This window comes from Capsicum annuum, chromosome 1 (assembly GCF_002878395.1).
Source record: "Capsicum annuum cultivar UCD-10X-F1 chromosome 1, UCD10Xv1.1, whole genome shotgun sequence".
NCBI classification, from domain to species: domain Eukaryota; kingdom Viridiplantae; phylum Streptophyta; class Magnoliopsida; order Solanales; family Solanaceae; genus Capsicum; species Capsicum annuum.
In genome coordinates this window covers 99,120,184-99,192,272 of record NC_061111.1, presented here as the reverse complement: position 1 = coordinate 99,192,272, position 72,089 = coordinate 99,120,184, and the positions used below count along the sequence as shown (strand labels likewise).

At 33.6% G+C, this 72,089-nt stretch overlaps 2 protein-coding genes across 5 annotated transcripts; one reads left to right on the top strand and one right to left on the bottom strand.

Annotated features, from left to right (window-relative positions):
* The first annotated feature begins 20,867 nt into the window (after window positions 1-20,867).
* Window positions 20,868-27,541, top strand: LOC107867406 (serine/threonine-protein phosphatase PP2A-2 catalytic subunit). Of its 2 annotated transcripts, none has more exons than XM_016713634.2 (6): window positions 20,868-21,487; window positions 23,815-23,929; window positions 25,828-25,936; window positions 26,014-26,091; window positions 26,762-26,953; window positions 27,078-27,541. In XM_016713634.2, the coding sequence occupies exons 1-6, from the start codon at window positions 21,235-21,237 to the stop codon at window positions 27,249-27,251; spliced, it is 921 nt and encodes a 306-aa protein (XP_016569120.1). In that variant the 5' UTR covers window positions 20,868-21,234; the 3' UTR covers window positions 27,252-27,541. The 2 variants fall into 2 exon arrangements, with proteins under 2 accessions (XP_016569120.1, XP_016569118.1); XM_016713632.2 differs by having other exon boundaries at window positions 20,925-21,487; window positions 25,999-26,091.
* Window positions 27,542-28,615: 1,074 nt separating this feature from the next.
* LOC107867405 lies at window positions 28,616-45,023 on the bottom strand. Of its 3 annotated transcripts, none has more exons than XM_016713630.2 (9): window positions 44,498-45,023; window positions 43,708-44,292; window positions 35,312-35,411; window positions 35,126-35,182; window positions 33,575-33,683; window positions 31,869-31,948; window positions 29,502-29,563; window positions 29,320-29,416; window positions 28,616-29,106 (listed from the first exon to the last, which is right to left on the bottom strand). In XM_016713630.2, exons 2-9 carry the CDS (start codon window positions 44,064-44,066, stop codon window positions 29,050-29,052), a joined length of 921 nt encoding a protein of 306 aa, XP_016569116.1. In that variant the 5' UTR covers window positions 44,067-44,292; window positions 44,498-45,023; the 3' UTR covers window positions 28,616-29,049. The 3 variants fall into 3 exon arrangements, with proteins under 3 accessions (XP_016569116.1, XP_047262559.1, XP_047262565.1); XM_047406603.1 differs by having other exon boundaries at window positions 29,502-29,557; window positions 44,498-44,929; XM_047406609.1 differs by lacking the exon at window positions 29,502-29,563 and having other exon boundaries at window positions 44,498-44,927.
* Between the last annotated feature and the right edge of the window lie 27,066 nt (window positions 45,024-72,089).

The following is a 72,089-nucleotide window of genomic DNA, read 5'->3' as shown; positions in this document are numbered from 1 at the left end:
TTTTTATGAAAAATAAGGAAACCTATTTATTCATTAACATGTATGACTTGTGTTTTAATCTACGAAACCAGTTTAGATTCTAGGTAAAGGTTCAAATTATTCTGAAGAAAAGGAGTTGGCATCCTTTAGAATTCATAAATGTGGTTTTCGGCCAGACTTAGGTTTATTAAAAGAGGGAAGGAAAAAATCAATATTTATAAATACAAATATAAAATGTATATTTAAATTAATATAAATAATTTATATGTAAAGTATGTATAAACTACATATATTATCATAAAAAAATATGTATATACAAATATGTGAAGATATATAAATAAAAGTGTATAAGAATATGTATGGAAAAAGAAAAATATTTTATAAATGAAAGCATTTTATGTGTTGTATGAAAAGAAAATATTTTATTTTATATAAACGAGAAGTTAGTTTCTTTATAATTAACAAAAGGTAATGGAAGGAAAAACTGAATAAAGTAAAAAATTGTGCTAAAGAAAAGATTATGCAATATTTTTTAGTGTAAAAAGTGTGAATTATTTGATTAAACATCTAATTCAAATTTAATTTTTTTATAAATATTAACGGCCTAAGTTTTTCTAAATGCATGGTAAGTTTTTCTAAATGCATGGTAAGTTTTTCTAAATGCATGGGGAAGATTGTATAAGTAAAGAACTTCCCCACCCGACTCCCTAAAAATAAAATTTTTACTGTGATTAATTTTTGTACAATTGTAAGAATATAAAAATACAAACGTAAAACTCAAACTCTGCTTTTGAGTGTCATTTTCTACAAGTATTTCTGAAGACCTGTACAAACACTCGTGGTAAAAATATTAGTAACAAATCAAAATAAATTAACAACTATGTGTGCATATATGTATATGAATATATTAAAAAATATATTTTTGTTAAAACATGGGCTCAAATAAAGTTTTAGATATTATAAATATTTCATCATCGCCTAAATTATTTATTTGTTACATATTTGTATACGTAATGTCTGTCTTTTATTTGCGGAGGCCTCAAAACCGATGGAAATTTATTCATTGGCTAAAGTAGTGTAGTATTTGTTCATTATCTATGTAATAAATGATGAAATAAACACCCCAAAATAGTCCCAAAATCAGCTAATCAATAGCTAGGCAAAACAATCACCAAAATAAATTTTTCAAGTCAAAATTGACTCTAAATCAGCAAAACAGTTTGAAGAATAGCAACAAAATATATCAGCATTATACAGACAGACAAAAGTAATCCAAAAACTGAAAGAAAATGCCTAAATATATAAACAAACACCAGAATCCATGGAGTTTGCTGGAAAATGTCTCCGGCTAAATAATATTAGAGATTATATTTAACAAATACATTAAGATGAAGGAGTGATGACTAGCGTCATTGTTTCAATGTCTTTTGCCAGAGCAACGCCGAAAATCATGATTCGACAAGATCTACCCACTTTTTCAGTGAGCATAGCAGTGATAACGTGGTAGAGGCTTTGTCGGTCATGACTTTTGGCAAAGAAGCTATGAAAAGGGGAAAGAGAAAGGGCAGCGACGATAGAGATAGAGGGGAAAAGGCAGTGTGGTAGCTAAAAATCGGAGGCTATTAACTCCGATGAGCCAGCAAAGAAAGTGAATAAGGAGAGAGCAACAAAGAGGAGAAAGAGAAAGAAGAGAAAGGTGGCATGGTGGGGGTTGTCGGTGTTGGTGTTTGTCGTGGAATCCCGGTGCGGTGACTGGAGAACGATTGTGGTTGGTGCCGCGACTGGCTGTGGATTGACGACTCGTCGCCAAAAAATGATGAAGCAGTAGTGGGAGGAGTTTGAAAGAGAGAAAACGAGATGAGAGAGAGATGGGAGAAAAGAGGCGTGTGAGTCTGATTTTGTGAATTATAGAAGTGTATTATTGTGTATATGTATTTTTTTTTAAATAATTGACCCCTCTTCTTTATTTATAATACAAAAGAATTCCTTTTTTTACCTAACAAGTAAAAAACTAACCCGTCTTGTCCCCTAAAGCATGATTTAGACCACAGGTTATTGTCCAATAAATTTTTTATTCTCTTAATCATTAAGTAAAGACTCTTTATCCAAGGGATGAAAACACCAACCCATCACCTCAAGTGTCACTTTTTTAAAGGTGATGAGATTTTAACTTGACTAATTTCTTGCTTCATGTATTAAAATAATTGAGCCGACTTATTATTTTTGAATTGTATTAATTAATGTATAAAAATATAAATGTCAATATATAATTACAGAAAAATGTAAACAACAAATAAAATATAATTATCTTTATAAAATATATTACATTATAAATAATTAAAATTATAGTGTGTGGTAAAGTATTATAGTGTTATGTTGTGTATGCACGCAGATGTCTGTACAAAAAATTTTAAATGATAATAAATTGATAAAAATCCTAAAATTTATCAAATTCAGAATAATTATTAATAAATTATGCAAAGTTAAAATATGACAATAAATGGGTAAAATTCTAAAATAATGATGATTATCAATAATTTATTAACAATTATAAAAAATGTGTGAAAATTATATTTTGTGTCCTTTAACGGTCATGAAGTCTGAAGGCATTAAATTTTAATCATGGAGGGTCAAAATTAGGTGTCAACAGTGACTAGTGAGATCACACTACGTCATGTATACTCTCAAATTAGATTTCCTGCAACAAGTTTATTCCAATTATATTTTACTCCTTAGGCCTCAGTTACATGCCGAATTCATGAAAACCCTTAAGTCAAAATTTCACAGTATTCCTCTTATATCAAACACTCATGTTCTAATCTTTAGTAACCTTTCTTATGATTTGATAGTGATGTTGTTAGCACTTGAGTGATAGGCTTGAATAATTTATTAATATTCCTGCAGATAATGACTTATGGTGGTTAATGACTCTTTGATTAGAACTTAAGGTTGATTGGTTAAGGTGTCAAGAAGAGGTGTATCTTTGTGGTAATAGCTCCAAGTGAATGTATAATATAGATTCCATAGTTAAGACCGGTGTAGTCATTTTAGTAGCGGTGCTTTATATCCTAGAGTTAAGCTTGAATAGAGTGTGAGCATGCAACTAAACTTAACCTCTAGTAGCCATTTATAGTGTATCCCTCAAAGGGTTAGAAGTTTCGTCTTGTTAAGTGTGATAGGATCGTAAGAAAAAGCAAGGTCGAAGAATATTGCTAAATTATAGAATTATCAGTCACATCACGTAAGCTATATTAGTCCTAACCTTACTTTTAGTCCAAGATAATCCCTTTCCGTGATATATAACTTTGGACCAGAGGTGTCTCATATTCAAACTAGCAGACTTAAATGCTCAAACCATATTATAATCCTTATTCATATATCTCACTCAGATCATGCCCAAAATTTTTACCTCCCTAATATTATTAGAACCTCTAACAAGAAGCACTGAGGGTAACAGGTATTTCTTTCTCAGTGATTCTTAGAAATTTCATGTCATTATCTATCACTTTGCAGTTCTAATATATGTCCGAGCCAGGAATACTTCAGTTGAGTTATAAAACTCTCAGTATGAGTCAGTCCGTATAGCCAGCAGTTCAGTTCAGTATTCAGACGTACAAACTCCTGTAGTTTCTCATCTTTCATCTAGTCTTACTATCATGAGTTTCATGTTTATGACTATTCCATGATGTTCTTTATTTCCATTCATTCTATGTGTGAATTCAATTAAGTCCTTACTCCAAGTTTGAATCAGTCCCAATCATAACAGATACCCAGATTTAGAAATTGATATCATATTAGTTATCCAACTCAAAATTCAACCAGACAGTACTAGTGAGTTCTCTAATTTCAAACTAACCAAAGTTTTAGTTGGAAATTTAGTTATCAAGTCTATATTCAGCTCTTAAAATTCTATTTAGGAATTATAGCTCTTTCCCTATCCTTTCAGCCAAATCAGTATTCATTCATGGACGAATGATCCTAGGGAGAGATATTGTAACACCCGAAAAATCCAAGCCAATATTAAAATCATACTTCAAGTACATGCAAAATCAAAAATCATGTTTTGATGATTTAACAAGTGATTTAGACATATATTAAGGCCACAAATAGCTCCTAGCTTATTTATACATATATTAAGGTCACAAATAGCTCCTAGCTTATAGACAAGTCAAAATATCCCTTACCTATTGAATTCTTGTGACGAATACTATATTTAACTTCAAACGAGCATAAATTTTATATTACTAAGAATTTTTAATCTCAAGACCCACCAAAATATAGATAATTGAATTATCTTTCCAACACCTCTAGTTTTGTCTTAATCTAATATCGAAGTAAAAAATTATGGTCAAATTACCGATGCAATGTCAAAGTTGTTAGTGATGATAACTCTAACAACGACTCGTCTTCACTCCAGTGGGGACCAAAATTTGAGTCCCAGATGATGACTCAAGACACTACTCATCCCCACACCCTACGGTTCGTCACCAAACTCATCGTGACTGGTACCAATAATTTTTCAGATAATTTTAAAGGAGTTGTTTGGTCTTTTTCCTCTCTTTTTACCCCAAAACTATGTTGTTTCAGCTTTTATAAGAGGTATAAGTTTTTAATTATCCCAAATCCCTCACTATTTTCCCCAAACTCATTTTATGTTTAAAAAATCAAGCGATTCAACTCTCAAGCAAGCCTAAGCTTAGAGTTTTTCTCAAAACCAGTTTTCCAAGGTTTTAATCCAAGATTTCATCAGTCTAGGTATGTGGGTATTCAATAAGAGATTTCTTTTACCTTTATGCCCAAAATCTAGTTTTAAAATATGAATTTTAGTTATAATTTCTATGATTTCCATGAACTAGGATTTTAATCCAAATAGAATTACAAGCCTAAATTCAGTTCTCTTCAATATATTTTACATTCATGAGCATGTTTCAAGATTATTTATGATTTCTTATGACATATTATAGAGTTCACAATATTCTCAGGTCCATACATGATTTACATGATATTTTTCAGATTTAAAGCATATGATCAAGCTATGTATGATGTATCAGTTTTCAAGACTATTAAGCATTATTTATCATAATTTTGTGTATTTTAGTCCATATTAGTTAACATACCATATTTTTTCATAAAATTACTAATTTCACATACTTAGAATTATAAACCCTCGGTATGTTAGTGAATCATGATTTTAAACTTGTGCTATGAAATTTTCTTTTTTTCCTTTCAAATATAAATATTCATTATTAGTTGCATTCTTCAGAGATGGCGAGTTATGAACACTCGATGACCTAGGATATTATGCACTATTAGTCAAACACTCAGTCCTTCAGTTTTCATGATTTAGAATGCTTTAAGATAAAGAACTTATCTTTCAACCTCAGGACTTCAGTATTATTGAGCTATTCAGTATATCAGTTTATATTTCGTTGGGAGTAGTACTTAATACCGAGTGAACGCAGGGATGGAGGCTCACCCATCAGTTAGGCTTTGAGATCTTTAGTAAAGTCCCTAAGTCCTAGAACTACGGTGCCACCTCAGGTTCTAAAGGGTCATCCAAGACTGACACCTTAGTTCTTTTGGACATCCATTTAGTGGTACCACATCAGATCAGCCTTTATATGCTAGCAAAGTATATTGGGCTCTTTTTATGGAGTTTATATATCACACTTCATATTTAGCTCACATGGTTATATGTCAGTTAATAGTTTCTTCCACATTCAAACTCAATTATTGCGTGACCTTGTAATCAATTTATTTAGTATAGTATTGATCAGTTACATATTTATTTACTTAGTCATTGTATCTGTTCACATCCCATAGTTTCAGACTCAGTATTCATACATGACCCTCAGATTAATTTTTACTTTCTTTTATACTATGAATTTTCATACTGTCACTAGACATCAGTATATATGTATTTTATATAGGGTCATTGTACTACAGTTCAGCTCCGTGCATTCAGTTTGCACTCAAGTTCATCTCTTTATTTTTAGTTATCACTCAGTACAGTTTTACATCATATTCAACATTAACTTGAGATTAACTATAATAGTTATGCTTCTACTGTTTTTCAGTTTGCAGAGATGTTTTAGCTCATGATTTAAAGATTTCACTACGCCTCATAGCTTTTACATACAAACATGTTTTAAATGTATATTTTAGCAAATGACTTAAGTCCTCAGTTTCAAAGCATGTTTTAAGTTTCTTATAACTTGTGCACATCTCACATACTCAGTACATTCCAAAGTATTATCGCATGCCTATTCTGTCCACATTTTTCATGTGATGTAGATTCAAGTTGTTTCTATTAGAATCATAGTCAGGCAGATCATACCATCTAGCTAGCAGGTGATGAGTTCTCTTACTTAGAGGACTCAAGTTGATTATAGTTCTAGAATTTTATTTTCTTATTCGTATGTATTGATTAGGGAGGGCTGGGGTCATGTCCCGGTTACCTATAGTTAGTATTAGTAGAGGATTATAGATAGTCAGTTAGAATTATTGTATGTAGTTCAGTTCCCCTTTTCTTCAGATTATAATGTTGTAAACTTTGAACAGTAATGTATTGGAATAACTTATCTCATGATTATGATTCCGCTGAGTCAATTTAGTTTTTATATATATTTTAATCAGTTTCTTAAGCATTATGCTAGTACCATGAGTTAGCTTAGGATCACTTGTGATTCTAAACACCGTGTTACGACTAGAGGATAGTCTCGGATAGTGACATAATGATAGAATAGTAAAGTTGAGTGGTTATGTACAACAAAGCAATTATACGCACTATCATTGTCCCAACAGATAAGCATTTGTTACAAAAGATGACTTATCTGTTGTAATAGATGACTCATATGCTGCAACAGATGGCCTATCTATTAGGTGCATGTTTAGAACCAACAGCCCAATACAACATGTATGTCATCTACTGCAACAGATGACTCATCTGTTGCAACAACTAGATTATCTGTTGCAATAGATAACTTACCTGTGAATTAAGTTGTTGTAACATGAATCCAACAAGTAGGTCATCTGTTGCAATAGCTAGGTCAGCTGTTTCAATAGGATCTATTGTAAATACTTCAATAGTAGTGGAAATAATCCAACAACTGTTGTATTCATATACAACAGTTGTTGGATACGCTAGTGAAAATTATTGAAAAAACAACAGATATATCATATGAGAAATTGAATTAAAATCATTAATTTTACTTACCAAAATCACCTATAAGTAATGTCAACTGGTATATGAACAAAATTGGCTTCAAAAATTTGGTCCAACAGCAGTAGTAGTGGCAGCTACAACAACAACAACAATGTAACCACCACCACCACCACTACAACAACAAGAAAAGAAGTAGCAACAACAATAGCAACAACAATAGAAGAAAAAAAGCAAAGAGAGAGAAAAGGGAGAAGAAGAAAAAGCGTGATTTTTCCTCCTTTTTTAGTTTTAGGTTTTTATTTAGATGGAACAAAGTGTAAGTCTCAAAGCTTTTGGATATGAAATTTATTCCCTTAATCCTTAATCTAAAAATAGTCACACCTAAATAATTAAAACTTGAATTACCTACACTCAATTTTAAAATTTTTGCGTCGCCCTTAATTCAATATGCCCAACACTTAGTATCATTTTTACTCATTATTTTTCATTGGTATATATTTAACCTGTATATGAGTACTGTAAGCTTTAATAAAAATGATTGTCAAACTACTATGTAGAATATAAATGTTTTGTCGTTAATTGGTGCCACCTTAAAAGAAAGAACTTAATTTCGATCATTTTACTTAATTAAAAAAAGAGTGTAGTAGCATATTTGCTCTATAATGTTTTGTCCGTAAAGAATTTATACTGAGAATAAATGAATAAATGAGTAATGTGAAAATAGAAAACAACTTTTAAAAAAATATTTTATCCGCTTATCTTTACTTGTTCGTGTTTTACTTGATCTATCTTTTAAAAAGGATAATTTTACTTTATCACCTATATTAATTACTCCATAAGTTATTTAAATATTGAAGAATGAATAATGTTTAGTAATAAAAATAAATAGACACAAAATATAATTATCTCTTCGTGTTTCAAAATAAGCAAGTAAGATTTGACAACTACTTTTAATATACGGAAAGGGGCCTAAAATGCCCTTCAACTATGTGAAACGGTGCAAAAATATCCTCCGTCTACCTATTGGCCTAAAATGTCTTTCATGTCTATCTATTGGGCCTAAAATATCCTTTCCATCTACCTATTAGGGCTACTTTACCCTTTTATTTAAGAAAAATTTATATAATACCACAACTTATCTTTATTAAACTACATAAAAACTGTATCATATTTATTAATATTAACCAAATAAGTAGTGCACAAAATTAATTTTTCGTCATTTTAAAATTGATCTGATAAATAAAAAAGAAAAACAACATAAATAGGTATTTTTTAAAAGCTATTACATATACATAGCCATATTAGTTGGTTGTCAGATATAGCATATAAAATATTTACTTTTATAACAGATTCTAATATATAAAAAATAATTACTATATTAAATTTCCATATTTCTTATTTACTGGTTATTTTTATGGAAGCCTTTGTTCATTCATATTTTATAAACTTTATCAAAATTTTATGTTTTTCATTTTTATTTTCTGCTTTTATGATGCCTCCATAAAAATGTATGGTATATTCATACCATAAACATTCACGGTATATTTATATATCATACGAATTATATTTATATTATAAAAATTATATTTATACCATAAACATATATGGTATATTTTAGATATAAAAAGTTTATACTATGTAATATTGAAAATATATATTTATATTTAATAAATATTTTTTTATAATAAGATATAACATGAATATTTATCCCATAAATTATATCAAAAATATAATAATAATCTGACTTTAACATAAATTATATTCATACAACATGGTACATCTGTACTTCTAACATGATAATTTTTATTTCATAAATATTATGACTCATCTGTTGCAACAGATGAGTCATCTGTTGTAAATACTTCGATAGTAGTGGAAATAATCCAACAACTGTTGTATTCATATACAACAGTTGTTAGATACGCTAGTAAAAATTATTGAAAAAATAATAGATATATCATATGAGAAATTAAATTAAAAATTATTAATTTTACTTACCAAAATCACCTATAAGTAATGCCCACTGGTATATGAACAAAATTGGCTCCAAAAATTTGGTCCAACAGCAGTAGTAGTGACAGCTACAACAACAACAACAATGTAACCACCACCACCACCACAACAACAACAAGAAAATCAGCAGCAACAACAATGGAAGAAAAAAATCAAAGAAAGAGAGAAAAGGGAAAAGAAAAGGCGTGTTTTTTCCCTCCTTTTTTAGTTTTCGAGTTTTATTTAGATGGAACAAAGTGTAAGTCTCAAAACTTTAGGATATGAAATTTATTCCCTTAATCCTTAATCTAAAAATAATCACACATACTCAATAATTAAGACTTGAATTACCTACACTCAATTTTAAAATTTTTGTGTCGCCCTTAATTCAATGTCCCCAACACTTAGTATCATTTTTACTCACTATTTTTCATTGGTATACATTTAACCAGTATATAAGTGCTGTAAGCTTTAATAAAATGATTGTCGAACTACCATCTAGAATATAAACTCCTTTCTTGAAAATAATTTTGTCGTTAATTGATGTCACTTTAAAAGAAAGAACTTAATTTGGATCATTTTACTTAATTAAAAAAAGAGTGTAGTAGCATTTTTGCTCTATAATGTTTTGTCCGTAAAGAATTTATACTGAGAATAAATGAATAAATGAGTAATGTGAAAATAGAAAACAACTTTTTAAAAAATATTTTATCTGTTTATCTTTACTTGTTCGTGTTTTACTTGATCTATCTTTTAAAAAGGATAATTTTACTTTATCACCTATATTAATTACTCCATAAGTTATTTAAATATTGAAGAATGAATAATGTTTAGTAATAAAAATAAATAGACACAAAATAATAATTATCTCTTCGTGTTTCAAAATAAGCAAGTAAGATTTGACAACTACTTTTAATATACGGAAAGGGGCCTAAAATGCCCCTCAACTATGTGAAACAGTGTAAAAATATCCTCCGTCTACCTATTTTCCTAAAATGTCTTTCATGTCTATCTATTGGGCCTAAAATATCCTTTCCATCTACCTATTAGGGCTACTTTACCCTTTTATTTAAGAAAAATTTATATAATACCACAACTTATCTTTATTAAACTACATACAAATTGTATCATTTTTATTAATATTAACCAAATAAATAGTGCACAATATTAATTTTTCGTCATTCTATATTGATCTGATAAATAAAAAAGAAAAACAACATAAATGCTATTTTTAAAAAATTATTACATATACATAGCTAAATTAGTTGGCTGTCAGATACAACATATAAAATATTTACTTTTATAACAGATTCTAATATATAGAAAAATAATTACTATATTAAATTCCCATATTTCTTATTACTGCTTATTTTTATGGAAGCCTTTGTTCATTCATATTTTATAAACTAAATCAAAATTCTATGTTTTTTTATTTTTATTGTCTGCTTTTACGATGCCTCCATAAAAATATATGATATATTTATACCATAAAAATTCATAGTATATTTATATATTATACAAATTATATTTATATCATAGAAATACATGATATATTTATACCATATAAATTATATTTATACCATAAACATACATGGTATATTTTAGATAAAAAAATTTATACCATGTAATATTGAAAATATATATTTATATTTAATAAATAATTTTTAACAAGAAAAGTACTTCTGACATAATGAGATATACTATGAATATTTATCCCATAAATTATATCAAAAATATAATAATAATCTGACTTTGACATAAATTATTTTTATACAACAAAAATACATAGTATATCTGTGCTTCTAACATGATGATTTTTATTCCATAAATATTTATTCATAAAAATCATGTTTAACCTATTACATTAAAATTAAAAATACAGGATAATGAAATAATACTAGATGATTAACATACATGAAAACAAAATGAAATATACACGAGCAAATAATGAAATACTTAGTTTATTTTATAATGTTTGATTTATGAATATGAGAGAGAGAAAGATTTGAAAGCATGAATTATCTTTTTCCACTTTTAATTTGAAATTAAAAATATATCTCTTAAATTTGGGTGAATTGATAATTAGTTATAGCATTAAATTAGGAATTATAATTAGCTTTTTTGATTTTTTAAATGGCTATATAAATATATATAAAAAAAACTTTTATTTTTGTAGTATTGAAAAATTACTATTATTTATGTAATTAAATTTTAAAGAAGACCTTTTCACGTAATAGCCTAAATAAAGGGAAAAATATGCCCAATAGATAGACGAAAAGAGCATTTTAGGCCCAATTGGTAGGTGAGAAAAATATTTTAGGCCCAATAAGTAGACGAAAGGGGCATTTTAGACCCAATAAGTAGACGGAGGGTGTTTTTGTAATATTTTACATAGTTGAAGGGCATTTTAGGCCTTTTCCGTTTAATATACTTAATAAGTAAGAATTAATGAAGTGTAAAGGTAGAATTAATAAAGTGGAGTAAATTTCATTCATGGTCACTTAGTTTTGTGTCTATTATGCAAAAGTCATTTTTCTTTCATTCATTACACAAAAGTTATTTTATTTTGCTCCGGCCATCACAAAAGTTATTATGACCGAATTTTACAATAATTCCACTGAAAATGGCATGACAACTTTAATTAGTTATTAATTTTAATTTAAGAGAATATAATATATTACCTATGTCTTGACCCATTTATATGTGTCTAACCCATTTTTCTTATGAATTATATAATGGAAGAATACCAATTTGTACAAATAATGTTATTGACAGTTGTGTTAATAAAAGTCATAAAATATAAGTAATTTAATAGATAAAATAAATTATTGGATATTTAATCTTTATATTTATCAATTGAATTAATTAAACAATGTGTAATTTATCAGAAACTGAATATTAAAATGAAAACTTCTAAGAGAATTAACCGATTGGTCAAACAATTAAAAGCACAAAAATAAACTCAATAAATAGATTAGTTTATCATATTATTATGATATACCGAATGCAAAGACCTAGTAGCAAGAAAAAAAATGTATGAAAAAAATAATTTTAACAACTACATGTCACAAATTTTAAGGGAGAAAAGTAATTTTATTAACAACAAGTCACAATTTTAGAAAGAGAAAAGCAATTTTATCAACTACATGCCATAATTTTAGATGTAATTTACCAGCCACATGTCATAATTTTAGAGGATTTTTAAAAATTAAAATTATCATAATCTTGTCAATTACATGTCATAATTTTAGAGGAGAAAAATAATTTACCAACACATGTCTCAATTTTAGAGGATTTTAAAAAAATTAAAACTATCATAATGCCATTGTGAGGACTACCAAATTTTGGTATCCTCCCTTATATATAAGTAATAATATAATTTTAGTTTCATAAAAGTATAAACCAAATTTTTTTTTATGAAAATAGTCTTCACTGAGTAGTCTAATCTATTAAGAAATTAGTATTCTTCCGTCATATAATTCATAAGGAAAATTGGGTTAGACACATATAAAAAGGGTAAAGATATGGGTAATGTATTATATTTTCTTAAATTAAAATTAAGAGCTAATTAAGGTTGCCACATCATTTTTTCGGTGGAAAAAATATTGTAAAATTCGGCCATAGTGACTTTTGATGGACGGATCAAAGTAAAATGACTTTTGTGTATGAATGAAAGAAAAGTGACTTTTGTGTAATAGACGCAAAGTTAAGTGACTATGAATGAAATTTACTCTAATAAAGTGTATTTTCTTTTAACAAAATACTCCTACAGATAGGTGTGATACCACTCTTAACGTAACAAATTTATTTATATTTTTGTGAAAAAAAATCATCTTTTTCACTAATTATGATCAATTATATGTTGATTTAATCCATTTAAAAATATAAAAATATTTTTTTCTTGATTTTACACTCAGTGTCTAATACGCGCACTAAAACTCCGACTAATTCAGGTTGTGCACTACAACGCCAACAAAATTTTCTTCATTTTTAAGGCTCAATTTGAGACCTTTGATTAAGGGTGGAGCAATCTCAACACTGCATCAGTATCCATGTTGATAATCTAAAGATATTCTATTATCAATATACATTAATTGGACTCAAGAATACTTTATTCTTTTTATCAAATTTGATTTGGCAACTCAAAATTAAATGAAACTTGCATCAATTCAACTATTTAAATTATTTTCTAATATTTAAAATGAAATAAAATGCAAATTTGATTTTTTATTTAGATGAAGATTTACGATTTTTAAATTTAGGGAATACTTTTAGGATCCGTTTGATCATGGTATTTTGGAAATGAGTATTTTTGAAGTTAAAGAATATAAAAACTGAAAATAAATTTAATTTTTTCTAGAGTTTTATGAAAGTTGAGTTATTTTATGAAAATAATTTTTTAAAAAGATAATAAATTTAAAAGTACAATAAGTGAATTCAAAAATAGTGAAACAGCTCTGAGGTGTTTTACAAACATCCAAAAATGGTGAAAAAGTGTTTTAAAATATTTATGACCAAACAAATATTCTGAAACAAAGTGAAAATGTATTTTTAAATACCGTGAATAATATTTATGGCTAAACGCCTACTTAGTTTACTTTAAATTTCAAGCATTCCATCTGATTCATTTATTTGTGTTTTTTTATGCTCTATTAAATATTAAAAAGAGTAATTCAATAAATCATTTTTATTTATTATTTTTATTTCAAGTTAACATATACTATTTATTTTTATCACGCTAATTTCATTCAATTTTATTATACTAAAGGAAAAATAAAATTGGAAAATAATTAATTTATTTAATTTCTAAAATAATAAATAGTTTACACTCACATTACTTATGTTATGAATTAAAGTGAAGCAACTGCAAAAATTAATTAGATTAAATCTCAGATTAATTTAAAAGAAGAAAAAAATGTATGGTATTGAATATTACCTTTAGGAAAAAAAATTCTGATAAGGGTAATAATTAATGACCATTTGAAGATAAAAATTGAGTCCATATTTGTACACATACATAGAATATTTTTGTTATTCCAATGTGTTATTTCCGCATGTCCATTAGAATTTAGTACAACTTGAATGACTTTTCAGAAATTTAATATAATCTTTGTTTCTTGTACAACTGTTTGAAGTTGAATTATGTTGTTAAATTACGAATTACTTAAATGACATTTTTACCCATGATCATCATTCAACTCATCTTTCTATGTAATAAAATAAAATATAATAAAAATAGGTTAGTATGTGTTCACAATATGTATGAATGTATTTGTGTCCATTCGCTTTAAGGTCCATCAATTTTGTATGTATCTAAGAGGTTAGAAAGTGTTCATGATATATGTAAATGTATACATGCACAGTTGTATACACATGTATCTAAGTGTTTACTTTGTTAGATACATCAAATTGATAATAGATACATCAAATTAATGAATTTGATATTTAAATAATAATAATAAAATAAAATTAATCAAATTACATAACCAATATATACATGTTTCTGTCTTATATTAATGAAATTAATGAATTTATTATTCTAAAGAGTAATAAAATGAAATTAATCAAACGCAGATACATTGCTTGATTTTTGTCTTATATTAAAGGATTTGATTAATTTAAATTTTCATAATTAGTTGGTCATGGATTAGAAATCACAATATATCTGGATCTCTATAAATTATAATGTATCCGCATATCTTTTTATGAAATTTTATGTAATATTATTAAGTTGTGAGAGAGAAAGCAATTAGCTTCTCAGTTATGAAATTTGTGCAAGTTGCTCAAAAATTATTTAATTCCTCAAATTTACGTAAAAGATTAACGTTTTCTCAATTTAAACTGTAGACACTTTCTCTCTTTTGTCCTAAATTTTTAAAATGTCTATTTACCCTTACATTGCCAATCTTTTTCTTTTTTACTTCTTCAAATCATGATTTTTTTAAAAACATTTATATAACAAATCTCTGTAGAAAAGAATAAACATTATTGGTTAGACAAAAAAGAAAGGTGAGAAATAGTAACCTAAGTGCATACAATATTGACGTTCAATAATGAAATGAATGAACAAATTTTATTTTTAATTTTTTTTTTTATTAATAATAAAACTTTAATATCTATTATACAAGTAAAAATCATAAAAAGTGATAGTTTTATAGATATATTTTAATATAAGTAATAAAAATAGAGATATATTTTATAATAAATTCCTAAAAGATCATCCATCTATATTGTAATTAAATTATAATTTAAAAATACTAACTAATGACAAAACTCATTTATCTATATAGACAATTAAGAATAAGAGATAAGTAAAACTTAAATAAACATATATACTTAATACATGTACTATTTAAATAATGTCATAAAAGATAGCATTAGATTTTGTAATAAGTTCATAAAAATTATTCTACTTATAATATTAATAAACTTAACAAAAATCTATAAATACCTAGAAATGGTGAAAAGAGAGCAAAGAGATGATGCTTCTAGAATTGTGTTGAGTATTAGCGTGAAATAATTATATTGCCCTTGGTCGTCCTCTAACTCATGTCCTTTTTCACAGCTATTTTTTTATTTGTTTATCTTTATCGAGGTGGCAATTCAATTGTTCCAACTGGTGACTAGGGACTGCTACCAATTAGGCTAGAAAGAAGACAGTAAGAGCCAGGTAAAGTGACTTACTTGAATGGTGAGCTATCTTCTAAGACTAAGAAGCGGAAGACTATTCTAAGACAAAACTATATTTTATCACAAATATAGTCCATTTAAGACAAAATACTATCCTATGACAAAGATGTGATTTACTTAAGAAATACAATATAATTTAATCATTGCGTCTTTATTCTATCTTTTCAGCTCCTTCACTTGTTTGGAGCGAAATAAAATATTGTGACGTTATTCTCAAACTCTATAGCTTTGCTGATGAAACTGCCTTAACATATCTCCCTTTACCAACTATATCTCTAATATTATTTTCTTTCATAGACTACTTTATTTCACAAGACTTTTCTTTCATTTTTCACAAACTTTCTTGATTTTAATTGAATTTGCATCTATATTTTAAAAAAAATCAATTAAAAATACTATATAAAATGCAAAAGTGGCTATTTGTATGTATATGTGTGTGTATTCTTAGAGTATATTTAAGACTTTCTTTTAATTTTCAAATAAATGCATGCACTAAAACTATTCTTCTTTTTATTTTACTGCTTTTTTTCAAATAAAAGTTTTTAACAACCTAAAATGATTGTTGTCTTATATTGAATTACCTTCATTATCTTTTTCTCAATTAAACTTATTGACTTAACCTTTTTATTTTTAAGAAATATAATATTTAAGTGATATAAAAAATATTTGATGTTACAAATTATTGTATGATTACGTTAATAAAGTTAATTTATAAATAAAGATAACGTTTAAATTAAATAGTTGAAAGTGTGATTTAGCAAATTAATTTAATAGATGTTTCTTTAATTAGTGAAATCTTACAAGAGTATTAAAACTTCACTTACGGATAAAATAGATTTTAGAAAGTTGGGTGTTCTCGCTTATTATTTTTTTAATATAAAAGAAATCGTTAATCTTTTTAATTTAATTGAATAAATAGATCTTTTATGATGTCACTATCACTTTTCTATGGCTCATTACTTTTCGTATAGAATTTTAAATGTCAATATAATTATTTAATTTACAAAAATGGGTGAGATCTTCTAAGGTCTTTAAAATTTTAATTTAGGCTAAAATGGACATAATAAATTCATGTGAAACCTACAATAATTGAACTTTCTCCATTATATATATTAGTAAATTAATATGAATCATTATATATTTTAGGATTATTATTTATTGACAAAAAATTTAAAATAAAATAAATACAATTAACATATACTTATTTATCAAAACTAACGACTAAACATCATTATATATAACGCAAAAGAGAAAGAGGTTGATGTGTGTGTGTGGCCGTGAGGGGGGTGGAGTGAGGGAGAGAGGAAATCAAATTAAGGTATTATAAAATATGTTTAATATTATATAATGACAAGTGATATAATATTAAACTAATCAAGGATAATATAAAAAAAGAGGCAAAACAATTAATATGGAATGATAAGTTAAAAATACATGTAAAAAGATAAATTCAGAAGAAAAAACTTTTTGAAGTAATTGACGAGCATTAGTTGTAAGTTAACTAAAAAAAATATTTAGCTTAACATTTTATTTGAATTTGAAATACAAATAAGTACTGCCAGATCGCCATTTGTTGTTCCAACTGGCTCTTTTTATACAAGCTGAATACATAGACAGACCCTTGAACTTTTTAATTTTTTTCGCATTGGCACTTCAATTAGGTCATGTTCCTATTGAACTCTTTTATCATTCACAAACCGTGTCAATTAAGCACAATTGCTGACATAACACTGATATGGCGTGACAAGTGTAATACACTCTCCTAAAGAAAAGTGAGAAGCCATAATTTACTGTATTTTTTTTTTTTAAAATTCATATTAGTAGAGGGCAAAATTCTCAACATTACAATTGAATTTTTGTGGAAAAATTCAACATCAAAAATTGATATTAGTCAGTGAAAATTGACGAAGGAACATGTAGATATAGATAAAAATGCTTATTTTTCGATGACGTGGATGATGGTTTTAAATTGGTCTCATCGGCAGCTCTCCGAAAAATGAGTTGGAGGTCAATGTCGGTGTTTCGGTGGTGGTTTAGTGGTGTTGGAGGGTGGTTAATTGTGTTGAAATGGATTTTCCAATGAAATTTTCGCAGGAAAAATCAAATATGAACACTGCAACACCACTAAAATTTTAGTCGCAAAACCTTCTGAACCTGCAAATTTGGAACCATGCGATTATATGTAAACTTTTATGGGCAACACCAAATTTTCTTCCTCTAATGATTGTTGGGTGTTATTTTGGTAGAAAATTAAAAGTAAAGGTGAATTTTAATTGTGAAAAACTAGAGGAAAAAAAGGATAAAAAAAATATTTTTTTTTAAAACAAAATTGTTATTGTTGCTTGTTGTATATGAGTCTGTGTTGAATCGGTACTCCTTTTCTTCCTTTGATGGTTGTTGGGTGTTGTTTTGGTGGAAAAATAAAGAATTCAAAGTAAAGTTTAATGGTGGAAGAGTAGAAGGAAGAAGAAGGTAAAGAAATAAAATTATTTTTCTTTTTTTTTAATTTTTTTTTGATTTTTTTTATGACATGTAATTTTACCATTGGTTATAATTTCCATGTCATGGCAAGTGAATTTCGGGCGCCAAATTTAATCTGAAATTGTGTAATTTGTGCTTAATTGACACGTTTTGTGAATGATAAAAGAATTTAATAGGTACATGATCTAATTTATGAAGGTGCTAATACGAAAAAGTCAAAAAGTTCAGGGGTATGTATTCTTCCTTTTATATAGTAAATAAATCTCTAGATCCTCAAGTGCATTAACACCTGCTACAAACATTGCTCTTGTGTGATATTATTAATATAAAAGATAATATATACCCCTAAACTTTGGTAAATGGTATAGATATACCCTCCTTTATACTTTAGGTACAAATATATTATTGCCGTTAATGAAAAGGTACATATATACCTCTAAACTTTGATAAATAGTACAAATATACCCTCCGTCATACTTTAGGTACAAGTATACACTTGTCGTTAATGAAAAGGTACATATATACCCTTGAATTTTGATATATGGTACAGATATACCCTCTGTCATACTTTAGGTATAAATATACTCTTGCCGTTAATGAAAAGGTACATATATACCCTTCTCATTAACGACAGGACACGTATTATAATCCTGTTCATTTGTCTTTTTTAAAAAAAAAATTTAATTATCCTAACTCCACCCCAAAATAATTCTAATTTAACCCATAACTCGATCCAAATAATAATCCAAACCCGATCCGATCTAATAGAAAGAGAAAGAGAGAATGAATATGTGTGAATAGAGATGCGCCTTGAAGGCTCTATTAGATCGGACGAGTTTGAGTTATTATTTGGATCGGGTTATAGGTTAAATTAGAATTATTTTAGGGTGGGGTGAGAATAAATTAAATTAAATAAGGGCAAATAAACAAGATTGTGACACATGTCCTACCGTTAGTTGAGAAGGGTATATATGTACCTTTTCATTAACGACAAGGGTATATTTGTATCTAAAGTATGACGGAAGATATATTTGTACAATTTATCAAAGTTTAGGAGTATATTTGTACCTAAAGTATGATAAGGGATATATTTGTACCATTTATCAAAGTTTAGGGCTTTATATATACCTTTTGAGTGATGACAAAGATATATTTATACCTAAAGTATGACAGAAGATGTATTAGTACTATTTATTAAAGTGTAGGGGTACATTCATACCTTTTCTGTTAATATAATATTATCTTGTTAATCCAAAAACAAAGCTCTTTATGATGATGTCTTTTATTTCAGACCTTTTTAATTACTATAAGGAATATATAAAATAATATAAAAAATTTAAAATACTTTTTAACTTTTAAAGTAGAATACTACTATGGATTATGAAATGTTATAAAAGTACTCTAAAGAAAACTTTTTTCGTCTTAAATTAGTTGTCATACCTAATATTATTATTAGCAGTGTAATCGCACGTGCCTCACGTATATAATATTTGATTATTTAAAATTAAATAATTTTATCTATTTCGGAGATTTTTACTGAAGTATAAAAAATTTAAATCACTTTTCAAAGATCCTTTACATTTTAATATAATAATAATAATGTAAATATAAACATATATTTTAGTATAAGCACATATATATTTTACCACCAGAAGTTTTAAGTGGTTGATGAATCATCACTTTTGTATTTGTGATGTAGTACCTCTTTCCCTTGTTGTCAGATGCTAAAAGAAATTCATTAATTTGAACCATATTTATTGCATGATTATTTTTCTATATTTAAATTTTTTTCTCGTTTTAAAAGTCAAATCTTTGATTATATTGTTATTGCATACTTAAAACTTTCTAAAATTTAGTATTTCTAATTTTTCTTATTCTAATGCTTTTATATTTATTTCTACATTTTCCAAATCTTCTTAAAATCAAATTTAGTTTATTTAGAATTCTTAAACTAATAGAAAAAGTATTAGTTATCTTTAATTCTGATTACTTCCAATAAGGAAAGATTCTACCATAACTATCTTTAATTAATTTTCAACTCTTAAATATTAAAAAAAATAATGAAAAGACAATTTTATCTAAAACAAAGACTCGCACTTTTAATATATTATAGATATAAATTATAGAATATATATAGATATAGATTATAGATAGATATAAATTATAGATATAGATATAGATTATAGATTAGAAGTAATTATCTTTTATTTTATTTTTAAATTAATTATCTTAAAAATAAATAGTTATTGATTATATTGATTATATATCCACTAACATACGTCCTATTTAGATCTTATAAAAAATTAGTATAACCACCAAAGAATGTGGTGCAGTGGATGATGCTCCTCCTCTTTTAATAAGACGTCTCAGATTCAAGTCCTAAAAAAGCCTTGATAGGGAGCGCTACTTCCTAAATGGAGCCATATTCGGTGTGAATTCGAATTAATTGGATTCCAATACGAATAACAAACATCAAATGCAAAATAAAATATAAAAAAAAAAACAGTATAAGAAAAATGTGACAATTAATGACCGAATAAATATTGTTTATTTTTGAAAATAATGCCAATTGAATTGTCAGTTAGTGTATATATACAGATATTAATTATATTTTAATTAGTTTTGCATTTTCTGAGAAAGATAAGAGGGGAGGAAAGAGAGAAAAATGAAGAGGAATATCAGAATTAGCATATGATTTGAAGATTCAAACCCTAAAGCTTCTACACTTTTGTATTTTTTAAAGATTTTCTTTATGTTTAATTTTTCCATTTTAGCTATATATATTCCGTTTGATTGATATCAGCTGAATATTCACCGTTTGATCTTCGTCGATTCTATTCTCTGATCGGTCGGCGTTTTCAGACCGGAGAAAATTCTAGAAATTTCTGTTAAATTTCTAGAAAGTTCTTGAAGAAGAAAAGAAAAAAATGCCGTCGCATGCAGATCTAGATCGGCAGATCGAACAATTGATGGAGTGTAAGCCGTTAACGGAAGGGGATGTGAAAATTCTATGTGATCAAGCGAGGGCTATACTTGTTGAGGAATGGAATGTTCAGCCGGTTAAATGTCCGGTGACAGTATGCGGTGATATACATGGACAGTTTTATGACCTGATTGAGCTTTTTCGGATTGGCGGCAATGCTCCTGATACTAATTATCTCTTTATGGGTGATTATGTTGGTGAGTTCGGAGGTCTTTTGGTTGTTTGTTGTGTTTATTAGGGGTTGGGATTGTTTAGATGTGAATTGTATTTGTACTCTCCCACTGTTTCCAAAATAGTTGTCACGTTTCGCTGAGAGAGTTAGTAGTTTGACAATTTTTAAAGCTAAATTGAATTCGATTAATTTGATGTTTTGAAATTAAAATGTAGATATTCAAAATCCATATGGAAAGTACTTATGATGAAAAATATATTTTAAAATGTTGGTCAAAGTTCGTATTGTTTGACTCTTAAAAAGGAAATTGTGACAAGCATTTTGGAAAGGAGGTAGACGGAGTACAAGTGATTCTTTTTGTGGTCTAATTTTGTTAAATGACCTTGGTTTCTTCAGTCCTATTATTTTCATGAGCCGAGGGTATATCGGAAATAGTCTCTCTACCTCTCAAGCTAGGGGGTAAGGTTTGTGTACACACTACCCTCCCCTGATTCCCACTTTGTGGGATGGGATTACACTGGGTATGTTGTTATTGTTGTCTAGTATTATTAAATTGCAGTTGCTAATCGTGTCATAGCCTCCCTAATGAGTTCGTTTCATGTTTAGTATGTCCGTGGAAAACTAGAGAACCTTCTGTTGATAGAGAAGTCATAATTGATATTAGAATACGAAAAAGTATTTGAATGGAAGTCCAAATAGAGCAGAATGGATATTGAGGATTCATATAACTGATAATTTGGGGTTGAGGTGTAGTTCTTATACTGTCATCGGATATGGCGATAAAGAAGGGATGTGTGGTAACAAGTACTAATGAGAATGCCCACTAATATGAAGGGAGGTATAGATCTTGTAGCATTGTATATTCGATTGTGAACAGCAACTTTTATGCTGAACACCGATATTTGAGCCTAATAGTCATGCAAGTGGTTTAGTAGAATTTAAGGGCGCCTCAAAGCTGCAACATCAGGGCTGTTCATTTATTTTTTAGGAAGTGGGTGACCTGGGATTGTCCATTCATTAATGGGTATAGTTATTATAGTCTTGGATTTTTTATTTTAGCAAATTACATGAAAAATTCTTGTTTGATGAAAAGTGACAAGCTTTAGTTTAAGTTGTTCATTGTTCATTGCTTAACCTCGAAGTGATAAATAATGAATTGTGTGTTGTGGAGTTGAAATGTACTGGTGGTTTGAATTCTCTAGAAGTAAGATAATGGCCTTGATTGCAGCATGTGGTACATAAATTCCGGCTCATTTGGCAAATTTTGTTGGTCAAGGATAGTTGGACTTGTCAAAGTTTGCTACGGCAAGTATCCTGTTTAACACATGCAGGGCACTAATTGAGGAATAATAGTTTAACCAATCAAAATGACGAGTGACTAAAATTTGTTTGCAGTTATGGTTTAGTTTATCTAACAACACGATTGTTTGTTGTTCATGTCGATTGTCGTTATGTTAAGCTTGTTTAAGTGTGAGGATTAATCAGTTCTCGACACTTGACAATGCGAGTTGCGTTGTTGGATTTACTTTTGGCTGTCGTCAATGTTGAATGTCCTTTTGTTTAGCTTATTTAAGTTCGAGAAGACAGGGCTTTTGTGAAAGTGAGTGTGTGCGTGCAAGATTTATTTCCTGTCTCATAAATTCGGGAAAAGGTGTTGTGGTTTATTACCTGTTACAAAGTGTTCTTTTGTGCCTTTCATTCTACATAAATCCTTTCTATAGTAGAAGTGTTCCTTGTCACCACTTTGTACTCTTTTAGTAATTTAGCCCAGTGAAATACAAGTATACAACACAGAAGTGTTTTAAATGCTGTCAACTGACACAGACTCATCCATAATTTCTTGAAAAATTCTTCTTCCCATAGTTGCCTTGTATTTTATAAACTAACTTGCATATTTTCCTTGTGATCATGATTGTATTATACATTCTTCTGTTGTCCTCTTTCTAATAGTTTTGCATCTGAAAAGTACTCCATCATTAAGGTTTCAGGCTAATAAACCACAGTTTCCTACTGCTTAATTTTCAGCTGGTGTTTGTTTGGTGACAAAGTATAAGAAAGAATCGAGGACTTTATCGCGGACTTTTGAAACTTGTGGTCTAAAACATTCTATAGATATTTATGTGGCCATAAATCATTGTATTAAGGTAACATTGGAAATTTAAAGTTAAATTGTAGTTTCTGAATATAGAAATGAGACATTCTTTTTGTGACAAGAAAGAGGGGAGTATTAACTTTATTTGTGATGCACATTTGACATTCCTTTTATCATACCAATCCTAGCATTATCAATTCTCTTGGTGATTAAGTATTTTTATAGTTGTTTATCATTGAATAATTGTTCAATGAATGCAGACCGTGGATACTATTCAGTGGAGACTGTCACACTTTTGGTTGCTCTGAAGGTTCGTTATAGAGATAGAATCACGATTCTTCGGGGAAATCATGAAAGCCGGCAAATCACCCAAGTGTGAGTCTTTTAAATTTTCTTCAAGTGATCATGTTATTTAACTTGGGGTGGGGATGGGGGTGGGGGTGGTCCTAGAAATGGTTTATCTTTCTCACAGGTTATATTAGAAGTTTTCTTTTCATAGTTCGATTATTTGGTTTGTATGTGGGCATGTGAACTTCTATTGGTACCTCTCATTGTTTTTCTTGTCTCTCTGTATAAAATGTAGCATAGCTTACTCTGATTTTATTTTTAATTGCTCTGATTAGTCAGTAATAACACAGTTAGAAGAATGTTAAAACACCTACCTAATCTACTCTTCCTGGAAGTCCATGTTAAATGTTTCATGAACTCATAATCAGAGGAGTCTAAACCTGTCACTTGGTGAAGACATTTTTTCCCCAGTTTTGCTTCAAAACTGTCTTTTCCTCTTTATTGAGTTATTGATATGTAATCAACCAATATCCCTTTGTGTTTCTTGTCCTTCCAGTTTTAGAAGATGACTAGATATTGATTAATTACTGATTCTCTTCCTCCTTTTTTTGGTCTTTATATTAAGGTAATGTTCAGGAGAGAATACGTACATGATACATTTTCTTGCACGCATGTAGATTATCATTTACTTTATCAGGTTATTGGACAACATTGTGCATGTTGGGAATCGTGCTGTTGTCTTATAACATGAAGAATGCACCAAAAAAGTGGGAGTAGAATTTTTTTTGGAAAAGGTGGAAGGTTTCTATTTTGTCTGGGTGGTTGTAGTTAAAAGTGGGAGAATAATAGAATCTACATGCAGTTTATTGTATTCATATTCGACTACTAATACTTTGTAAACATGGTTTTCTTTATTCTCAGAAATTGTACTATTGGAGGGAGGGAAAACGTTGTTCCCGAGGTTAAGGAGAAAAATGATCTCTTTTAATTTCTTTATTTTGAGGGGTGTGGGGGTGGTTGCATAAATTATATGAACTTCAGGATAATGCAGATGAATGTGCCACAAATGGTTTTCTTCTTGTCCCGGGTAAATGAGGTCAAATATATTTTAATGCTCCTTATTTTATTTGAGAAAACATAGCATTTGTTAGACTAAATCAAACTTTCAAATCAGAATGAGAGTTTTAGCTATGAATAATTTAAAGAATGATTTTAACATTTAAACAGATTTTAACATTTAAACACTAAGGGCTCTTTTGGTACGAGGGATAAGGGATAACTTACCCCAAGATTAATTTTAAGATGAGTTTATCGCATGTTTGGTTGTTATAACTAATCCCGGGATTGTAGTGTTATTTTTATCCCACATTGAGGGTGGGATAACAATCCTGGGATAACTTGTTTCCCAACCAAACGAGCCCCAACAGTGTAATGATGACCCTATGAGGTTGCTGAAAATCAGATTACAGGTAAATTGTCTATGGTAACTGTGAGTTCATGACATATAAATTGTTAAGGTAACCTCTACAATTGCTTAAACGAATGCTTAAAAATTCTTGAGACTGATAGTGAATGTAGTCTAAAACCGTGAGTATGTTGTTCATCCATTTAAAGAAAAAGGGAGTTCATAGTAAGCGTGAGTTTATAGTTACTCACACTTATAATTGTCTATAGAAAGTGTGAGTTTGTAACATATAAATTGTTAAAGTAACCTCTCAATTGCTTAAACAATACTATTAGTGTAAAAAATTCTCTACACTTACAGTGAATATAATTTAAATCCCTAAGGAGTATCATTCTCAAAAAAGGAACTATGCTGTAACCTGAAGAATATACTGGGCTTTGTCCAAACGTAAATTATGGGGATGAATTATTAAGTGCAATTCATAGTCAATGTACCCCAGCTTTGGTTTATAGAGGAAGGACCATGTGACTGTGGTTCAAGTTTCGGACGGTTGTAATTGACATACCACTTTTCCTGCCAGGTATGGTTTTTATGATGAATGCTTGAGGAAATATGGCAATGCAAATGTTTGGAAGTATTTCACTGATCTTTTTGATTATCTGCCACTAACAGCACTCATAGAGAGTCAGGTTTGAGCTCTTACTGTACTGATATTTCATGTTAGTAGAACTGTTAGCTAATATATATATAGTGTGTTTTATTACAGATATTCTGTTTGCATGGAGGACTCTCACCTTCTCTGGATACACTGGATAATATCCGAGCGCTGGACCGTATACAAGAGGTAGATAAACGATTTTGAGATTTAAGCGTTTATATTATGATGCCACCACATAAAATCTTAGTATTTTGTCGCCAGTGCTTCTCCTCCTACTTGATCCCCTCCAAGTTTTAGCAGATGACCCCAAAAGAGACATCTTGCAGTAACTGAGTTTCACTTTCCTTTATTACCTTCCAAAAAGTTTTCCTTCTTGGTGCAACGACTTTCTTCCCATCACAGTTTATGTTTTGCTGAAATGTCCAGTATAATTACAAATTCAGAATTGATGCTCCAAAGAAAAGAACAGAATTTTTGTTTTATTATCTCAAGTTAAAGAGTTCATCGTAATTTCTAATTTTTCCTAGATAGGTTCACGGATATTTTCAATTATTTACCATAAAATGCTCGAGTAAATCCCATTCCCTATTCATCATTTCTTTTGCTATGTAGTTGTCAACTTGCTCAATTCTCTTCGGATGTTTTCATTTATTTGCCATGCAGTTATTACCTTTTATCATCTGATATCCGATGAATGCTGACATCACATGTTCTTATAGCAGCTCTATTAACTTTTTGCCGATACTTGTACATTTTGCATTAGTGGTTTCCATCATTTGATGTTTCATGATCTAAACTCTATGGACAATAATGCTACTGGCCTCATTGCTTATGCCTCTTATTTGGTGGTAAATAGGTTCCACATGAAGGGCCGATGTGTGATCTCCTGTGGTCTGATCCAGATGATCGGTGTGGTTGGGGAATATCACCTCGAGGGGCTGGTTACACCTTTGGACAGGATATAGCATCTCAATTCAATCACACCAATGGTCTCACTCTGATTTCTAGAGCTCATCAGCTTGTTATGGAGGGTTTCAATTGGTGTCAGGTTTGTGGACCTAAATCGAAACATCCCCTCTCATCTCCTGCTTTTTGTCATCTTATTGGTACTTGTTATCTTAGCGGCAATGTTGTGACTTTAACATGCCATTTGGTGGTGCAACTTTTGGCAGGACAAGAATGTTGTGACAGTATTTAGTGCTCCGAACTATTGTTACCGGTGTGGTAATATGGCTGCCATTCTAGAGATAGGCGAAAACATGGAGCAGAATTTCCTTCAGTTTGACCCAGCTCCACGGCAGATAGAGCCCGACACCACAAGGAAGACTCCAGATTACTTTTTGTGATTCCAATACCTGCTTGTTCAACTGCATGGATGTTTCAGAAGTGGAGTTCTGCTGGTTGAGGATTATTCTCGGCACTAGTCTATGGTTTGGAGCTCGACTACACTTATGCCAGAGGCTCGCTGGGCACTAGTCTATGGTTTGGAGCTCGACTACACTTATGCCAGAGGCTCGCTGGAGTTGACGAAATGCCTTAAGTGGTTTTTCATGTATATTTTTCAAATGGAAGCAACATAGTACATTCTGTTCTGTAATTTGAAATTTACCGTAAAAAGCAGTTTTTTTCCCCTCAATGTCCAATTACCTGTGGCGACCAAATTTTGTTTCATTCCTACGAGTGTTTGGATCTTTTGATTTTTAGACAAGAAAGGTTTCTAATTTTCAGAAGAGAAAATTGGCAGTAATAGGCAGTTTTCGTATCTTTAGTCTTCTCTAGTCGTTTTAGACAAAATCTCACTTTTTGTCACAATCATTGCCGTTATGATATAAGATTTGATTGTAGGGGTATGCGACACTGGAGCACGCAGACCTTACCCTACTTCTGTGGGATAGGGGAAGGAAACTGTGTAACGCCCTTAATATAAGTTTCCACATAGACTTATAGTCTGACGAGGCCTTTGTTGTTTTTCTTGGTGGTCTGATTTTGAAGCAATTTAAGGCAGTTTATTTTAAGATGAATGAATCACTGAGATGTTCTCTTGTTTTCTATCTTCCTATAGCTTCAGAACTTGTATCTTCACTCCTAAACTTTATTCTTCATCTGTTAAAAATTCCATATAACAAAGTATAAATCACGTCACAACTGTCGGGAAGGTAAATTGTTTTTTTTCGTGCCGTCTATTCTCCAAAATTTAGACGGTGTAACACGTAATTTCTTCTTGGAATAACCATAGATGAAGAATATTCCCGCCAAAACGGATAAAAACAATTTATTTTAGAAACTAGGTTCCCAGTGATGAAAATATTTTTCCTTGAAAGTAAACTAAAATTATCTTCCTGTGTTTAGTTACCAAATACCAAAAGTAATATTTCCCACTCAAAGGCAAACGTAATTTTCCTTTACGACCATCTCAATTCCACGCTTGTTACATCGGTCAAGACAAGCCTATTTTTCTATGTATTTGTTATAAATATGTTTCGCAAAACAAAAGTTTTATAAACATCAAACAACACGAAAAAGTACAGAGTTCCTATTTTTTTCTAGAATCCCCAGTCAAGATCCTCGATATGTAACGGATGGAGGCAGAATGAAACGAAGTCAACTAACTCGAATGAAATCAGAAAAGCAAAGATATAACTGACCTCAATCTTTTCGCTTCTTACATCTTGTTTTTCTTAAATACTCGGTATCAAATCAAAGATGGGGGTCAGTAGAAATGAAGTATTATTTACCCTATGAATTATACACAGAGAACGGAACAAATTCAACACAACACAATAATCCGCAAGTGTTCAGGTATTATAGGAAAGCTAAAAGTTAATCAAGCACCATGGAAAATGGACTTGAAGATCGTTTTGTCTCCTTAATTTACACACAGACGGCGGAAACAAGAAAATGAACTTGCAAGTGCATTATCAAGCTAACAGTTTTCCCCATGATGTGCAACAACATATGAGGCTGTTATTTCCTGGTGCTCGTGTTCAGTTTCCAAAAAAAATGTGTTCTGGTTAAATTTCTTGTTGTAGAACCCAGTCGTATATCCAAGCTGCAAAGGCCTGCCAGCTTTTATGCATTTATAGAAAAAAATTGGTGTACTTACACAAGCTAGTAATCCAAATTTGGCACCAAGTGTTTTCTCCATCAACAGCCTGGTTCTTGTTTCAGCTGGATTCCACTTGTGGAAGCGAATATCATTGGCTGGAAACCAAACAAACCATATAGCATTACGAAATGTTTGGGAGAAACATAGCTTCATCAATAACAAGATCAATTATAATTATTTGTTGAGACAGTCACGCAGAAATTATGTCATTATAGTTGCAACGGGGAGGATTCATGTACATAGTGAAATTTGTAGTGGGGTGACATAAGGGCATTAAGCCTAAAATAGTGTCCAAGAAGTCTGATTACCCGAGTTGCACTAGGCAAAACACTACTAGCAAGTTCCTCGTTCAACAAAATCGGAAGGGGTGGCATTTGGCTCATAATCCCTGGCATATTTCTCATGCTGCAGCATAAACAACATTATCAGTAGAATTGTATGACATCCAGATCTACCCTGTCAAGTGTAAGCAATATAATAATAATATTACTCGTTTAAAATTGTCGTTATGTTATTCCTCGTTCGGATGAAGAGATCAAAGTTGTCCTGCAACTGCCCATTTACATATTAATATCAGATTATCAGCTGATATGCATAACAGAATATAGTAAAGTATTGAAATCCTCCACCTCAAAGTTGCAACCAGAAATAAGAAAAGAAACAAAGTACAGCATGCAAGATTAATTGATGCCATCTTTTCCCCCTTTTCAGGGAAATAGCCCCCCCCCCCCCCCCCCCACACACACACACACACCCACTACTTCATCTTTGATATTCCGCTATTATTTTTCCCTTCCTTCTTCCCCTTCCATTGGCTGGAATGTTTTCATTTATTGCTTTACCTGTTATGAGAAAGGGGGATGAAAGAACTAAAAAGGTGAGAAACAGAACAAAATGAGAGGGGATGGATAGATTGAAGGAGCGCCACTACTTCTATTATACCACACAAATTACATAGTTAAAGTAACAAAGATCTGTATTCCTGAACTGAAGCGCAGAGGCTTGCAAAGTTGGTACACAAATGACAAAAAGAGGACAAGAAAGATGCCTGTACAAACTAACCCATCTTTAATATGACTACAACACTAATTCCTACTTTCCTTACAATTAGCTAGTTTGCAATACCCAACTGTTTCGTGTTAGAACCTGTTCCCTAATAATCCTTTCATTAGGAAGGAACATCTAAATTCTTACATCTGAGGCACCATTTGCAGGATCACTAAACACAGCAGTGTAGACTCTTATGCACAAACAGATGTGTAGGTGGCTCCCTACAGATTTTATGCATTTGGGACATTTAATTATCGTAGATAACCAAGAGTTTACAAGCGAGAGGAGTTGTGAAGACAGAGACAGCAGTTTCCTTATATCTTATGTGCACTAAATAAATACGAGGCATTTATATCTCCATTAGAATAATGAAAGTCTTGCAAATTAGGGGGAATATCCTCAAGGACACCAATTTTTTCATTATAGAATTTTGGAAATAATCTTTCTCTGAATTCTTAACGGGGCCTCGAGATCTGCCAGCCAGAAGTCATACCAACTTGGAGCATTTTATACAAATAACTTGTGTGCATCTCCTTTCTGAGCTCTTAAAACTCACGCACCAACTTTTCCATTAGAAGTTCCAGTTTCCCTACCAATTAAGTCTTTATTTGATTCAGAGCTCAACTTCGAATAGACTTCATGGAAGCAGTGGGGGCTTGCAGTTTTCCCCTTTCTAACCATCATATAAGAGGCTGATCTGATCCATGGCATTCTCTCAGGTATGTTAGGCATATTATGAAGCCATAAACTAACAGGTTGTGCCGCTCATCAGGTGATCTCTAAGGTAAACCTTACATCTACTTCGTGGTGAATTTGTCAGGAAAAAAGTAAAGTGACTCCAACTTATCAAGAAACATAAGGGGAAAAAAGAGAGTACCAGTCGTTCCAGTGGGAGTATTACAAGTGTATGCACATAACCATGATGCACTGTAACTCAGGATGCACTTACAAACTTATCGTGACTGGATAACGCCATTATTTTATTAAGGCTATGTGAACATGCCTGAATAGCCTCCACAATTTATACATTACTTCCTCTGTCCCATTTTTATGTGTCACCTTTTGAAGGGGGCACGGAGTTTAAGAAATAAGTAAAGACTACGTGAATTTTAACAAATTGTCCTTTTTAGAAAAGTAAAAAGAAAAAGAAAAAGGAGTACTATCTTTAAAATTAGGCGGGACCAAAAAGGGTAATAGAGGAAATGAGCTTTTAAATAGTTATCAAATAAGGAAAGGTGACATTCTTTTTTGGGGTGGACCAAAAAGGAAAGTGTGCCACATAAAATGGGACGGAGGGAGTATTTCTTTTAGACCCAACATTAATCAAAGATCAAATAAAATATAATCAATACTTGGATCTCTGTTGATTTCATCAATTTAAATTTTACCACTTCACAGTGAACAGCTTCAGTGAAAATCCCAAGAGTAGACTAAAATCATTTTTGCAATTACTTTCTCCAGTAAAATTCACAAAGTTATGACTCTGTTGCGGAGATGACAAAAAGGAAACAAGTTTAAATCCCATAACTTTCTAAAACTATTGAAACGCCTCCTAAATGTGGGGATTTGTGGTGGAAATTAATGCTCTGACTCATGACTTGTATAAGAAACAAACAGAGGCAGGAGAATGAAAATGTTTCTTTTACTTGTTATCAGATGCAAGGAACCTTAAGATTTGAAATGTTTTTCTTTTCTTATTGTAAGCTGTTTCAGAGTAGAGACCTCCACCAACATTTAGAATTTTACTTTTCCTTTTCCCTTCCAATTATCTCAAACTCTTCCCACTACAAGAAGATGACATTAATACCTTGACTGTTGAGAGATTTGCCGAAATTTGATTCAGAGCCTGATTGTTTTCTTCCAGTAGATGCCTCGTTCCAAGTAATGCTGTAAGAAACACAAACCGGGTAAGTTTCTGTTGACACGGTGAGATGGACAAGATGAAGAAAATCACACAGGAAAAAGGGGAAATGACAAAGTGGCAAGAAGAAAAGATCTAAAGGCAATCCCACCAAGAAATTTACCACTACACTTCGTGATATCGTTGACATGGCAAAAGCATTTACACCCTGATATAAACTTGGTGTTCATTGCATTCAGAACAACTAAAGACTGAATGATATATAGTTCGTGTTTGCAGCAATTGGTCAACTATAAAAGGAATCCACACGTAGCGGCATTTTGACAGTTTTAAGAACAGTTATGGGTCCCTCATTTAGCTGGTTTATGGCCTCAATAAGAAGTTCGATTCTGGAAAAAGCTTTTGGCTGTTTTTGGGTTTTGCTGAAAGTGAAAACCAAACTTAGTTTTCATAATAACTCAAGAAGTTTTAGCAGGGTATCACCACTTTGACACATCTCTTTTCCAGAGATCTTTTGAATAAGTTTCACTTTTTTCCCTCTTTTTTATGTTTCAGAAAAGAGACTATGTTTTTCTTCCATTCTATGCTTCTTTTTCCAAATGTGGGACCACACACCACGTGGAACCCACCACAGGAAAATTCTTGCAAATAAAGCGAAGCTGTAAACATCCAAATTCTTCTGATCTGAACATTCCTTTTCCACCATTGGAACACAAGAAGCTAGAAAACCTTAGCCTTCTCCTCACTTGTATTAAGAAGCTAGTGCGATATCCAAACAAAAGACACGGTGAATCTTGTACAGGCAAATAAGCTCATAACGGTTAGCTTAAACAACTAAATAAATAACTGGATGCTAAAACACTTTCAAAATTGTGAATGACTAGATGCATAAAATGAAGTTACTATCATTACAACAACAACATACCCAGTTTATTCCCACAAAATGGGGTCTGGGGAGGAAAAAGTGTACGCAGCTCATACCACTATCTTAGATGAGGTAGAGAGGTTGTTTCCGATAGACCCCCAGCTCAGGACAAGATAACAGTATAACAAACAAAAAACATAAAAACAAACAACAAAATGGGATAACACACCACTAGATAATAAAAGAAACAACACCCACCAAGTAATACTATAAACTAACTATCCGAAATCACAAACATCACCAAAACATCAAGAACAAGAAACGACAAGACAAATACAAAGCACTCCTCCCTACTAGTAAGGACTCACTCCTACCCACCGAGTAATACTATAAACTAACTATCTGAAATCACAAACATCACCAAAACACCAAGAACAAGAAACGACAAGACACATACAAAGCACTCTTCCCTACTATTAAGGACTCACTCCTACCCACTAACCCTCTACTCACTCCTATATAATGGCATTTTTTTTGGTACCATGTGAACCATACATAACATAAAGAGCAGTACGTTTCTTTCATTCCATGGTACCATTCATATAGTATTGAGTCATCATGGATGGAAATCATTTACTCACATAAAAATCAGAAAATAGCATTTACTCCAAATCAAATCCAGAAAATAGCTTTTTTCTCCAAACAGCATCCTACTACAAATTTGTTGCTGATAAAAGATAAAGTGGAAGAAGGCATAGATTCCTGCTGCCAAAGAGATGACACTAACCTGCAGAAGGCATCGCGTCATGATGGTTTGAGGAGAGCGAATACGGAATGAAGCTCAGTGGGGAAGCTGAGGAAGTACCAGTTTTCACCGATGCTTCTACTGATTTTTCCTGAAGAAATGAATTTCATAATTTCATCTTCTAAGTTAATGTAACACATACATGTGTAACATATCCACTAACATACACATAAACATATGTACATGAGCACAGGCAATGGGTGACAAATATCTTGAAATATTCAGCAAGGAAGGTAAAGCAAGAACTTCCAAAACCAAAGAACTGCTTTCAATACATACTGAAGAATGACAGTAAATGATTCATCAGCAGGGGATGTAAAAATAACTACTGACTACTCCACATGCTAAAGACAAACAATTCTATTGATCTCTTATACATAAGAAAGAAAATGTAACGCCTTACTAAAGAGAAGGAAAAAGAAAAGATCCATCCAATGAATCCTTGCCCAGACTCAAACCAACATCAGCCTTGCTAAAATTGTTGGCATTAGGTTTCCTCTATGGTAAGATAGTGAGGTATACTTTGGAAGTCCCAAAGCGAATGGAAAGAGAAAAAAAGAAGGTAACCCAATCTCATTAAATTTTTAAAAATAAAAAATAAAAAAAGTAACCAAAAAGAGAAAAAAAGAGTTTCTTTGATGAAGTTACAACTTATGATTATGATACAAAATATGCAGTTCTCCACATTGATAAACTTTCCTGAGGTTGATTCACAGGTGTACACTAACAGGGAGAAGCTTCACTTTAATTATTCAGCAGGTGATGTAATAGGTCTTATTACAAGACATCTGCTTTCAGGTATACAAATGTACCTATCTCGTTCTTATTGACAAATTTACACACTGATCGAAAAAGAGATGTTTTAAAGCATAATAACTGAGCATGATTGTAGTAGCAAGTAGGTAGATTGATGCAACTTTTGATAAAGACATAAAAGTAATTCCAGGGAAAAATATATATAAACATTTAAGCAAGACATCCAAAAGTCCAATGCCGGAATCTCAAGTCCATTTGGCTTTTTATAGATAAGAAGTGACTGGAAGGCTGAAGTACCCAAAGTTCATTGGATTAAACTTGGAAGAACTATAGAACTCCATAAAACAATTTTGATAGGATTATCTAACTCAAAAAATTTGCAAGCACTACCTTGAATAATTAAAAAAAAAAACACAAAATGTTTAACAGAAATCAGATAGTTCGATTCTCCAAATATTCATAATGTCATGTAAAACTCGATAGATAATGTAACAAGAATAAACAGCTTTACTTAGATAAGGACCAAGAACAAATGTAGGCCTCAAGTCCTAACAAGCATGATAAGAACTATCAGACTCTCCAAACAACAATCCCGGATTCGATGAATAAGTTAAATCCTAAGAACCTCACTTTAAATAATTAAAGTGTTTTCTTTTTGCCCTTTGAAAAGCTAGTCCAAGTCAACTTCTCAATACTAACCAAACAAATTAAGAGGTCACTTCATAATACCATACAAAATAAAGGGAAAGGAAGAACAGATGAAAGGAGACAGCACACCTTCCTGTCTTTCACTTTCTTTCCCAAATTATAGTCTTCCTGTTTCCTGCGCTTTCTCTGACAGACAATCACTCAATAGGTAAGCAACTATTCTTCAGGAATCAACAGCCATCAACCAAATATATTTGGACAAATGAATAATAATAACATAACAAAAGATAACGCCAAACAGGTTCAGGAGCTCACCGTCATCCACCTACATCTTAATGCAACATCACGTACAGTTTTGTCGTGAAGTGTGGCTGCAATCTTAATGTACTTCATTATACTGGGTTCATTGGCAAATCTGTCATCAAAACAGTGACTGTCATATATATGCATGGAAGGGGTGAAAGATGAATGAAACAGCACCACAGATGAAAACAGTACTAATTCATAGAAACTCTTGATCAATAAAAAATTTCTGATGAGCTTGACCAAATGATGCATCAAGGGACAGTGCAAGGTGTATCAGGCTCATGCAAAAAACCTTTTCCGTTCACTTTCTTAATAAATTTTGCAATTTTTCATTTACTCTTTTGCAGTTATTTATCAACCTAGTCTGAATATATATGAAATTCCACTTAGTTTCCCAGAACAAGCATCAGCAGTGAAACACTCCATGCCAGCCCATCATATCAATTTATATCTACTTAAGTCCTTATTAAGTCAAACACAACATAGATAAGAACCAACTAAATTTATAACCGATTAGATTTGAAAATTCCAATTAGTCAACAATCAAGTCGCAAACCAGACAAGAATAGGAGCAAACTCTGCTTCTTTCACAAAAAGTGAGAATCTATTGCTGCTCTTTGTTGGGTTCACTTAACAATTTAACTATTTCCATTTGGCCCTCCTTGATATTGAGTATAGATAGTATATGCAAGGAAAAGTAATCAATAGAAGATTTGAGAGAGAGAGAGAGAGATGCAACAGCTTTAACAGAAATTGGACTTGACGGATAGATGAAAGAAATGCTCATATGAGGAGTGGTAGAACAGATACTCATATATGAGGAAACAGAAAAGTTTTTTAACAATTAAGAGGAATCAGATAGAGGCATTTGCAAGGAAGTAGAGGCATTGACGTTTCTTTATGTGGTTAAAAACCTGGAAAACTTCAAATTCAAGTGTTCCCACTTGGCAAACTTCTGAAAAGATACCTCAGCTAGAAAGGATGCCTTCATCCGAAAAACAAATAAATGAAAAAGACAGACAGATCAATAAAGAGCAAATAAACTACTTGTCCACCAGATAGTAGCGGGAACTATTCTCCAATTGTTCATGTTCTTGGCATGTACTCCTGCTTCTTCCCAACTGTTTAGTCTCTGTAATTTTTCCCAGGCATATTCCATGCTATATTGTTTAGATTGAGAAATATTCTCCTCAGTTCACTAGTGACCTTCCAGTGTATAAAAGTGTATAAAAAGATGGACCACTATTTCTCCAGTTTCCCCACAAAAAAAACACCTAGAGCACAATGGGATTCCCTCTTCATCAGGTTATCTTGAGTCAACAAAGCAGGCTACTTTGTGTGGAATTTTAGCTTTCCAAATATGTTTCCAGGGCAATCTAAGTAACTGCTGGTTTGTCTAGTTAAGTTTTCTGTAAGTTGTATTTACTCTAAAAGTCCCTTTGCTATTCCCTAGAGATTTTAGAATGTCTTCTCCCGTCTTCAGGCCCTTAAACTAGTTAATGGTATTGGAAAAAATCTATAACTCTAGGAATTTCCCAATCATTGAGATTTCTCGTGAACTAAAAATTCCAACCTTGAGATGTCCACAATTCAGCTATTGTGCTTTGCTGATGTAGAAATAGACTGTATATGTCTGGGAATAAAATTTCCATCTTGCCTACTGCAGGCCAATCATTCTTCCAAAAAATAGTTTTAGCTCCATTTACCACTTCGATCTTGGTGTTGACTTTGAATTCATCCCATTACATTCTGATCGACTTCCATAAGCTGACACAGTGACTTCCTTTGTCATCCAGTTATCATCTTCCTCATATTTGTTCTTGATGACATTGCCCCATAGGTTCTGATTTTCATTAGCATACTTCCAGAGCCATTTCATTCTGAGAGCTTTACTTTGGTTCTTCAAGTTCTTGATCCCCAAACCCCCAGTTCTCTTCTCAAAGGTCACTGCCTTCCATTTGACTAAATGGTAGCCCTTCCTTTCTTTGTTCCCTTGCCATAGAAATTTCCTCTTAATGCTATCCAACCTATTGATGATTCTTGTTGGTACAAGAAATAAAGACATCATATATGTTGGAAGTGCATCAAGCACAGAATTAATTAGAGTCAATCTGCCACCCAAAGAAAGATATTGAGATTTCCATCTTGCTAACTTCTTCTCACATTTCTCAATCGCCCCATTCCAAATTTCCATAGACTTGAACTTTGCTCCTAGAGGCAAACCAAGGTAAATGGTAGGCAGATTACCCACTTCACCCCCTAATAACCGTCTCCAACATTTCCATTTTTGGCACAACATTGACTGGATAGAGGAAGTTTTTCCTCCATTTCACATGTAGACCTAACATTACTTAAAAAATGACCAATATCAACCTCAAAATTCTGAGTCGTTCTTCCACAGCGTCATATAAAATAAATGTGTACCTGCATACTGTAGATGGGTTATCTCCAGACTTTCCCTTCCAGTTCTAGCAACTTCAAAACCCCTTAATTAACCTTCTCTGTTTGCAATCTTAATCATGTTGTTGAGTCCCTCCATTACAAGTATGAACAAGAAAAGTGACAAGGGGTCACCTTGTCTCAACCCCCTCTGTGAGCTAAAGAAACCTGTTGGAGAGCCATTTATAAGGACTGAGAAGTTTATTGTTGAGATGCAGTAGTAAATTCGTTGTCTCCATTTGTACCCATATCCCATCTTCTCTAGCAAACTCATAAGAAATCCCCAATTGACATGATCATAAGCTTTTTCAATGTAAAATTTGCACAGTATTCCTGGTTTTTTCAAACTCAACCTGGAATCAACTGCCTTATTAGCTATGAGGGCAGCATGCATAATTTGCCTTCCTTGAATGAAGGCCAGTTGTTGAGAATCCACAACCTTTGCCATCACTCTTATTAATTTTTCTGTGAGCACTTTAGAGAAAAGCTTATATACACTACCTATCAGGCTGATAGGTCTAAACTCCCTTAATTCTTTAGCACCTTTCTTCATAGGGATCAAAGCGATGAAAGTAGCATTAAAGCTTCTTTCAAACATTTCTTGCTCGTGAAACTTCTGAAAGGTCTGCATAATATCATGTTTCACCATATCCCAACATTTGATGAAAAACTCCATGTGAAACCGTTTGGACCGTTTGGACCAGGTGCTTTGTCAATTGCACACTGCTTGAAGCAACTCAGCACCTCATCCTCTTCAAAATTCTTTTATAAATCTTCCATTTCCTCCACTTTCAGCCTTGGACAATTTGAGAAATTACTGGCAGGTCTCCACTTTACTTCTTCAGAATATAACTTCTGATAGAACTCCATAGTTTCCTCTTGAATCCTTACTGGATCCTGGACTAGGCTCCCCTGAATAAGAAGTTGGTCAATATTGTTGAATCTCTTATGTACATTAGCCATCTTATGGAAAAACTTGGTGTTCTTATCCCTTTCTTTTAGCCATAAAGATCGTTGTCTCCATGATATTTCTTCATTCATAATCAAATCCTCAAATTTCATGAGAACAATTGCCTTTTCCATTGATTCTTCTTCTGTTAGAACTCTGTTTGTAGCAATGCTTTCCAAAAATGCCAACTCTTTTAATTCCCCTCCTCTGTTGCCCCAAGTTTCCCTACTGACTTCTGCTCCACTCTTTTAATTTATATTTTAGGGTTGTTAGCTTGGAGGCCAAGATAAAGTCGGGCCTACCAATCTAGTTGAAAGAACTCCATCGCTCCTTCACTTTATCCATGAAGCCTTCGATGTTTAACCACTAATTCTCAAACTTGAAATAACGCTTATTCTTCCTGGTACCACCTTCAATAGCAATTGGAGAATGACCTGACACTAATCTTTGAAGAGCAACTTGCTTCAGATTACTGAAAAAGTCATCCCATTCTTGAGATACCAAAATCCTATCAATTCTTGAGGCTATTCTTTGATTATCCCCTTTGAACCATGTGTAGCTAACATTTCCTAATTGAAGATCAATTAAATTCATATCCTCAATCAGGTCAGAAAATTCCCTCATGTCCTTTGTTCTTTAGTACAACTTCTTTTCTCAAAAATATATCTAGCCACATTGAAGTCCCCACAAACAGCCCATGGTCCTTCAAACAGATCTCTGATAGAGCCAATCTCCTCCCATACCATTCTTCTTTCCTTGTTACAGTTAGGAGCATACACTCGTGTTATATGATAGTTGAAATCCTGCAATTGTGCTTCAAATTTACAAGTGAGAGTGTAAGCCCCTACCTTTAATATTTCCCCCTTCCATACTCTACTGTCCCACAATACTAATATTCCTCCCCTAGTCCCACTAACCTCTAAACATGCCATTTTAATCCATCTTCCCCTCATAGTTTCATTATCAGATTGCGAAATCCCATTCTAATTTTGTCTCCTGTAAACATATGATATCAGTTTCTAGTACCCCATTATGTTCTTTGCAATTCTCCTTTTGTCCCTGCTGTTCAAGCCCCTTACATTCCACGATACAAGTTTGAATCGCATCATGAGATAGTCCGGGTGTTTCTCTCCTTATCTCTACTCCCACCACTCCTAAATTTTACATCAAAAGCCACTAAATTTTTCAGTTCTTTAGAGCCTTTATGTTTTATCTTCTTACACACCATTGCAGATTCCTGGCATCTTGCTTGTCTGGAGTTGTCCACTTGCAGTAGTAGTTCCATGGCTTCTTCCTCGTGTCCTTGAAAATCAGTCCCCAATAATTTCCCCAATTTAAGCATGTTAGTTTTTAACCATGCAGAGACCTCATTCTCTTTCTCTACAAGAAGTTGTTCCTGTATATGCCATGGTTCTGCATCTACAATCTGCCAGTCTTCAATGGAAATCCCTCCCCTATAATCTGATTTTCCAGTTTTTACGACTGTTCTCATATTCAATTATCCCCTTTTGTCATCTTGAATAATTGTCTCCTCCATGGTTTGCATGGATTTTTCTATCAAATCCCAAATAGAATTCACCATTGTAATTTCCTGCGCCATTTTCTATTCTGAAGCTTACACGATTGAAATGGAGACTTGAGATTTTAATTCTTCAGGGGTAAACCCAAGGGGAAGGATCGTTGTTTATAATCAATTGAGTTGCTGGATCAGGCCCATCATCTTCTTCCTAATTACACTCCCTCGTGTTGGGCCTAGAAAGGCCCAGTATTGGACTCTGGATTAAGTGATTCACGTGACACTCACGTGGAGATTTGTCCTCCAAACTAGCAGCTATCAACAGACCCACCCCACGTGTTTCTTTGAACGGGAATCCCTAAGAATTAGGGATTTTCGTACTGAATCACAATGATAGCAGAAGCTTCGCAATACCTGATGGTCCAAGGTTTGAATTGGGTATTTCGTAGGACTGTCTTCTTTGGTAGGTCTGTAATTTTTTTTCGGCGACTCTTCAAACCTCACTTTGTTTTTCGCCCATATCAGAAAGTGTGATAACTAATCCCTCCTCTCGAGATTTTCACCTCTTTTGGTAAGTTTCTTCCGTCGTTAGCTACCAAAATTCTTGCCCACTTCATATGATTCTTCAGTTCAGTCTCTTCTTCAGTAGCAACCCATCCGCTACATATTCGACCAATTTCTATGAAAACCTGTTGCGACCAGAGGTGAAAGGGAACTCCCAACACTTTGATCCAAGTTTCTTGGGTTTTTGAGGAATTTGGAACGCATCCAGTCACCGAGCACCACTATTCTAGGTTGAAAGCTATATTCTTCCACTTCCATTGACCTTGTATCATCTGTTCCGCCATGAATCTGTTGGGAAATTCAAATAGGACATGTCTCTGTATAGCTCATAAATGTTCACCACGAAGGTCTTCTTCCACTCGGCCGATGACCATCTACTTATCTCAAATAAAGAAGGCTTTTCTTTGCTTACCTTTTCCAATAAACCCAACGAGACATCTGTTCAATAGACCAACCTCCTGTTTATCTGAAGTGGTAACCTCATGATAGTCCTGAGAAATCCATTTGCTATCTCGTAGAACTTTAGCATATAGATAGTTGGGTTGGGTTATTCTTGAAAGATTTGCTGGAGCCTGTCTTTTGGAGCATTTAATGAAATCTCTATTTGAAATGCTATATCACACCAATCCGCATTTATTACTGGTTCTGGAAAGATGATAACAGATCTCCCCCAGCATTTAAAGAGATGACACTCGTGTACCTCCCATGTTATGTTTCCTGGTACAAAAGTACTCTTCTTTTTTCACAGCAAACTTCCATCTTCTAATGTTCTTGTTCTGATCAGTTGATGCTTCTCTTAACCAGAAGCAAATCCGCTCCATCACCTTACTGTTGACTGTAGATCTCCTCATCATCCTTTGAATCCTCTCCACCCATTCATACCAGATTAGTCCATCGGAGTTCCATCGAGTAATATCATAATATTTGAATATATTCTGTTCTCCCCTATTTCTATTGGGGGAAAGAGCTAAAGAAAAAAGAGGAATCAATGAATTGAGAAGCTAATGCAAATATATTGTGGAAGGAAAGGACGAGTAACAAAGTAGAAGTTCTAGATACTTTTAAAGGCCTAAAATCTCGATAATAAGAATCCAAGTGGTGGAATCAACAACATACCCAGTGTATTCCCACATAGTGGGGTCTGGGGAGGGTAGAGTGTACACAGACCATACCACTACCGCAGGTGAAGTAGAAAGGTTGTTTCCGATAATCCTCCAACTTAGGACCGATAACAGTAACAAACACAAAACATAAATGCATAAAAACTAGTACAGTATGCAAAATAAACTAACACCATTAGCCACAAGGTAATACTACATCCACAAGATAATACTAAAAACTATCTATCCGAAATCATAGACATCACTCTACACCACGAACAAGAAACTTTAGACCCAAATAAAGAACGTTCCCCTACTGCTACCGAAGCACTTCCACCCCCTAACCCTCTACCCTAATCCGCGTCCTCCACACCTTCCTATTAAGGGTCATGTCCTCCGTAAGCTATAACTGCTCCAATGTAAATAACTTTATTTCTTTTTTTATTTATCCATAACCATACTATCCAACCAGCTTGCACACATCCAACTAATTCCACGGGGTATTACTACCTGTCACCAACACAAATACCGGGTTGAAGGAAATCACCTCGTGTTTTCGCCTCAACTGAATTTGAACTTGAAACCTCATGGTTCTCAACCCACTCATTGACCACTAATCATACCCATGGGTGCTAAAGTTATCAATGTGGGAAAAACTCTCCCATACCTAAAAGTTAAAAAACTACACAATAATATGGGTCTTCACAAATGCTATTTAATCTTTCATGCCGGAACCTCACAGGTGCACCAACAACTAAGAATAAGAGGTTATTCCTCAAACAACAAAATCATTTTTTATCCCCTCAAGGCTCTCCTATATCCTTCAAAGCAAAGGGCGCAAAGAGTTTCGAAGCAAAAAGAGAGTGGAATAAGAAGTTACCACCATCAGAAAACGTAAAAACTCATGAAAAGTATAATAGAACTAAAGGAGAAACAAAGAAAGTGATAACCAAATCACAAGGAAAATATATGAGTCCCACATCAGTATAGGATGGGGTTGTTTGCCTCCTAATATAATTTTTTGGGCAATCACCATGATCAACTTTTAGGTTTAGTTAAACCTAATGTCTGTTTCTTAACACAATATTTGCGCTAAGCTCATCTTAATTCTTGGTTATGTTTGACCTCCATGTTAAATTGTCCACACTCCAGATGTCTAGTCCTGGGCATGTAGGGGACTTGTCAGAGCCTGGCATCTATGTGGGATGGTGTTGTTTGTCATCTTAGATGGTCTTGTAATCCTCACCTCATGAGCAAGTATTTTGGGTTCAGTTAGATCCAAGGTCCATTTCTTTACAACAACTCAAACAACTTGTTACCAAAAATTAGAGACACATGAAGGAGATGACGAAATTAGGGAGCAAGTCCATCCAAAAGCTAGAATAGGGGAGTTGTTACAGAGTAAATGTTTTAAAATAAGCAGAAGTAAAATAGAATGCGTGACCTACAAGTTTAGCCCCGTAAAAAGAATGAATATGGAGTAAAATTATATAGAACCATTATGCCCAGATGAGAAAAAATGCAGATATTTAGGTCATGTCATCAAGAGAATGGAATAGCAGAAGAAGACTAACTAGTTGAAATTAAGACCTAGTTGATATTTTTACACTTAACCATGTTTGAAGTGATGTTTTAATCTAAGATAGAAATGTGTATGTTACTACAGGGATATTAAAAACTAATGGTGTTAAGACAAAAACGGAACAGATGGGTTACCAAATACATACAGGGATGAAAATAATTGCAGTAAAATGTGGAGTACTCAACAAATATGGATAGAAAAATACACACATCTCAGCATATGCACAAATTCAGAGACCTGGAAGAAACTACCTACTTGATAAGTCCTTCGTCGAGTTTGTACTGTTCCTCAACCGTCCACTCTACCGCCAACCCAGTGTCATGCTTAAGCCCGGGGACTGAATCAATAAGAAAAGAATTCGAACAACTTCCAGGCTGGCTCATTCCTGGATTACTGCTACTTCGTCCACCGTTTGCAATCCCACTCGGATTCCCAGCATACAACATCTCTCTTCCTCCACCATTATTACTATTTACGTTGAAATTCATTCCAAAGCTACTGTAGTAATTACCCATCAACATCATCTCAGATGATGAACTCCCTCCTATCGCCCCCGATTGAAACGATAGCGATTGATGATAAAATCCTGTATTAGATTCTGCTGCCATTTCCATACATATACCTTTGCAACCTAACTACTATATCCACCTAGAATCAACTATTACCTACAACAACGTGCTAACATGATAAACGATTCAATTATAGCTCCAAGAACCCCAAATAAATAAAACCCTAACAACGCGAACTGATCATTGAAAAAGTTCTACTCATTCAAAATAGCCCCACAAGAATCGTACAGCCAAAACATTCCCACCATGAATCCCTAAACTAAAAATTCGCCTGGAAAATCAGCATCTTCGTCATTAAAATTGGCAAAAAATACAATTCATGGCAGAAAAAACTTACTGAAAAAAGGAACAAAAATCTAACTTAAAAGAATCAAGAAAACAGTATTGTTTCAGTGGATGTACAATGAGAAAAAGATTTTAGAATTGTCATAAGGGTGAGACAAAAAAAAAAAAGAAAAAAAGAAGAATATATATACCTTTTTTCAGTGCAGAATTTTATCTTTTTTTTTTTTAGTAAAAATATAGTTGGTGGATGTCAACTGTACAACTTTTTTTTTTTTTTTAGCTGAAATTGGGCTTTTCTGATGTACTATTTTTATTATTATCATCCAATGGGGCAGAAGAAAATGGAGAAGAAAGGTTAAAGGGGGGAGGGACGTGCAAAAGATGAATAATTTAAAGGGGTAGATACTTTTGAGGTTTTTTTTGGGTTTATGTTATGGGCAGATCTTGAAAATGTGAGCAGCAGTAGCAAAAGTGCGAATCCCAATATAAGCAGTTGATGCAATTATTATTGTACAGTTCACTCTACCAATTCCCCCTTTCCGATTTTTTTTGGTTTCCTGTTTGTTGTTTTTTGTTGGTGGTGGAGGGCCTCAGATTCGGGTGACGGGAACCAAATTCTTTATACTGAAAAACAGAAAATCAAATCTTATAATGCTAAAAGGAAAAGGATCAAAAATCTCTTTAAATTATATGAAATTAAATAAAAGTATTTTGATTGGTCTAGAAATGTCTTATTGTTAAATAGTTTAGTTTAAAAATATCCATGTCATTAGTAGTTCAATCAAAATATCTTTATTATTACTTTTTGATTAAAAATAACATTTTTCTAATAAATTTTAAAAAAAGACAGACTTCTTTAAATGTCTAAGGAAAAGGATTAAAAATGTCCTTAAATTAAAAGAAATTGAATACTAGGGAAGAGTGCGCTATTTTTATATATGCCGATAGTGTCTTGTAATCTCTTGTTCATGGTGTTTTGGTGATGTTTTTGTATAGTTAGTTTACAATATCATTTTGTGGGTGTTTTGTTTCCTTTACTATATAGCGGTGTCATATTCCTTTTTGTTGGTTGCTTTTATGATTTTTATTTGATCATATTTTTTATTTGTTCTGAGTTGGGGGTCTATCGAAAACAATCTATCTACTTCAGATGAGGTAGTGGTATAAATTGCATATACTTTACCCTTTCAAGACCCCACTTTGTGGGAATACACTGAGTATGTTGTTATTGTTATTTTTGAATAAAAAATGTCTTCTTCCTAATAAACATATTGTTTTTTTCTTTTGAGATACATTATTTTCCTAATCCTATAATTAAATTTTCATATATACTTGATCATAGTAATCCATTATTAAATAACGTTTTGATAAGGATAAAAAAATTCTTACTAAAATAGAATTTTTTGTAATCTTTTCCAAATTGAAGAAGTATAAGCATTTTGCCAGTATAATTCTTTATTGTAAAGTTAAGATGCAATAATCACAATGCCATTAAACTAAAAAATTTATTTATTGCTTCTAATTACAAAATATCTTTAAAATATCATTGATGAAGTTATGATTGACCTTTTAACATTTTAACATTCAAATCAAGGGATATATTTGTTCGAAAAGATTAAGAAATAAATATATTTTCTATTTTATCAGGAAAAACAATTTTATAATTATCTAATAAAAATTAGTGATGAGATTACTGTGATCTTATATAGATGACATGGTTAGTAGTTTTAAAAGAATGTGAGATTATTCTATTTAATTGATAAAACAATATTAAGAAGGAAGAAGATTACTTCCCACTTTTTATTAGTTAAAGAAATTTTAAAAGAAAAGAAATAAGAAAAAGATGTATAAAAAATAATATATCTATTAGGAAACAAACATAACTAAAAAGAAAAGAAACAATATATTTATTAGGAAAAGAATATTTTTGGACCAAGCTATTAATGACGGGGTCATTTTTGGATCGAACTATTAATAGAGGACATTTATATTCAATTTTGCATATTTTAAGGGCACTTTTAACTCTTTTCCAATCTTAAAATTTTGGCTTTGAGCTTTTAGAATTAAAAAATAAATTAGTTGAGGTTTTGAAAAATGTCGGATGAGAATGCAAAAAGTACTCCAGTTTCACCTTATATTACTTCGAGCCTCGATGTTATGAGCAAATTTCTTTTACTCTTAATCAAAGGCCTCATGTTCGAATTCTGAAAATAAAATAAAAAACCTACTCTAAGCTGAATATTTTAACTCAGAAAATAAGAAGGGGTAAAATAATACACGTCTATACATGAGATTATATTTCTTTAATGAGCTTTAAGGACCAAAATAAGTTGTGGACCGGCTATAACTGATACATGGATACAACCACAGGATCATAAAAAAACGTTCGATATCTTTTCCCCTGTCAATTTTTTCTCTCCTAGATTTTTAGAAGATCTCCACCTTGGAGGATTTGTTTAAAGTGCAGGAGGGAGGTGCAACTGGAAATATATCTATTAGTAGCAAATAGGAAAGTACTAGAAAAGGTTAATGAAGAGTTAAAGAAATTTCACGCAGTAAAGGAGGAACATTGGAGGCAGAAATCTGGATTAAAGTGATCCAACGAAAGTGATATAAATACCAAATTATGTCATTTCTATATGAGTGGTAGGAGGAGGAAACTATGTATTACTAAGACAGAGATAGAACAAGGTGATTAGATCAGAACAACACAACATGTTAGGGGGGAAACTGTGAATATTTTCTAAAAGCAATTTAAAACATTTGACTACAATATTGCCAGAGAATATTCCTACATCAATCACTCCAGAGCAGAATGAGAACATAACTAGGCTGCGCAACATGAAAAAAGTCAAAAAGGTAATATTTGCTCTAAATAATAATAGTCAACATGAGAACAACATTCAATTTTTAATACCTACAGCATAATAAACATGACCTTTACAACAGTTACCAAAAAATAAACTCTCCAAATTTGATCTTAACATGTACAAGAGCTTCTGTACAACACAAGGACAAAATAAAGGACACAACTTCCACCAAAAAGTGAAGTGTAAAAGTCGATGATAAGTACTTATCGCTCTAACTAAAAGACTTCTAGTCAATCTACAGCATACCTACACCTCAAAAAGAATGTAGCAAGAGTAATATCAGTACACACATATACCGATAGGCATCATTAGTCGACTAAGGTTAGATCATGCAATATCATATAAAAATCACAAGACGAAGCATGAGACTTTTCATATAATAGCTTAACACCAAGGTTCACAGTATATACTACAACTTTTCAATATATTAGAAGTTTTCAATCATATCCCTTAGTTCAATTTAACCCAGTTAATCACCCTAATAACTCTAATTCCTATTAAGATGAATTTCACTAACCGTCAACTCCATTACCGTCTAGTAGACTTAAGAACACATGAATAATCAATTTCTGTTCCAATTAGTCAATCCAATATCTCCTTATCACAAGTATACAATAAATTGGAAGACATAACCCAACAATCAGATACACAAGCACAAGTATTGCCACACATATGATAAGTAGTTTATTCAACCAACCCAACAACCCAATAACATACATAACATGACCATAATGTCACATAAGGCACAAACATGTATCATAAATAATCTCGAACCCACAATCTCAATAATCAACAACCTAACACAAATTTACGAGAGGTAAAAGTTATAAATCAACACACTGAGTCTTACAAGATCCTGCAACCATAGTAACTACCTCACAACATAGAACCATGTCTGTTGACATCAAATTTCGGCTCGACATTTTTAAAATAAACACTTTTATGCTTTTTATTTGTTAAAGAGCACAAAATTTAATTTATATATATTTTTGTACAATTTAAATAAGTGATTGATAATTATCCTTATTTTTAAAAAATGTTGAATTTTTATGTATTTATTATTTTAGATAATTTTTTATCATAATTGATTTTTGTACAGTTTTTTTATAAACAAAAATATTATTTTAGTTTTGTTAATTTGTTATTTTAGTGTTCAATTGAGATCACATTTTTATTTGACATTAAATATATATTTTTAATTTATTTAATCATAATTCATTAATTCATAAAAGCCAAATAAGATGTTTTTACACAAATAAGTTAAATATCCATATTTTTAGATAACCCATTGATGTCACCCAAATTATACCTTCTAGAAAGTATAAAGTGATCTCTAATAAAATATAGAATCCAACTAGGTTGGGGTCGATCCCACAAAGAATAGGATGAAATTTGATTAAGTATTTATGTAAGTAATGGCAAGTAAGTAATAGAGGGGAGGGGGGGGGGGGAAGGGATTATAAAATAGAATATTAATAGTAATGAGCATTGATTTATTGGATTTGTAATCAATATACGAAAAGCACTAGGACCGTGTTCTCCAATAACATCATAACTCCATAGGTTCTCCGTACTTTAGTGATCTCTTATGGTATTTGGCATACAAAATCAATAGGCTATGTATCATCTAATTGACTATGTTATGCCCCTTATAGATGAATATCCCCAAGCGCAAAGATTAATGTGGCATGAGTGATACATTATTGACCTCTATCTATGACCTTAATATAGTCTTTCTCGGTTATCGGCCCAAGGCTAATTAAATGAAGATAACTCTAAGTTTTGGAGTTGATTCACTATTACGATCCGAATACCCTTTTTGCTATAGTCCAGGGTAGGAATAAGATAAGTTCCAACATGTGCACTCATTAAAAAGTAATCAAATTAGAAGAAACAAAATACAAGCTCAACTACTCTTCCGAGAATCGCCTTGTACTTTGAACATTACTTCGTTAATTTGTCATGGTTTTCATAACCCTAGTTGTGGTATTTAGCTACTCATGATTGCAAGAACATAAGAGGAATTCTGATACGAAATCATAATTATGAACTTACAATAATAAGATGAAAAACTTTAAAGTCTCATTTTGAATTGATACCCTAAAAATTGAGGTTTATGATTCCAATACCAAGAATGTGCCTTAGAACCTTGCAATAGTGTAATAGAACGTAAAATAATCATAAAACCCAATAGGAGTATTTATAGATATAGAAAGAATCCAATCTTAAACTATATAGGAGAAGCAGGTTGGCAAGTTTCTATGACTCGTAGACTGGAGTCGTGGATCAATCTATGGGTCATATGTACCTCTCTTGAAAATTAGTTTTCTCTTGCCTCATTAGTATCTAGATCATGACTACAGTCCATGATCCGTAGGTTAGGTCCATGAATCATAGGTCCCCTCTGTAGGATTCAAAATTTATTTCCTTATGCAATTTCTTATTCATGACTTGATTCCATTGGTCATTGTTCAAGTCCACGAGTCGTAGACCACACTCGTGGAATTCAAACTTCTTCCTTCCTTGGTCAATTTTTATTCTTTTTGCTCTATTTTGCCTCCGCACCCTGTTCTCTTGCACAATATTACAAAAACACATCATACTCACCAAAAATACCTGCGTTCTTGTATATTTTCCTTATTTTAAGAATTGAAAGTGCCATGAAACGATGATAATCAACACCCTCAACTTAGAACAGTTGCATATCCCCAGACAAACAAAACACAATACACATACGTGGCTTAATTAAGAGAAACCTAAGAGACCTATGACAACTAATTCATTACTTTTAGCACAACATTTCTACCCCATCCTATACAAAAATTCAAACCCACTATGTGTACATATGAAATGCATTATTATGACACAAAAGGAACAAGCGATGACATCGGATTATGAACAAACAACTAAGCACATATGCAAATGACATTACCCAACCAACTAGCAGCTAACAATGCAACCCGTGTACTGTCACAACAAAGAAGTCCCATACACTCATAGTATAATAATGAATGTCAACATAGGGACTACATCAAAGCACTCACTCTCATAAAGAGTTTCAAATAAGGTGCATAAAATACCATAAGCTTGCCTTTATTTTCTATGCATTAGTTTTTCGGACAGTTCGACTAAGATCACTATAGGATTTTTATCGGCTTGTCATATAGGCTTAGAGATGGGTATGGTACATAGGTATAAAGTGACTCAACCCTCCTTGATACTACACTCATTTTTGGCTCCACTTTTTGACCTTGCTCATTTTATTCTCCCTTATTCTTCTTCGTTTATGTTCAGATTTCGGGTGTCGTTTTCACTTTACATTTCTATTTTCCCCCTTTTTTTTCCTTTTCTACAAACTTTATTCTTTATATATTTTCTTTTTTTTTTATTACCTCACCCAAATTGATTTTTTTCTTTTTACTAACTTTTTCTTCATTTGAGTATCAAATACACACTCCTATGATAGCCACCCTCAACTTAGGTGATTTGACTAGGTTGAGGTACACAATGTCCATGAAGGGATTAGGGCCAAGACAAGTTTATTGTAAGTAGAAATAGGTAGGTGAATATGCTTGTAAAAGAAAATAGTCAATTAAGGCTCAAATTCTAGATCAAGGGATACTTATTTCATTTGGTCGGGCATTTAGGATAAAATGGACTTATTAAAGAACAACCCATAATCCTTTTCAATCCACTTATCCTACAACCTATGTAAGACTAACCGAGAAAGTTCTGGATCACACAAACAAAGTGAACTCGGTAAACAATCTCACACCTACATAACACAGGGTTACACTATCAACTACTACCTATCCAGTTCATACATCACTAAGCTATGTTTATTTTTCCTATAATATTCATGGCATAACAAGATCTAAGAGTGGTCACAATTTAGCAAAACTATAACACACAGTCTAAAAAAAATTTAGGAGGGGTATTCTTTAAACCTCAAAGTTTATTTAAGCATCAAAATTAAATTTTTAATCATTTAAAAGTTGACTGCAATAAGGTTCCTTATTTTTCTGCTAATTAAATACAACAACACATATATTAAGAACAAAACATAACTAACATCCTAAACATGATATTTTTACTATGATAGCACACTCGGGGGAAACAAAACATAACAACAAATCCTATTGAGTGGTGGGTATACTTGAAGAGGAAGGTTAAGGCATCCCACACTAATTATCATATTGAGTAGATTGGCCGTGAATAATAGGAGTTGGGAGCCTCATCCAGTAACCAACCACCACCACCTAGCTCTGAGCCTGGGGTGCCTTCTGATGCCTTGGTTGTGAGCGAGTCTACATCTGGCGCCTAGAGCACCGCAGCTATATCTTCACTCCTTTATTCTTATTATTTCCATAATTATGCACTGAGTATAATGCATCATCTGAGGGTATACCATAACTTGAGGGTTTCTATTGTCGTGTGTTTTTCTCTGAGTATGCTATTATAGTAGAACCAACGTGTTTAGGCTGTAGTTATTTTTTGTTTTTAATATATGTGTTGTTGTGTTTAATTAAGAAAAAAATTGGAAACCTTAGAGTAATCGAGTTTGATAGATACAGGTTTGGTTAGATGGGGAACCTTCCAAAAGATATAATCCAAAGTTGGTTTGCGAGTTCTATACCTTATATGTTGCTTCAATAGACTTGATCATACCTCTGGGGAAACAAGCTCAAGACTAACCTCCATTGCCCCACACTTTAGTTTAAGGTACAGAGGTTGATATATCCGAGCAGATTATTCAGTGTTTCTTGTTTTGGCCCCGACATGAAGTGTTGGTCAGTACAATAGAGTTTGATATTACATGAAGATGGTGAAAAATACTACTAAAATAAAAGAGCCTGAGTAGAAGTAGGAACTATTGAGCTGGATTGTCAACTATATTGCTGAAAATAGGCTTGATGCCACTTGGTTTGTAGGGAAAATAGAAATAAAGTCATACCTACACTTTGCGAGAAAGTTTTGGTAGTCCATTATGCGAAACCTATTAGGCCTACTGAAGCAGATAATTCTCTCACCCTTGATCGAGTAGTTTTAGTTGCAAGTATTATGGCAGGGTATGCCAGTAATTTTGCTTGGTATATACACGATAAGATACATGAGAGGGCATTTAGAGAGGTCATGAGTATTCATTTCCCTGCCTTATTCAGAAGCTCTGTGATGTAGCGGTCATGGTGGTACTACCAGGTATTAATTATGTAGAAGAGGTGACACGTGTGGGGGATGTGGGGTTAATACGTGATGATACCAACTTGATTGCCTAGAGGAAGTTACAATTGTCTACTTTATTGGAAGTGACCCTATTTGAGGGGCCTTTATATACGACTGAGCAGGTAGACATCCTAGCACCAAGTAGGGTGAGAGAGGGTCTGAGCTATCTTATAGAGAGGACAACCCCCGTGGGTAGTAAGGGGGTGGCTGTAATGACCCTGTAAATTTATTTTATAAATTTGTCATATTTTAACCTACCTCATAATTTTTAGACATTATCTTATAGTAATGGACCAAATTGATGTTTTCTTATTTAGTGAGACCTATGTATAAGAATAAAATTTAAATGGAAGGGATTGATAATAATAATATCATCAACAATAAAAACTAGAGAGTTGCCAAGGAAAGAGCATGAAACTTTACAATCTTTACTCCCTAGTTTTGTGAAAAAGGTCACGAAAGCTTCAGGTAATAGTTGAGTTGAATTAATTTGCAAAGTTCTCTCATGATTTAACTGATAGAATTGGGAGCAAATTAATAGCTAAATCATATCTAGTATAATGATGTACAGGTAGAGTGATATATGTTAATAGTGTTATCTGGTGCTTTGAAATTAGATTTGCTAATTAGTTGTTCAATTAGGTCCAATGACGACAAGAAAAAAAAATTGTGGATAAATGCATTGACAATGATGTGAGGCAGTGAAGGTAATTGGGAGTTGTAGTGGTGTGTGATTTACGTAATGCTCCTTAGAGATAGGTTTAAGTGGTAATCACGTTTCTATCTAATGTTTGTTTAATGATTACTAATCTATGGAATTGTAATGATAATATGGAGTGGATTAGTGAATTAGAAAGAGAGGCCTGAGGAGAATATTTATACCGGTATGCTAGTAACCTAGTAATAATAATTAGGTAATACTTAAAAAGTATATGGGTGTCATTAGATCTGTATTCTTATGAAGATTATGTTTTGAATAGATATTGATCATTTTGAAGCTTTACGTAAGGGCAAATTTGTTGATTGATGCTTGGCTTCGGTTTGAGGCAAGTTGAGACTTTCTTAGACTCTTTTTCAAAGTGCTTATTTGAATATTTTTAGTTATGTGTAATGAGAGTAATGGGAATTGAGGGTCCCGTATAGGTGATTGTGACAAACATCTATGCGGGTACCAGTGTTGTTTAAGGGAATGAAATAAGTTTATTGTATGTTTTGAGCTATTTTTCCCTATTTTCTAGCCCGATGGACTGATTGGTTATGGTAAATAAATTATTGAAAATTCTAGCTAATAAGAATACTCTTACTTGATAAGTCAAGTTGACTTTGAAATTGATATTTGATCTGACTTGAGGCACGAAATGCTTTGCTTAACTCTGTTGTTGATTTGGGCCTATACAATATGCATTGCATTTTACTAGGATCGGAGTGCATGCCTGTATAATATATTTATTAGGATCGGAGTGCACACCTGTACAATATATTTACTGGGATCGAAGTGCATGTCTGTACAGTTTAATTATTGGGATCGGAGTGTATACCTGCATAGTATATTTATTGGGATCGGAGTGCACGCCTACACAATATATTTATTGGGATCGAAGTGCACGCCTGCACAGTACATGGACCTTGTGAGTCTCCCATGGGTCCTGACCTTGAAACCATTGCTCGCTAAGTGTGTACACAACATATGCATTACATCGCATTGCATTGATTCATTTGGTTCACATTGGTTAAAGTGTATTTATTGACCTTGTACTTATTATTTATGTGTTATTTATTTCACTGGATTTAGAAATTCTTGGATTGTGTTATGATATGCTTATGACTGTTAGACTTGACTATTCAGTTACATTAAGGTGGTTTTCCTGAGTGTAGGTTGTATGTTTATTTTTAGATGATTTACGTGGTATCACTCATCATCACTTTGAAATAGGATCGATCGATGATGCTTGCTGAGTATACATGGTTTCGTACTCATCTTGCTTTTTCTGCACCTTATGTATAGGTACAGATCCAACGACCTCTGGATATTGATTTTCTGTGGTTCCTTATTTTCTAGCATTATCGAAGATTCGAGGTAGCTGCCACTGGCTTTAGAGACTACTCAAATCTCCTTCAGCCTTACCTTTATGCATTTTTCGTATTTTGAAAGGCTCAAATTTTCTTTTGGTTCTGTATTTAGTGGCTTGTATTAGTGACTTTCAGACCTGGGATTATCTATGAATTGACTTTACTAGTCTATTAATCTACTTATGAGATTATTCAGGATTGGTTATGTTCGTATTTTCTTTCGCTTCTATGAGTTTGAGATATTGTTCTTGGAATTAGGTATTTGGCTTACCTATCATAGGGGATGAAATAGGTGCCATCACGGTCTTAAATTTGGTCCATGATAGAGGGTATCAGAGCCCCCGGTTCATTGGTCTCACAAATATAAGCCGAGTCTAGTAAAGTCTTGCGGATTGGTACATAGACGTCCGTTACTTATCTTTGAGAGGCTATAGTACTTAGGAAACATTTATTTTATTCTCTCTCTTATAGCGCAATATTGATTTTTTAACTTTAAATACTAAAATTCTTATCTTATTCTCTCATATATGGTAATGACTCATGCACCTTAGGATCACGGTCAGGATCCCCCACTAGCACCCGAGCCGATTGCTCAAGGAGGATACCTGGATGGGGTAAGAGACACGGTAGGGGTAGAGTTTATGGTAGAAAAAGAGCTCGAGGAGCTACTCACATTCCTAGTAGGGCAGGGTCTCTCGAGGTTGAGTTTGAGGCAGGTGATGATGGTATTCCGTTCTAGCCGATGATGTGGGCCCAAGTCAGGCACCATCAGGGTTTGTTACTGCATCACTTCTTTAGAATACCTTGGATAAAATATTGGGTGTTTTGGAAACTATAGTTTAGAGAGGTGGATCACTTAGTACTCTACAGGGTTCACATGTTAGGGTGGGGGCGTACACCCCAGATCATCAACCTATTTTGATATATCAGGGTCTAATAGTTCGGCCAGCACCGAGGTTGATGGTATGCCTTTACCAGGTGTTGGAGCTACCGGTGGATGTAGTTATAGAAGTTATGTTTGATGAGGAGCAGTAATGATTTGAGAGGTTTAGAAAGATAGACCCACCATAATTTTAGGGTGATCTGCTGAGGATTCCTCTGAGTTTTTGGTCAGTTTCTATGAGAGACTTTAGAGTGTGGGATTGGTTGACTCCCAGAGGGTTAGTTATACTACCTTACAGATGCATGGTCCTGCCAAATAGTGGTTGCGCTCTTATATTGATACCAGGCCAATAGGTTCTCCACCGATGACTTGGGCTATATTTGCATAGGCCTTCCTTGATAGATTTATTCCTCATAGCTTGAGGGAGGAGCGTAGGCATCAGTTTGAGAATTTAACGCAGGAGAGCATTTCTATGGATGAGTACGAGAGACTATTTTATACCTTAGCCTATTGTGATATGGTGATCTTGCCAGACAAAACTGAGATGATCATGAGGTTTATGAGGGATTTGACACTTAGGATCAGAGAGGTCGTATTTGTTATAGACCAATCTGGGGCTTCTCGTTAGAGGGTGGTTAAATCATCAAATGAGTTTTAGTTGATGCATCGTGAGGAGTATGGGGATCTGAGAGATAAGAGGTCCCATACTTTAGGTCGATTCAGTGGTACCTCATTTGGAGGTAGGCATTCTCTTCTGGTGGTTAAATTATCAAATGAGTTTGAGTTGATGTATCGTGAGGAGTATGGGGATCTGAGGGACAAGAGGTCCCATTCTTTAGGTCAATTCAATGGTACCTCATTTGGAGGTAGGCATTCTTTCAGAAGAGATTTTCACTCTCAGCATGGTTGGCCAGTTCAGGCAGTGACATAGATAGTTGAGCGTGGATATTCAGGTTAGAGTTTTTATGGTTTGGGATAGACTTCACAGTGTTCATCTCAGTGGTTTTTTGGCCGTGGTGGCCATACCAGATATTCAGGTCCTTCTCGATGGTTGGTGGCTCCTAAATCTTATTATGAGTGTGGTAGTTAGGATCATCTTCGGAGAGATTGTCTAGCATACAGGCAGAGGTGTCTACAACAAATTTATCAGGCCCCTATTAGAGTAGCAGCACCCCCAGTTAGGGGTAGAGACAGATCTCAGAGAGGTAGAGATGCACTACCAGCCTGTAGGGGAGATGGTAGAGGAGTGACTTAGCCCATAGATGACATAGCTCATTGTTATGCTTTTATAGGAAAGCCTGAGGCAGAGTCTTCTGATGCAGTCATTACAGGTATTGTCTCTATTTGTTATCTACCTGCTTCAGTATTATTTAATCCTGGTTCTACTTTTTTCTATGTGTCTGCATACTTCACTTCCAGCTTTGATATGAGTTGTGAGTCTATGGTTGTGCCTATTCGTGTTTCTACTCCAGTAAGTGATTCTTTAGTGGTGGATAGGGAATACTGATCCTCCATTGTTTCTATTTTGGGACGTGATACTTGGGTAGATTTGATTATCCTGGATATGGTTGACTTTAATATAATTTTAGGCATGGATTGGCTTTTTCCTTATCATGCTATCTTGCACTGTCATTCCAAGACAGTTACTTTAGATATGCCCGATAGCCCTAAATTAGAGTGGAGTAGTGTTCAGAGTTCATATCCTAAGAAGGTGATTTCATTCATTCAGGCTCAACAGTTAGTTAAGAAGGTTTGTCTATCATATTTGGCTTATGTTTGTAATACTAGTACCGATAAACCTTCTTTAGAGTCAGTAGAGGTGGTTAGAGAGTTCATAGATGTATTTTCTTCTGATCTTCTAGGTGTTCATCCTGATAGATTTATTGATTTCAGTATTAATCTGGAGCCGAGCTCTAAGCCCATTTCTATTCCTCCTTATAGGATGACGCCAGCTGAGATGAAAGAATTAAAAGATTAGCTTCAGGACTTGTTAAGCAAGGGGTTTATTCGACCAAGTGTATCACCCTGGGGTGCTTCAGTGTTATTTATGATAAAGAAAGATGGTTCTATGAGAATGTGGATTGATTATCGACAGTTGAACAAAGTGACAATCAAGAATAAGTATCCTTTACCGCGTATTGATAACTTATTTGATCAGCTTCAGGGTGCATCAGTGTTATCAAAGATTGACTTGAGGTTAGGATATCATTAGTTAAAGATTCAAGTTTCAGAAATTCTTAAGACAGATATTCAGACTAGATATGGACACTATGAGTTCTTAGTTATGTCATTTGGGTTAACTAATACCCCAATAACATTTATGGAGTTGATGAACAGGGTATTTCGACCTTATCTTAATTCTTTTGTGATTGTGCTCATCGATGATATTTTGGTGTATTCTATGAGTGAGGTAGATTATGCAAAATATTTGAGGATTGTACTCCAGAGATTAATGGAGGAGAAGTTATATGCCAAGTTTTCAAAGTGTTAATTTTGGCTCAGTTCTGTAGCATTCTTGGGACACGTGGTGTCCAAGAATGGTATTATAGTCGATCCGGCCAAGGTTGAGGCATTTAGGAATTGGTCACAACCTACTTCACCTTTAGATATTCGAAGTTTTATTGGGTTAGCAGGCTATTACAGTCAATTTGTGCAGGGTTTCTCATTTATTATAGCTCCTATGACTCGATTGACTCAGAAGAATATGGCTTTTCAGTGGTTATATAAGTATGAGGAGAGCTTTCAAAAGCTTAAGACTTTATTGACTTCAGCTCCTATCTTGACCTTACCTATTGAAGGTGAGGGATTCACTGTGTTTTGTGATGCTTTCGGTATTGTCTTAGGTGGTGTATTAATGCAGAGAAATAAGGTGATAGCGTATGCTATGAGGCAGTTAAAGCCACATGAGAGGAATTACCCTACTCATGGTTTAGAGTTACTAGCGGGTTTATTTGTATTGAGGTTGTGGTGGTACTATTTGCATGGAGTTCATTGTGAGGTGTACACTAATCATCGTAGCCTTCAGGATATCTTCAAACAGAAAGAGTTGAATTTGAGGCTGCGTAGATGGATGGATTTGTAGAAAGATTATGTTATTACTATCCTGTATCATCTGAGAAAGTCCAATGTAGTGGCGGATGCCTTGAGTAGGAAGGTAGTTAGTATGGGTAGTCTGGCATTGTTGAGTATGGAGGAGCGATCGTTAGCCAGAGAGGCTCAACGATAGGCTAATAGTTTTGTGCATGTTGATATTTTTGAGTCAGGTATAGTTTTGACATATGTAGAGGCAAGGTCCTTGTTGATAGAGCAGATTCGAGATCGTCAGTTTGAGGATGAAAAGTTATGTATTATCAAGGATAAGGTGATACGATGTGAGGCTAAGGAGGCAATTTTGGACCAGGAGGGTGTTTTGAGGATTCAGGGGCAGATTTGTGTTCCTAGAGTGGGTGATTTGACTAGATCTATTATGGAAGAGGCTCATTGTTTGCACTATTCCATTTATCCAGGTACAGTGAAGATGTATCATGACCTTAACCAGCATTATTGGTGGTGTGGGATGAAGAGAGATATTACAGAGTTTATGGCTCAGTGTTTGAATTGCCAACAGGTAAAAATATGAGCACAGAAGACCAGGTGGTTTGCTTTAGAGGATGCCCATTCCTGAGTGGAAGTGGGAGCGTATCACTAAGGATTTTGTAGTTGGTTTGCCTCAGACCTTGGGGAAGTTTGATTCAGTTTGGCTGATTATGGACAGATTGACCAAATTAGCCCATTTCGTGCCCCTGAAAATGAGTTATAATACAGAGAAATTATCTAAGATTTACGTTCTTGAGATAGTTCGATTGCATAGCGTGCCTATTTCTATCACTTCATATAGAGGTACTCAGTTCACTTCAAACTTTTGGCGTACTTTGCAGCGGGAGTTAGGTACTCAGTTGGATATAAGTACAACATTCCATCCCCAAACAGATGGCCAGACAAAGCGGATAATTCAGGTGTTGGAGGACATGCTACGAGCTTGTGTGATGGATTTTGGGGGATCATTGTGATCAGTTTTTGCCCTTAGTGGAATTTTCTTATGATAATAGCGACAACTCTAGTATTCAAAAGGCTTCATTTGAGGCTTTGTATGGTAGGAAGATTAGGTACCTAGTTGGATGGTTTGCTTCTTTTGATGTTAGGCCTTGGGGTACTGATTTGTTGAGAGATTTGATGGATTGAGTGAGATTAATTCAGGACCGGCTCTAGGCAGCTCAGAGTAGGTAGAAGAGTTATGCTGACAGGAGAGTTCGTGACTTAGAGTTCATGTAGGGTGAGCGGGTTTTGTTGAAGGTATCACCCATGAAGGGTGTGATGAGGTTTGGAAAGAAAAGAAAACACAGTCCAAGGTTTATTGGCCCTTTTAAGATTCTTTAGCATATTGGTCCAGTTGCTTATAGTTGGCTTTACCACCGAGTCTTTTAGCCGTACATCCGATTTTTCATGTTTCTATGTTGAAGTGGTACCATCTATATGATTCAGATATGATTCAATGGGACTCGGTAATTTTGGATTAGAATTTGACATTTGAGGAGGAGCCTATAACTATCTTAGATAGGCAAGTTTGAAAGTTGAGATCAAAGGAGATAGCCTCTATGAAAGTGCAGTTGAGACATCATCCTATAGCTGAATCCACTTGGAGGTTAAGTCCCACATGCGAAGTAGCTATCCACATCTCTTTAATAGTCTAGGTACCTTCTTTTTCTTTACGTTCAAGGAAGAATGTTTGTTTTAGTGGTGGATGATGTAATGAGCCTGTAAGTTTATTTTATAACTTTGTCATGTTTTAACCTACTTCATAATTTTTAGACATTATTTTATAGTAATGGGCCAAATTGACATTTTCTTATTTAGTAAGATCTATGTATAATAAGAATAAAATTTAAGTGAAAGGGCTTGATAATAATAATATCATCAACAATAAAAATCAGAGAGTTGCTAGGGAAAGGGCACGAAACTTTGCAATTTTCACTCCAAAATTTTGTGAAGAAGGTCATGAAGGCTTCAGGTAATAGTTGTATTGAATTAATTTACTAAGTTCTCACATGACTTAACTAAAAGAATTGGGAGTGAGTTAATAGTTAAATCATATCTAGTATAATGATATACAGGTAGAGTGATAAATGTTAATGGTGTTATCTGGTGCTTTGAAATTAGATTTGCTAATTAGTTGTTTAATTAGGTCCAATGGTGACAAGAAAAAGAATTTATGGATAAATGCATTGACAATGACATGAGGCAGTGAGGGTAATTGGGAGTTGTAGTGGTATATGATTTACGTAATGCTCCTTAGAGATAGGTTTAAGTGGTATATTAATCACGTTCCTATCTAATGTTTGTTTAATGATTACTAATCTATGGACTTGTAATGATAATATGGAGTGAATTAGTGAATTTGAAAGAGAGGCCCGAGGAGAATATTTATACCGGTGTGCTAGTAACCTAGTAATAATAATTAGGTAATAATTACAAAGTATATGGGTGTCATTAGATCTGTATTCTTATAGAGATTATGTTTTTGAATAGATATTAATCATTTGGAAGCTTTACTTAAGGGAAAATTTGTTGATTGATGCTTGGCTTCGGTTTGAGGCAAGTTGAGACTTTCTTAGACTCTTTTTCAAAGTGCTTATTCGAATATTTGTTATTTATGTGTAATGGGAGTAATGGGAATTGGGGGTCCCGTATAGGTGATTGTGACGAGCATCTATACGGGTACCAGTGTTGTTTAAGGGAATGAAATAAGTTAATTGTATGTTTTGAACTGTTTTCCCTATTTGCTATCCCGATGGACTTATTGCTTATGGTAAATAAATTATTAAAAAATCTAGCTAATGAGAATACTCTTACTTGATAAGCTGAGTTGACTTTGAAATTGATGTCTGATCTAACTTGAGACACGAAGTGCTTTGCTTGACTCTATTGTTGATTTGGGATTAGAGTTGCACGCCTGCACATCATGCATTGCTTTTCTTTGGGATCGGAGTGCACACCTGCACATCATGCATTGCATTTCTATGAGTTTGAGATGTTGTTCTTGGAATTGGGTATTTGGCCTACCTATCATGAGGGATAAAATAGGTGCCATCACGGTCCCGAATTTGGGCCGTGACAGTGATGTCACCATAGTTCCACCATCCACTTCTAGTGTGCCCCCTCGTCCTCCTTTTTCTAGCATAGTTTTATTTTGACATGAGTTTTTGCAATAGTTGGTTGACAGATAGACTTAGTTGATTTAGTGACAGATATATACTAATACCAGTTGGCCAAGTTGTTGACCCAAATTAAGCTATCGGTCCAGACTTTGATTGAGGCGTCTAAGGCACGGTAGAGGCCCACATGATGACAAAGATGGAGAGGTTATGCGTGAGTTGCATCGGCAGATTGATAGTTTTGAGATTTAGATGGGTCACAGGCAGTATGAAGCTAAAATTCTAGATTTTTCCAGTTTAAGGGAGGAGGTGGCCACGTTAAGGATAGAGGTTAGAGCGTTAGCGGCCAACTACACTTTCGTTATACCATCTATTACACAATCAATTCCTACAGCACTAACATTGGTATTTGATCTTTTTGAAGATGATGTGCCCTTCACTGATAGGGGTAAGAGGGCAAAGAGCCCTAAGGAGCATAGTGCGAGTTAGGATGAGTTTAATAGGGACTTAAAGAGGGCAGCTAAGGCATTCTAGGTTGATTATCATGTTGAGAAGATTGTTCGTAAACAATGGGATTTGGGTGCCTCGTCTAGTCACCAGCCACCACCACCTAGCTCCGAGCCTAGGGTGCCTCCTGATGCCTCGACTATAGGTGAGTTCAAATCCGGCACCTAGAGCCCCATATGCATGTTTTCACTCTCTTGTTCTTATTATTTCCATAGTAATGCACTAAGGACAATGCATCATCTCAAAGTTGGGGGTAGGGGTATACCCTCACTCAGGGTTTTGTTATTATCGTATTTCTTTTCCCTCGAGTGAGCAATCATAGTAGAATCGACTTGTTTAGGGTGCTAGTCATGTTTTGTTCTTAATATATGTGTTGTTGTGTTTAATTAGGAGAAAAATAGGGAACCTTAGTGGATTCATGTTTTGAATGATATAGAATAATTTTGATGCTTAAATGAATTTTGAGGTTTAAAGAATACCCCTCCTAAACATGGACTAAGGTTACCTATTTTTCTCCTACTTAAACACAACACTACATATGTTAAGAACAAAACATATCTAACGTCCTAAACATGCCACTTCTACTATGATATACACTTAGGGGAAAGAAACACGACAATTGATGCCGCCCAAAACTATGCCTCCAAATGAGACTAAAGTGTTCAATGCAAAATTTAGTAACCCAACTCTGGTTGGTATTAAATCCCAAGAGAATACGTGGAATTATATCTTTAGTTTTCTGAAGTAAACAAGCAGTACTGGAAAGTAAATGGGGGGGTTTGTAGTTGTAATCTCAAACAAGTAGCAGAACTCAACTTTGATTGTAATTAATCAGAAACAAATTCTAGGGCTGTGTTCCCTATGACTTCTCAACTTAGTAGGCTTATCGTGCTTTGTTAAACCAACCCAATATCTTGCATGCAGAATCTGATAAGTTATGTACCATCAACTACCTTGTGGACTTATTGATGGATTTTACTTTTTACTTTTTGAGTATCAAGATATCGCGTTACTAACCCTTATCTTGGAAACCTGTTAACTATTACCTTTTGAGTTTTAAGTTATTAGATGAAAGATACCCGTCTTACATAAATGATACCGATTAGCTTAGATCGATTATTAATCTCCAAATTACTGTTGTGATCATCTTTTCCTAATCTCAACTCCTCTTGTGAAGTAAGTAGTGATATACTAGGTGGGATCCTAATGTTTGCAACCTCTAATAAATCTATTAAACTAAAGACAACGATAATACATGCAAGAATATCGGTTCAGAACAACTCTACACTTCCCCTACTTCATCAATCCACCAGGGTTCCTACAGCCCTAGCTAAGGGCTTTAGCTGCTCATTATTGTGAAATGATCAACAGAATTCATGATTGAAAGCATTGAACAATATCACAATAATTAACAAATAAAAACCTAAAGTGTCATATTGAATTATCAACCAAAAGCAAGAACAAAGTAATTCTAAGACCACAATCGGATCTCGGAATAAAATATATGTTTGTAAGTGTATAGAGTCGTAAGCTAACTAAAAAACAACAAAAGGGTATATATAGAATACAAGGAAACCCTAGGAAAAATCTCTCGAACAAGGAAGGAAAATCAAGGTTGGTGGCCACTTACTAGGCCACCAATGGGACATAGGTGGTCCCACGTAGGTGGCCTGGTCTTCAGAACACTATAACAACTCTCTAAACTTTACTTCTATGACACCTATATGCCGTAGGTGCCCTCCGTCAGTAACAACGTCTTCTTTTCTCAGCTTCTGAGCATATAAATTTTACTTTTTGACACAGACGATGGCACCTGTGCCCAGTAAGTAGTACCTATGGGCCGTAGGTGCCCACTTATGTGGTACAAAACTTCAATTTTCACTCCTTTTCTCTAGAATATATCCAAAACCTGATTTCCTATAAAATCAAATACAAAATACATCATATCTCACAAAAAACCTAAGTAACTTGCACATTTTTATCGTTTTAAGCATTAAAAGTGCTATAAGACCATAGCATATCAACACCCTCAATGTAGAACATTTACATGTCCTCAGGCAATACAATACAATAAAACAAAATAACAACACTTAACTAGGAGAACTCCAAGCTATCTAAGGCTGTCAATCATCAACGTTAAGCTCAAACACATTACCCCATCCTATTTCAACACTTCAAACCAATAATGCATCACAAGAGAATTAAGATATGGCATTATATTAGCAATAGGCAACCACGCATATGTATAAGTTACACTATCCAAATAAGTAAGCAGCTAGAAAAACAACCCATGTGCCCCCACAACAAAGAAATGCTACTCACTCAAATGAAATCATGCATGTCAATGCAGGGATGGTCACGAGACGCTCACACTCACAAGAGAAGTTCCACCAATGCACATAAAGTACCATAGACTTGCTCTTATTTTCTTTACCTTAGCTTTTAGACAGTCAAGTTAGGATCACCAGAGAACTTTACTCCATGTGTAATGTAGGCTTAGGGGCTGGTACTGTACATATGGATTTAGTGACTAAGCCTCCTTGACACTACACTTACTTTGCGGTCCACTTATCAACCGATTTCTTTTATTCCACCCCTATTTCTCCCTTTTTATTCTTTTATTGCACATTCAGGTTTGGTGTGGTTTCTTTTATTCATTCTTTTTTTTCCTTTTCTACCATACGTAACCCTACTATCTTTTCTGTTATTTTACCCTTCTTCATACCTATTTTATATTACATACCCCTATGGTAGCCACCATCAACTTAGGTGATTTGCCTTAGTTGAGGTGCACAACGTCCAAGGAGGACCAGGGCCACAACAACTTCATTGTAACAAAAAAGGAAAGGTCAAAGGTGTAACAAGAAAAATAGGCTCCAAATAGGGATCAAGGGATACTTATTCACTCATGGAAGGTCATTTTGCCTAAAAGTTGACTAATATAAAAAACGACCTATGATCCTTTCCTAACTGACTATCCTAACCGGGCATGTTTTAGATTCAACACATAAAGTGACCTAAGTAGCATCTTACACACACATGGCATAGGGTCACATCACAGGCTACTACCTATTCAATTCATGCACAAGTTAGCTATGATTATTATGTCCCTAATCCTAATGCCATAACGGGAAGCACAATGGTCACACATATATACATCACACAATTCTAAAATAAATTTTTGGAAGTGTATCATTTTTTCTCAAAAATCAATCAAAAATATGTCAACTATCCTAAATACTAAGAAATCTCCTAATTTCACAAAAAAAAAACACAATATGAAATAAAACATAATACGACACAAAATCAACCTAGACATGCTGGTTCTACAACTATACCGCGACCGACAGGAAAAGAAGCATGACAACAAAAACCCAAGGCAGCTATGGTATATCCCATCCCCAACTAAGACTATGCACTATCCTCAGTGCGTGTAAATAATATAAAACAAGGGAATGAGGAAATACCTGGGACATACTAGGCATCTATGTCAAGATCAAGAAAAGAAGTTACCTTGGGTTGCCTTCCAAGTAGCTCCTGATTTACTGTCGCAACGCGACTCAGTTGCCTTGGCTACTAAGACTTCTCCAAGATATGCATCAACACATACTCTCATTTTCTCTAGGTTTCCCATATAGTTCTTCACTCGCTTCCTATTCACCTTGATTAGGGCTTTACCATTTCGCTTCAGTTCTATAGCACCCTGTGGGAATACCCTAACCACGGAGAATGGCCATACCACCTATACCTTAGCTTTCCAGGGAATAAGCGAAGTATTGAATTATACAACAAGACCAAATATCTGGGTTAAACACTCTTTTCTCAATTTTCTTATCATGATACAACTTTGTTCTTTCTTTATATATGGCAGAACTCTCATAAGCGCTGAGCTGGAATTTATACAACTTGTTCACTTTGCTTAATCTCGACTTTTCTGCATCACCCCATTCAAAATTTAGCCTTTTTAATGCCCATAATGCCTTATGATCAAGTTCAATCTGTAGTGGCATGCCTTGACGTACATAAGCTGATATGGGAAGGCACCTATGGGAGTCTTATAAGTTATTTGGTGGGCTCACAAAGCATCATCCAAATTTCATAGATAGTCCTGTTGTCATTCAAAATCTTTGCCAATATGGACTTGATCTATTAGTTGAAGACGTCAACTTGCCCGTTTGCTTGAGGATAATAAGGTGTTGCCACCTTATGCTTTACACCATATTTATCAAGTAGGGCTTTAAAAAGATGTTTGCAAAAGTGAGACCCATCATCAATAATAATCACATGTGGAGTGCCAAAACAAGAAAAGATTTTTTTCTTTAGATATGCTGTGACACTTCTACCTCTATTATTTGGAAGTGCGACTACCCCACCCATTCTGAAACATAGTCAACTTCTACCAAAGTACACTTCATGCCATGGAAGCTTATGAATGGACCCATGAAATCTATCCTCTATACATAAACAACTCCAGTTCTAAGATAGGTATCATGGGGAGTTCATGGCATCGTGAAATATTACCTTGATGCTGACATTGATCATAGGCTTGTGCAAAATCGTGAGCATATTTATAAATTGTAGGCCAGTAGAACCCACACTACATAATTTTATGGGTTATTCAGGTACCACTGTGATGACCCATAACTAGTGATGAATGGAAAGCTTCAATAATGCTTATCAACTCCATCTCAAGGATACACCTACAAAAACACCATCCATATAAACCCTGAAAAAATATGGTTCATCTCGAAAGAACTGCCTCACCTCATGAATAAATCTCTTTACTGCCTCACCTTATGCATAAATCTCTTTCACTGCTGGAAGGATAGGTCTTTTAGGATAAGATCATTTTCCAAATAGTTAGTAAAATTAGCAAACCAAGGGATTAAGTATTGAAATGCTACAAAGACCCACTTATCAGGAAAAGTATCATCTATGTCAAGCTCATCCCCTAATTTCTGCATTGCCTCTTCCTCAAGCCTAGACAATTGATTAACAACTTGGTTTTCTATGCCCATCTGGTCTTTCACCTCAAAATCAAATTCTTGCAGCAAAAGGACCCACTGTATCAACCTTGGCGTTGCATATTTTTTTTAACATTAGGTATATCAAAGAAACATGATTTATGTGGACTATTATTTTGGTCCCTATAAAATAGGACCAAAATATTTTAAAGGCAAACACCACTGCAAGCAACTCCTGCTTAGTGACTGTGTAGTTTTTATGTGCGGCGCTTAATGCCTTGCTGGCATAATAAATTAGATGAAGGATTTTTTATCTCTTTTTTCCTAGGACAACAACTAAGACCACTCCACTCGCATCGCACATGACCTCAAACGGTGTAGACCAATCAGGGGACACAATGATAGGAGCCAAAATCAACCATTCCTTAAGGCACTTGAAGGCCTTGAGACAAACATCATCGAATACAAATTTCACCTATTTCTCTAAAATCTTGCATAGAGGATTTACAATTTTAGAGAAGTCCTTGATGAACCTCCTATAAAATACTACATGGCCCAAAAAGCTTCGTATACCTCTAACTGAGACTGGTGGTGCCAACTTTTCAATTACCTCAATATTTGCTTTGTCCACTTCAATACCCTAATTTGAGATCTTTTGAGCTAGAACAATTCCTCATTTTACCATAAAATGGCACTTTTCCCAATTTAGCACCAAATTGTATTCTTCACATCTCTGTAGTGCGTTGGACAAATAGGCCAAACAAGCATCAAAGAAGTCCCCAACTACTAAAAAATTATCCATGAATACCTCAGGTATGTCCTTAACCATGTCAAAAAATATAGATATCATGCATCGTTGAAAGGTGGCAGGAGCATTGCATAATCCAAATGGCATATGAAAGGTGGCAGGAGCATTGCATAATCTAAATAACATTCTCTTGACCGCAAAAGTCCCATAAGGGCAAGTAAATATCATCTTTTCTTAGTCCCTGGGATCAATGGTGATATGATTATAAGGCATAGAGAAATTGTACTTTTGTGTCCAGGTATTTAACTTTCTATAACCATATAAACTGTCCAACCTGTCAGGGGTCTCATGTGCACAAGTTCATTCTTCTCATTGGGAACCACTGTGATTCCACCTTTCTTTGTCACACATTGAATTGCGATAACCCACTTGTTATCCGCAATGGGGTAAACCACTCCAATATTTAACCACTTAATAATTTCTTTCTTCACGACCTCCTACATAGGAGGGTTCAATCTACACTAATGCTTGATGTTGGGAATATATTTTGGCTTAAGCTAAATCTTATGAGTACAAATACCTATGGAATCCCCATAATATCTGCAATGGTACATCCAATACTCTTTTGAACTTTTGCAACACTGATATCAATATGCCAACCCGTGATTCTGCCAAGTCTATAATAATAATTATCGATAAGGTATTGTTAGCCTCCAAGATTGCATACTGTAAGTGAGATGAGAAGGCCTTCAATTCCAAAACTGGTGGCTCCTGAATGGATAGTTTCATAAGAGGTGTGGTTGTATTTTTCAAATCAAGTTCCTACTTTTTCAGAGCATAATTGTAAGAATTCCTATTATGCAATGCATTAACCATCTCATCATATTCTTCAATACCGTCACTATTAAAATTCATGATTACCATCATTAATGCCTCAACCCCAAGTCTTTTCTTTAACGGGCACATCCTCTATGTCAAAATCATCATCAATAGTGTCAATCACAAACACTACCCGTATATCATTTTGCTGCTGCACTAATTACTACACATAAAAAATCACTTGCTCATCATTTAGTTTGAACTTCATATGGCCCAACTCTATATCAATTAATGCCCTACCTGTGGCTAGAAAGGGTCTACCCAATATAATAAGGGATTGAAAATCTACCTCATAGTCGAGAATTATAAAGTCAGATGGAGAACATAAAGGATTATCATGACTCTAGACTACCCCTAGTCGTGACATAGTATTTAAGGCCACACATAACCCCAAGCTGACCCATGATTTGGCACATGCTATAAAGACTGAAAGAAAGTAAAAAAATACAGTACAGAAGTCATTTATGAAAATCTCTGAATGTCAAAATAATAACAAAGGTGCTGAATAGTCATTACTGAAAACATACTAACTGTCTGACTATCTGAAAGCCTCTAAACATGAAAAGTTATTGGGATAGGTCCTTAACTAACTTGACTACTGAAACAACATGAAATAATGTACTATAACGCATAATAAATAATATAAATAGTCCTCAACTAATGAAGACTCACCAAAACTACAGCTGAGTAATACAAGAATGGACTATGTGTAGTTTGGGAACTGAGCATCTGATCCTATATCGTGAAATTAATTTAGCGCAAAAGAAAGTATGGGGTTAGATTATCCGATTAGTACTTTGAATGTATTGATATGCGAGAAAGGGACTAACTAAAATACATATAGGTACTATGTATGAATGCATGGACATGTAAAATAAATGCAAGACTAAGTAAAGCATGTGCTGAGATAATCTGTTAAACTGAATGACTAAATAGCTGATAAACTGAACACTTGGTCATACAAACCTGAGCTAATAGGATCTCAATAATCAAATGAGAATGTGGGAACTAACCTTTAACTGACATGCCCCAATTTGAGCTATCGGGATCCAATCTGTAACCCTAGTTAGAATTGCTGATAAACTGAACACTTGGTCATACAAACCCTAGATGATGGGATCTAAATACTCAAATGAGACTGTGGGAGATAACCTTTAACCGACATGCCCCAATCTGAGACACTCAGGGTCTAATTTATCACCCCAGTTAGAAGGGTGTCAATACCTTACCACGGATACTGACACTAGTTGTGTAGATTCACTAAACTGATGTCCCAAAGGACTAGGGTGTCGGTCCTAAACCAGCGGGTGATCAAAACTCGTTAAGGTATATTTCCTAATTTTTTTTACCTTTAACAATGTTGGACAACATCGCCTCCATCCTTGATTCAGTATCATGGCTGCCCGACGGAATATACCTATCTCCCTTTTCCTTATAGTCATCCTTTCTACTCTAGTCACCATCACACTCTCTACTACGATCTCTATATCTAACTCCATAATGGTTTTGATCTTGGCTCAAAAACTCACCAATTCTTGATCTAGATAATTAGTTTCTTCTTCCACATCAGAATCATAAAGTTTAGACGCTTTACCCTTCATGACTACTGTGTTTACCTTCTCAAAACTCATTATTGTGAACTGCTTTATAAGCAACCTAATATCAGTTCTAAGTTGTACAATATCTTGCTCCACAGAATCATAAACACTCTATAGTCATCAAAAGCTAAAATAGGATAAGTGCTAAAACCCCTCCCTGCTTCTCGAGTATACCACTATCGATTGGTGAGAGAGATCTTTTCATAATATCAAATGCTACTTCTAGCATAAATACATGAAAGCTCCTCCAATGATCGTATATTTCATAGCTCTAGAACTAATAGTCAGCACTCAATAAAATATCTCCAACAAGTTTGTCCCTGAAATGCAATGATTGGGTGCCATGCTTAACTTCTTTTTAAACAAGAACCATGTCCCATACATTAACTCAGAATGTAGCTTCCTGAAGTTATATATCTCCTCTTTTAATTGCAACATTTTATCCGAAGGAATGAAATGGTACAAGAATTGCTTGCACAACTCATTCTAAGTTGTAATATATCCTCTAGGATGTTCTCCTAACCACAATGAAGTTTCTCTATTAAATGAAAAAGGGAACAACCTCAATCTTCGTGCCCCTTGATCTACCCCAGGTATGGTGTAAGAAGTTTGGATCCTAATAAAGTTAGCAAGATGCATATTTGCATCATTCGTATCCAAACCTGCAAACACACCTTTCAGATTTAAGAGCTGGCTCATAGCACTAGTAATGTCAAACTTGACACTTGGTGGAAAAATAGGAGGAATAATGGCTCCAATCTTAGTCGGCTCAACGTATCCCGTATCCTTCTCCTAATCATACCTCAGTAAGTAGTGGTAAGCTGGGATCACTTGAACTCAACCACCTTAAACTATATCTCGATTACCATCAAGTGCTGCTCGACGATCAACTATCGGTCTTGTCCTAGCTAGCTCTACCTACTAAGTGAACAGATGGGCCTCCTCATAGTTTCTCCAGCTAGCATTTACATCTGCTAACAACTATTCCATTTTCTAATTATCAATGTTCTGAGGATATCCTGGAGAAGGGAGAGGTACCGCATTAGGATCATCCCAAATCCTTTCAAGCTAACCATTATTTACATGTTCTGTCATCGTACGAGTTGGCTATAAAATTCTCTCTGGGTTTGGATATAGTAGGATAAAGGGATTTCCTTGACTTTTGGTGTTAGGAATACACCGGTGTACACCCAAATAAAAATAGAAATCAACAACTGAAAACTTCAGCAACTTCAATCAATAACTGAACACCGTACTCCCCAAAACTGGCACTAAAATTTTAATACTGCTGATTCGCCCAAACTACGAATCTCGTTAGAAATTATAAGTGGTCGCTGTCAAATATAGAACCCAATTAGGTTGGGGTAGAATCCCACAGGGAATACTGTGCTAACTAAGTGTTATGTTTGTTAACATACTGTTGACTGAAGTTTCCTGATAAAAAGGGGTTTTTTTAACTTATCAATAGTATGTAAATGGATTCCAACTATAGAGTTTTATTGCAAGTATTAATTTACTAAGAGTAAACAAACTAGAGTTACATTCACCAAGATGTTCAAGTAGTCGGGGTTATGAGTTACCTTTTCCAATTTATAAATTCAATTGTAAGAGTTATTGAATTCTAAAGGTTACCAATTTGTTTCTCAACCTAAATGGATAGTTTACCCTTCAATTCTCTCAAACTTAAAGAATATGTTAATTTATTCAACTAGTCTCTCATGTGGGCAAATCCTTTTTAAGGCATTAACCCATAACCCAAAGGTTAGGGCCTATAGATTTCATGTAAACTCCTTCTTTTCCCAATGTATACTTTTCTTCTCCGACAAGTAATGTTCTTGGGCTCACTCTTC

Coding starts and splice junctions, on each gene's coding strand:
- LOC107867406 (XM_016713632.2), top strand. CDS start 21,235: ATGCCGTCGCATGCAGATCTAGATCGGCAGATCGAACAATTGATGGAG. Junction 21,488..23,814: donor CTTTATGGGTGATTATGTTG/GTGAGTTCGGAG, acceptor CAATGAATGCAG/ACCGTGGATACTATTCAGTG. Junction 26,092..26,761: donor CGCTGGACCGTATACAAGAG/GTAGATAAACGA, acceptor GGTGGTAAATAG/GTTCCACATGAAGGGCCGAT.
- LOC107867405 (XM_016713630.2), bottom strand. CDS start 44,066: ATGGAAATGGCAGCAGAATCTAATACAGGATTTTATCATCAATCGCTA. Junction 35,412..43,707: donor CTCGACGAAGGACTTATCAA/GTAGGTAGTTTC, acceptor TTTTGATGACAG/ATTTGCCAATGAACCCAGTA. Junction 29,417..29,501: donor ATAACGACAATTTTAAACGA/GTAATATTATTA, acceptor TTTATGCTGCAG/CATGAGAAATATGCCAGGGA.